Source organism: Teleopsis dalmanni, chromosome 1, assembly GCF_002237135.1.
Source record: "Teleopsis dalmanni isolate 2A chromosome 1, ASM223713v2, whole genome shotgun sequence".
Classification (NCBI taxonomy): Eukaryota; Metazoa; Arthropoda; class Insecta; order Diptera; family Diopsidae; genus Teleopsis; species Teleopsis dalmanni.
Window position 1 is genome coordinate 17,583,180 of NC_051846.1, and position 64,233 is coordinate 17,647,412.

The window sequence follows — 64,233 nt, forward strand, 5'->3', positions numbered from 1 at the left end:
AATCAAACAATTTATATTTATTAAGTACTTTTCATTTTTTATATTAATCACAATATAAAAACACATCCACACAAGAAGGTGCACTTCATCTCATATTTTCATGTTAGACTAAAACGTGTTCCAAAAAGAGGGTTGCTAACATGAACTTTATTTTTCTTATGAATATTACTACAATATTATATTAGACTGTACATAAAAATTAGACATATATTTATTATATTTAAATGTTAATAGATGTTTTCCTAATGATTATGTATATTACTTTGAAATTTATACCTGTTTCTAATATTGATATTCATTTTGTAACTACTACTAATTTATATTTACACTCTTCCACACTGTTTGAAACCATAACGCATGATGATAAAATTTTCGCTGCACGGTGAAAAAGGAATTGCGATAAATATATTTTATTTCAAAATTTTGTTGTATTAAATGTTTTTATGGAAGAAAATACTTTATATTCTAGTTTGTATATAAAACCAAAACATTTTATATTAGTTTGGTAATTCGGTTTAACACTTTTCTCATGAAGCAGAGTGAATGAATATTGCAAAAAGAATTGTTAAGAATTAAAACAAAAAAGTGATAGAAACAAATAAATGTGCGTCGCAAGCAAAATTTTTATATGTTTACTAAAAGATTGTGTTATAATAAAATAATATTACACAATACGAAATAAGGACTCTGCCCATGTATGACGAAGTTAAGACACTGAAAGCCGGATTTCAATTAAATCTTCATCTTTACTCGTAACATATTTACTTTTCTGCAAAATAATATTTGCGTCGATTAATAGTTTTTTGTTTTACCAAAACTTCAAAATTGCGCCACATAATCTGAAATTAACTACCTCCATGCCCGTCTCTGCGATCCTTGAACCGTATTATAATGATGTTAACGCAGCGTTACGTGAATCTTTTAGCAGAAGTTATGTCGCTTTAAATGATTCAAAACCTGGAAGTTCTTCATTAAAAACGAAAAACTCTAAAAGTGCTGATAATATACATAGTAAGTTAATATCATCAACAAAGCGTATACTTATCTCATCATTAGAATACGAAGAAATAAAAAACTATAGTGAAAACATATTGGATCCATTGAAAAATAAATATGCAGTTTTAAATCAAATGGTCGAAAGCTTTAATATGGATAATGGAAGTGTTTCTCCTACCCCACGTATTAAAAATGGTCTTAACGGAGGGGCCACCGGTGAGTTCAAAACAGGATTTTTTTCAATATATGTTTATAACTGTGTGCATGATTATTATATTGGCATGCTTTCGTACAAAAAAAGAGTTGCCATGTTTAAAAAATATATTTAAAAACGTGTTGGTTATGTGGGTAAATGAAGAAGGGAACTCTGTAAAATTAATAATTCTTAGCAAATGATTATTTTTTTTGCTCTTATATATTATTATGCTTCAATTTCAAACAAAACGACTCATTTATGGTTTAATTATTTATGTTATGTTATGAAAAAAACCAAATACAAAATATAATACATTTAAGTACACAACTGAAGCACATGTTTGTCAATATTGTGTATATGTGTATTTTTTTCGCTTTTATATCTTTAAATATTTAATAGCAACATTCTCAGAGAAAATATCTTATTAGCTTTTTATATAAATTTTCTTATCACACGTTAAGAAGATGAACATTTAATATTAAATTTTTTTTTTTTCCCAAATCTATTTATTGATAAAGAAAAATATTTCCTAATTTATGATTAATATACAATAAAATTAACAAATTACTTGTGTAAAACGACGTATATAGTGATAAAAGTTATGACAAATCCGTCATGAAGAATTCTACATATCATTATTTCAGCATTTGGCTAACTTATAAATTTTTTCTTATCTCTCTGTACATTTTTGTTAAGGTTTTATTAAAAGAAATTTGTTCTTCAATTTTTACTTTTAAAACTTTAGACTCAAAAAAGTTTCAGCACATTCCTTCAAATAATGATGGAAATGTTAATGGAAGCAATTCCCATATTCATAAATATAATTGCAATGTATTTGAGCTGCCTAAACCCAAGAGAGTACTTTTTCAACGTGACGATGTAAGAGTTGGATGGAAAAACGGAACGCATAGATGGCAAATTGGAGTCGGTATGTTAAATGTTGGTAACACATGCTATCTTAATTCTACGCTGCAGGCGCTTTTTCATTTGCCTTCGATGGCGAATTGGCTGTTATCCGATACGGAGCACCAGGAGGAATGCGACGCCGCTGATATGAATTGCATAATATGTGCAATGGCAAAAACTCTACAAGAATCACAAACTCATCAATCAGCCATTCGCCCATATCGGGTTTATTCAAAACTTAAGCTAATATGCAAACATTTAGTAATGGGTCGACAGGAAGATGCCCATGAATTTATGCGCTACCTCGTTGAAGCAATGGAAAAATCTTACTTGTCGCGCTTTCGGAATCATAAAGAATTAGATCAATATAGCAAAGAAACAACGCCTTTAAATCAAATCTTAGGTGGCTATTTGAAAACTGCTGTACGGTGTCTGGCCTGTGGACATGTGTCGGTAACATTTCAACACTTTCAAGATTTGCTGTTAGACATTCGCAAAGCTGATACCATCGAAGAAGCCTTAGAAGGATACTTTTCACGTGAACGACTAGAAGACATGGGCTACAAATGCGAATCCTGTAAAAAAAAGGTACAAAACTTAATACTTATATATATTTTAATGAATTTAAATAAAAAACATTAATTTTCTATTTTTTGATTTTTTTCAAAGGTATCTGCAACTAAACAGTTTTCATTAGAGCGCGCACCAATAGCGCTATGTGTACAATTAAAACGTTTCTCAATGCTGGGAACAAAAATACATAAACAAATAACTCTTAAGCCCAAACTTGATTTATCGAAATTTGTATCTCGTAAAACGACTGGTGAACAACTCACTTACAAACTGGTGTCAATGGTTACACATTTAGGAGCTTCACAGCACGGAGGTCATTATACCGCGATAGGACTTACTGAATCAGGAGTCTACTATAATTATGACGACAGTTTTGTGCGACCAATAAATGTACAATCTGTGTGTAATACAAACGCCTATATTATACTTTATGAATTGGACAGTATAACTCCCCGACAAGTAACTAGTACTCAAATTAGTAACGGAGATATAAAAGAAAACCTTAAAAAAACGAATGGTTACATATCGAATAACGCCCATCGCATTATTGGTCCTCAATTGCCAGGCTTAGGATATAATAATTGTTCGAATAATGCAAGTATCAATAAAACACCGGAGAACTGTTATTCATATACTAATGGTGGAACAAAACTTGGTATAAATAGACAAAATGGAATTCAAATTAATAATAACAGTAAGGTACTGATTCATTTCAAAAATAACTACGCGGCGACAAAAACTAGTACGTCTTCCCCATCAACAACTTTTGTAACGTCCACAACAGAAAATAGTAACTGTGATGGTAGTGTTGCTAATACACAAGTGCAAAATGGTTTTCATACAGGATCTTGGAAGTTTCAAGAATCTTTATGTGCCAAAGCAACATTATCTAATACATCAGGTAAAGGAGAAGCTTCAAAATTTTCAAATAGTCATGAAAGTTCCTCTTCATTTTCTTCAGATAACGAAAATGAAGTCAGTTCATCTTCTCATATGGTAAATAAAGCGTTAAGCTCAAAATCTTCACTGCCAAGTATGCCGAAACTTTCAGATAGTGGCATATCTGAAACAAACTCACAATCTATTGGGAATGTAAAGAAAAATGCAACCGCCATAACAATACCAAAAAATTTACATAAAAGTCTTGTTCCCTATGAATCTGAGTCTGATGATGAACAGGTATCTGAAATAACTCATCTCAATAAATCTGTAAACAGTGAACTTGGTGCTATAAAACGTTGTTCATCATCATCGCTTTCAATAAATGACCATCATGAAAATAATTATAAAGATTTTAAAATTTTAACAGAATGTAAAACAAAAAAATCTGTGTCATCATTAGGAAATGGCATAACACCTAACTTAATTAATACAAATAATTGTAGTAATTCACAATCCAAAAGTAAAACTGCTAATGATGCAATCGAAGAAATTTTTAAAAATAATCATAATAATCCAATTCAAAATAATACTTTACCAACTTCCATAAAGAGAATGAAGCAACAAGCCATTGTAACCTCAACAACACATACAGTTGATTCAGATAAGGAACATGAAATATTTAAAGAATATCCTCGATCGCCATTAAAAAGGTCTCAGTCTACACCACCGTCACCGCCAGTAATCAAAACCAAAACAGGATTTTGGCAAGTTACTTCATTAAATTCAACCACTGCCTCAACAAACCTTGTTGAACAAAAAGTTACTAAAAATCCGAAAAATCCATTCGCAGTAAAAATTAATCAACCAACACAAACAAAAAAACAGAAAATGTCAACAGATAAATCTTTAAAGCGTTCAAATTTGACTAACAACGGGTACACAGCTGATACAGGTGATAATTCCTCAATTAGTGAGCTACTTTCGCAATCGCATCGCGGTTATGGTGCGCCCGTGCTAACATGGAGTGGAGAAAAAGCATTAATCGAAAAAGAGGTAAGATAAAATTTCCGTAATTAAAAGTAAATATTATAATTAGTAATATATTATATGTATTTATGCTCAAAGGTCAACCATGAGCTTCGTGACCAACGGCAAAGAGATTGGAATGAAGATGAAGACAATGATATGGATCGTGGTCGTCAGAAAAAGATAAAATCTAAAAAAACAGTTAATGGCAATTGTAAAACGGATGGATATAATCCTTTTCAGGAACATGAAAACCATCGTCGATGGAAGTCACATACACACCGCTTTCATCGCGGCCATTTTCGTCGGCAATTTCAACGTAATAAATATAAGTTCCCAAAATTCAATGATAAAACACAACGTGCGCATCAACGCAACAATAATGTTATTCACAACAGACGGAGCTCTTAACAGTTCGATGGATAGAATATTTCTTTTTATGCCACAACTCAATTATAATAATTCGACCTAAATGAAGCCTGTTCTTATACATATATTAATTTGAATAGAAGAAAAACACTATATAAAAATTGCATAAAAAAGTTAAATTCTTGTTATTTTGTATGAAATATGGCAGTGTTGTATGTTCAATTATGTGAGTGTATTTTATAAGTTAAGGAGAATTAATATATAATTAGAATTAAGTTATTTTTATTAATTATTTATTCATGAAGAATTATTTTATCTGCGTAACTGCTGTATTTAAACATTTCTATAATGCAACGCATTAGTTGATATAAAGAATATATATAAATACGTTTATATATACATATATGACAACTTATTTTGAAGACTTGACCTAATTATTCTATTCAGATATTGAAAAAAAATGTTATTTTTAATTTGAAATTACGTATCAGATGAAATATATAAATTATTAATTATCTAGGCTTTAAGATTGTACATAGAAAATAAAACGATTTTATTTCCGATGGAAATTAAATTATTTAATAATATTCGGTAAAATTGAAATTCTAAAATTCTGAAACCCATATTGCTAAATATATTTATATTAAACACTATTCTCCAAAAAACTTATTTTGAAAAAGCACTTTAATCTTTTTATACATTAAAAGGAAGAGCCTCGAATTATGATTCAGCTTTGTTTAATTCTTACCGCAATTGAAGCCTTTTTTAAAACGGCATATGTAATCGAAATACGAGAATGCATGACGCGATGGTAACTTCTATTGAATTAATTTATTTATAAAGACCAATATGGTTAAAAGCGACTATTTCCGGTGCCAGCCGTATTCTTAACAAAGTAAAAACCGGAGATTATGTTAATTTGAAATTTGTTACTTTTTTAACATATAAAAACTGAAATCGGAATATAATATCAACTCAACTATTTAAATATATTTATTAGATTTGTAAATAAAATTTAATGATCAATTTTTCTTTTCACTGTCAACAAAAATTTGGTTAAGCAACAAAATTATGCATTAATGGAATTCTATATGACAAATATAATTGTATTTAATATAATATTAAATTAGCATTTAAAATATTACACCCCATTAATTTAATTTTTCGCAAACTATTTATTTTCTTTCAAATTCATGTTTTAAAGAACAGTTTGTATTGTTTTGTATGACAAAGTAGTTTTAAGTAATGTAAAGCAAAATATTAAATTCTTTTACCAATAATGAAAGCAATAATGAAGATATAACTAATTCTTAGGCATGTATAAATTATATTAACAAAATTGTACATATATCAAATTAAAAGAAGGATTATTGAAGACAAGCATTACTAAAACTATGATTAATATTAATTCAGCTAAAAATTTTTTTTTTGAATTCGATACATGCTTCAATTTTTGGTTCAATTTGTTCGGACAATACACTACATTCAAAATAAATTGTGTCTAATTAAATGCAAGTGTACATATTTTAAAAAAAATATTTAATGGTTTTTCATTCGAGGGATACTGGGTTTATATCAACTATTTTTTAACCTTTTATTTCTAATCATTTTTTAGATTCATCATTCTGTTGTGAAAGCGAAATGATAAAGGAATATATTAAAACCAAATTTTTAAAAACATTATTCTTAAAAATAAAAATTTATTTTTAACTTTAATATATTTTTATAGTGTTAATTACAGATTTGCATTTTTTATTACCGCGACACCATTATAAAAATTGACAAAAGTAGTATGTATTGAAATGATTTCTTATAAATCTAAGAAATTAATAATATAACTTAATACAATGCAATAATTGTTTGGATTAATTATTTCGCGGGTTTATGTTATTTCTTATTTTTCATTTCGTGCTCTGCTTTTGCGATCCTTTTTGGTGATTAAACGACCTTTTCGATAACGATTCTGCTCAAACTTTTTGGTTTTTTGTAAGTGCTTGGGTAAACTTTTTATTGTATTAATTTTATTTCGTTTAACCTTTTTTTGGTTTGCTTTTTTATCAAAATTTTCCTTACGTTTAAAAGCTTTGCTTTTATGTAGTTTCTTAAGGGTTTTGTTTTTTATTAAACGATCCAAATCTTTTTTTGATTTAAAACTATCGAAATTTACTTTTTCAGTTTTATGTGATTTTCCATTTTCCTTGTTATTTTGTTCAGAATTTTTTGTAGATTTACAATTCAATTCCATACCGGGGATGCAATTAATATCATTATCAATATTACAATCAACTTCACTATCTGTGGATTCGTTTACTTCCGTATTCTCGTTAAAAGTGTTTGACCCTATGAAATTATTTTGATTGGCTAAGTCATTAGTTGACAACTCTACTATTTTAACACTGGCATCCTCATAATCGGATTCATATACTTTGTCCTCTTCTGTAAGCTCACGCAGTGGTTCAAAACTTTTTTTTAAGTGTTTAACGCCATCCTTTACCTCTTGCCGGATTCTTCTGCGTTCTTCCTTGAGGTGTTGCATCAACTGATCTTTAGCCTTTTTTCGGCGTTCATTTTTACGTTTTTGAAATCCAGTAAGGAATTCTCTACAAAAAAAAAAAACAAACTATTTAAGACATATGTATCTATATTTTCATAACAGATACAACCTTCTTTTTTTAGGATCGAAAACTATTTCTTTTTTCGCACTTGACTTCTTATTGTTTGGCATTTTACGAACTTTAATAGACTTGACAGATTCACGTGTTGATGTATTTTGATATTACCACCTTTTTGAAGTATTTTTCAAACTAATCGCATTTTTCTTATACTATGTTTACACTCACAATTTTCAAACTTTATTTACGCATTTTTGTATACATTTTGTATGAAAAACAATGATTGTAATAATAATAAGCACATACTAATTACGATATTGTAAACGCACTGTTCCAATCATTTTATAAATAAGAAGCAATACACATCATAAATTAATTGAGAGCTCTACGTACAATCTGTAAAAAAAAATATTGTGAGTATTCATATGTGATCGGGTACTCAATAAAATTTTATGTTTATTTCTTTTTGTAAAAATACAACGGAACCGAGCTGACCTAGCGTCAAGTCTTGTTTAATAAAGTACAAGCGAAATTTCCTTGCTCTTCTTTGTTGCGTTTGATTAATTGTGCCACCATGATGCTTCACAACTACTGAAAACAAAATAAATATACAAATAAATTAATTTATATATTAAAAACAATCACATATATAAAACATAAAATAAACTCATTCAATGCAGAAAAAGAAAATTAAAATTTGATACTTGTAATATAAATACGATTGATGTGCATAACCATATAATTACAATTTGTTTTTCTGCCATTCATTGAAACCACTCCTTTATGTTTAGTCAAAAATCTTTCATGCATGCGAACAATTCCTACAATCATCTGATTATACCACCAGTTTCTGACGTATGCAGTAATTTCGCGCCAACGCTCTTAAGATTTTATTATTTACATTTGCGAATGTTTTGTTTTAAGTGCCTTAAAAGTTAAATTATAACAAAAGAAATGGATCAAGTTGAAGAGGAAAAGCAGGACTTATCTAATGAAGACTTGCTTGGTGCGCAAAGTTTACTTTTATCAGATTCAGAAGACGACAAAAGCGAGGAACTGGCGGAAGACAAAAATAATGTAAAAAATGTCCATCACTTTGCTGAAACTGATGAACAGAGAATTCAGAACAGCCCACAAAATATAGAATTGCGAGAAAGTGAGGATACAATGACATTGGATGAAATTAGTAAACCAAAAGTGAAAAGTAGAATATTAACTTTAATCGATTCCGATTCAGAAGCTAGTAATGATAGTACTCAATGTGATCAAATTTTAGACACATTAAATCAATCACATTCTGATTCTCCGAATGATACACGCTTAACTGATAAAAATGAAAATAATAATATTAATGTCGACAATCATGAAACAGAAAAAAATAAAAAAATGAGAGTGAGTGTAGAACCTTTTTGTTAATATTTTGAAATCGGTTTAAAATTTTTTTTATAGATTTCTGCCAAAGCAGCATTGGATGAAATAAAAGCTATACAGAGTGAACAACAACGTTTGCATCGAGAAGCGCATATAAGGTGGGAAAAAAGTAAAATAAATTACAATAAACAACAATAATAAAATATTTTTCAAAAGTATTCCTTATCATAAACCAAAAAAACATACGCTGGATGAATTTTTAAAGAGACGCAGCAATTCAAACACTTCCCAACAGGTTGTAAATTCTGTTAAGTTATTCAAAAATTTAAAAATGCCACCTGAAGAGCTTAGAGACTATGCGTAAGTTTTAATTAAAATACATAAAATTTAAATACATGTGCATAAACATATTTCACGTATTTATAATAGTATATTAATGGAGGAGCGCGCTAAAGAAGCAAGTACATTTTTTAAGTCTGAATCAGATTGTGAAGAAGAAAAATACGATATAAAATCACCCGAAAAGTGTTGTGAATTATCTGTTGAAGAAGCTGAGAAAAATTTTAAATCAGATGATCCAACAATAAATAAAAGTGAACAAACGATAGACACGTTTCACACAGTTTGTTTTAACAAGGATACAAATTCGATAGTCAATACATCAGAAACATTAACAGATATTGCTTTGACAGTGAAGCCAAGAATCACCGAAGTAATTGAATTGCCTAGAATTGATTTGCAAGATGTTAATATATTAAAATCATCAGATACAACTAAGAAGTGTTCAAGATCACTTAATGGTATCAAACGTTTAATATTGGAAAATAAAATTACCGAGAGTCCTACTTTAAAGGGAGATTCAAGTATGTTAATTGACTTTGATACTGGGACCACATATACCAAAAGACCAACAAAAGCTGACCATTTACTACAAAAACTGCTTCTTACAAATAAATCATGCATTAAGAAATCAACTGGACAACCAAAGTAAGAAATTTCAATGTTATGATATTACTTAATTTTTAATATACTATACTTCTGTTCACTATTTATACTCATCATGGTGATAATCGCCTAGTAAATCAGTTAAACAATAATGTGACAAATGCAAAATTTAGCAATAAATTACGTTTTAAATTTGTTAGAACTATCGTGCCCACAATTCAAAACTATGATGTTTATAGTATCGTATCAAAAACACTTCACTTGATAAAATCTAGTAACTTTCTAAAGAATAATTAGTGTATCTTTTGTACAAAAACGGTGATATTAGTTTTTAGAAAAATTATGATGAATAATAATATTATAATTTTTATTAGCTTAGTATACTTAGTATATTGTTTTGATAATAATATTTAAATGATGTAGAATTAGTTTTAATGTAATTCCTTTGCCATAAATTTCAATGTTGTCCGCTACTTATAATATATTAACTTTACTCAATTTTAGCTAGCACTTTCTTGTTTCAAAAAGCTTAAACCTGTTAATTACTTTGATATTTTTTTATCCAGTTTGCCCAATTCTTGAGTATTCCCTGGTGAGATAAAATAGAAATTATTCAATCTATATGCTTTGTGCAATTTTTTCTCGAAAAGTCGTCCATATACGACTATAAAGTTTTTATTATTTGTTTCTTACTTTTCAATTAAAGGAGGGCGCAACTGTAAGCGCAGCTATAAAGTCAGTTAAGACTAATCAATAACTTGACATCGTAATTACTGAACATCATAAAGTAATGTCGTTAGATCCCTAATAATTTTAAAATATTATTGAAACCATAAGTTAAAATATATAGTAAACTCGTAAAGTAATCCATGACAGAATTTGGGTTGTTACGAATGAGTCATCTTTCATCGTACCGGAATTTAATTAAATACGGAGCATTAAAAGTGAAAAAGAAGTAATTTGGCCGCGATATGCCTTTGTGTGTCAAAAATGGTTAAACAAAACTCAACCGAATACCTTCTTGTATTATATATAGGTTTTTTAAGTAACTTTTCTAATAATAATTAATATTAGCTTAAATTATACTTTTTAATTGAAGGACGACAAGCGAATTAACAAAAAAAAATTACTTACAGGTTTACTTTTTTATTTTATTTTATGTAAATAATTCAAGACAGGTCAATTAAACATAATTAATTTTTCTGTGCTCTAATTTATTTTGTTTAGTATATCATTAAACGAAAATGAAACGGAATGCACTAAAGCAAACATTAAGACTCAAGATGATTTCGTATCAAATAAGGAACAAAAACCTGGGGCTGCACTATTTAAACTTAAAGAGAATTTAAAAAATGTGATTAAGAAAAAACGTTTGGAAGACATCAAAAAGAAACATGAAAATGAACAAAAAGAATTAAGTAATCATAATGATGTTGAAGATAACTTCGAGGAAACCAGAGGTAAAAATTGCGAAGCAGATTTTGATGATGAAGAAACTTCCCTTTTAATTGAAAATGATGATGATGAAAATTTTACAAAAGCCTGCGATTATAATGTGGATGAAAACAAAGATGAAAAATGCGAATCAGATTTTGATGATGAAGAAACTTCTATTGCAATTGATAATGATGATGAGGAAAATATTATAAGCAACTATGATTATGATGCGGATGATGACATAGATAATGATGAAGATGAAAATAATGATGAAAATGAAGATAGTGATGAATATGAAGATGAGGATGAAAATGAGAATGAAAGTAAAGATGAACAGGAAACAATACAATTTAACGAAAGTAAAAATTCTAACCCTATAAAGCTTACTCGAATTATTCAAAAATTTGAAGATGACTCTGAAGATGAAATCAACATTTACAACAATCCAGATGCGATATCATCTAAAACCATGGCAAAATTGTTGAATGATGATAATAATACTCACATTAACGCAGATGAGGAAATTGATGAATTAATCGGATTGTGTTCAGGGCAATTTGGTGTAACTCAAACTTCAAATCAAGCTTTGATTTCACAGGATCCTGATACTCAAAATAATCATAAAAATGAAGAAGCCGAAGATTTTCTACATCTGAATTCCAGTGCATCTGATGTGGAAAAACAAATAATAATTCAAAATTTGAATGAAACTAAAATTAAAACATCAGTAGAGAAAGACTGCAAACCACAAACACTTCATGTGCCTTCTGATGAAGAAAATGTAATAATATTATCAGAAAAGAAAAAAAATGTAAGAAAACTTTCTAAGAGTCTTAAGAAAAGAGAGATGAAATTAGGATTTTCTGACGAAGAGGATTCTGATGTTGAAGTAGATGAAGATCAAGTCGAAAATGAAGCGTATCCTGACACATTTATAGACTACGATTCTGAAGAAAATGAAATAGTAGTAGAGATGTCAAAAGATCAACGCTTGAAACAAACAGAAAAGTTTTTTGAAAACGAAGCGGAACTTTCGGAGTCAGATTGGGGAAGTGCAGATGAGGATGAAACAAATATGAATAAATATGACATTGAACTTGGTGATGAAGATGATTTTGATGGTGAAAAGCTTCAGACTGAATTGGGTCAGATACATGCGTAAGTACAAATTTTGTATATATTGCATAGAAAAAAATTTATTTTTAATTTATTTTTCATTTTAATTTAGTCGTAAGATGCTTGATGATGACATTAAAGAGGTTCGCAAAATACAAGATATGCTGTTTGAGGATGAAGAAGATAGCGGAGTTGGGCGGCAGCGCCAATTTCGTTGGAAAAATGCTGAACGTGGCTTCGGTTTAGAAGATGCAAATCAGAATCAAACGTCAGCTGATAGAAATATAAGTGACGATGATGAAAACGACGAGCATGCGTGGCGAAAAATTCGATTTGAAAGAGAACAAGTTTTAAAGCAACATGGTATTAATGAGGTTAGTATTCATATAATATATATAAAACAATATTAAGTATATATCAATTTAAGGAATCATCCACGACACAATTTTTAAACTGTTCACTTACTAATATTACAAAATCAAACGAAAATCAACCTTTAAGTACTACAAAAAAAATTAATATAATTAAAATTAAAAACGAGACTTTACCTAAAATGATCAAAGATGAGACTCATTTTTTGATACCCAAAGTCACTAAAACACACAATAAACCGTCCAGAGGTTCATTCTTAATACGAGATGATGAAACCTTAAATAAGATTATAAAAGGCACAAAAAGTCGTAATGATGTTGAGGGAGGCGGGTCTGTTTCAATAACCACTGTAAAGCCTAAAAATTTTGTTTTTGCCACACTGACAGAAGAGGAGCATGAGGTAAATATAATATAAACAAACATCATCGAAAATAACCGATTATTTCTTTATTTTAAGAATTTGAAGCGAAAAGCTAATGATTTATTAAACAATAGCAATGAAAATGGTATTAACTTTATGAAAAGACCACATAAAAAACCACGGAGAGAAAAATGTTTTATCGATCAACTACTACAGTAAATATGTACATAATAAATTTTAATCGATTTTAATAGAATTAAATAATTACTTTAAAAACGAAATTTGCTTTTAATTGTAAATAACTTATTAATGTGAAAATGTACCTGAAAATTTATGTACTCTGGAAACATTGTATAAATATTTGAATGAACAATAATCAAAATATGTGGCAACATTTGGTTTTTAAAAATGGCAGCATATCAATTTATTTACGCCGGCTCCCTTCGTAACATTAATTTTTATATCAAAAAAAGTAGTTCTTGTTTGGAGTTAAGTAATTTTAGATAATCAACGCGATTGTTAGTAGATAGTGCTCTGCAGGTTAAAGTGCTCTTATCACAACTATTTGAAAGGAATACAATATATAGAAGTATAATTAAAAATTACAAAAACATCTAAATATTACAATTATTTTCTGAAATCGATAACAAAACATGACAGTCCAATCTAAACTAAGCCATGTTTTTAGTTATGAGTCTTGGATCCATGCAGTATCTGGTGCTGCAGTAAGTTCCAAAGTCCATTTCATTAAAATTAAAATAGTAAATTTTATTTTTGCAGGGAGGATGTATAGCAATGTCTACGTTTTATCCACTAGACACCGTACGATCACGACTACAACGTAAGAAATATCAAATAACAAATTAAAGTGCAAAGTTCATAATCATAAATATATTTTGCTTTCAGTTGAAGACCCTGAAAAAAATGGTGAAGCGCGTAGTACTGTTAAAGTTCTTAAAGAAATAATACTTAATGAAGGAGTGCGATCTTTATATAGGGGATTGGCACCCGTTCTACAAAGTTTATGTATATCAAACTTTGTGTATTTTTACACATTTCATTGCCTGAAGGCAATTGCTGTAGAATCCAATAGTAAATCTAAGCAAAGTGCACTTCTAGATCTTTTACTTGGGTCTGTAGCAGGAATAATTAATGTTCTTACAACAACCCCTTTTTGGGTAGTGAATACGAGATTACGTATGCGTGATATTGCGGGAACATCAAGCGAAGTTAATAAGTTTTATACAAGTCTTTTTAGTGGATTACAATACATTGCTAGAACCGAAGGAGTACGTGGATTATGGTCCGGTACAGTCCCATCACTTATACTTGTATCAAATCCCGCACTTCAATTTATGATGTATGAAATGCTTAAACGTAATGTGGTTTCTTTCACGGGAAACGAAATTTCTAGTTTTGGTTATTTTATTATTGGTGCATTAGCAAAAGCATTTGCAACAGTTTTAACTTATCCTCTTCAATTAGTACAAACTAAGCAACGACATCGCACAAGCAAATCCAGCGAAGATAAATTATCTGCTAAAGCCAAAGACATAGGCATGATAGAAATGATGATAAGCATATTAAAATTCCAAGGTTTTAAGGGACTCTTTAGAGGCCTTGAAGCAAAAATATTACAAACAGTTCTTACAGCTGCATTGATGTTTACTGCTTATGAAAAAATTGCCATGCTAGTCGGAACGTTACTAAAAAGAACCCCAAATACTGTTAACTGAAACTTACGTGAAGTTTTAGAGATAAATAAACCAAATTTCTTTTGATAGGCTCTATTTACTAGTTAGGATTAGTGATTTTCTGTGTTTTGTGATTAAGATTTAAGTAAAGTATTATGTATTAATCGTTCCAGTTGGTTATTGAGTTCTTTTTCTTGAATTAAACATTTAAATTATATTTTTTTATTTCATATTTATTTAGTACATTTCGCTATTTGTAAAAAATAAAAGTTTTTTTAAGAAAATATTCTTTTGAATTTATTTTTATTTAACACCTACATCATTTATGTAAAAACGTATAATATTGTCAAACAGTTGAAACGGATTCATTTGTACTTTCTTTAATGTTATTGGAGTCAATGGAGGTATGCTCTTCAGAATTTACATTTTCAGATAATTTGGTTAACTCAATTAAATTATACTTCCTGAGCTTGTAATAATTTTCGATAACTGAAAGACAGCAAAGACCTTTAATGATTTCGACAATAACAGTTTTTAAGGCGAACTTCAGGTCGACTTGGTTTTTAGCGTTTTTAGATTGAATTAATACTGCCAGCTCCCTTATAGTCTCGTCCCGATCAATAGAATTATTAAATCGTCGATTGAAACTTATGGCAAATGTACAGCTTTCTTTCAAAAAATACTTATCAAATAACTTGCCGGCGGCGCTTAAAATATCTTTCAAGTTTGCACGGCATACGATTTCAATTGGAACGAGACGTTGTAAAAAACGGCACTTTTGAGCTCCTTTTTCTTTTAAATCCATAGCAATATGGGCACCCAATTCTATCGGATTTGCGACTGTTGTACGTATAAATATGCAATTCGAAGCACCTGTATCAACTGCTTGAAATCGACATCTTTTTTGTTGTTGGTCCTTATCTTTTGTAACGGATATTTCTTTCTGTAGGCAATCTGCAATATCATCTCCAATTTTTTCGCTTTGTTCATCCTCATTCAATTTTACACCATCTTCAGTACCATATAATTCGTCTGCATAATGATTTAGAATATTATAACACTCTCTAATACACTCCTTTGTTTTAAAATTGCAGGTGGCTAAAAAGCCACGTGAACCTATCTCCAAGCAGTATTTCTTCTTCTGGTTTTTAAAATAATGCTTAAAGTTATTTGATGATACTTTAAGTTTTTTATTTGATGGCTCGTCACCCATAATATAAACTTTATTGTAAAAAATTGAGTTTGGAATACAACTAATGTCACTTTGGCAACCATAGAATAAATTATTGCAACAGAGATTACACTGTTTTCTTAAAGAAAATACATTTTTTCTGTGATTTTACCAACTTTTAATTTTAAAGGAAACAAATCTATTATTAAATACTGTTTATTATGTTCATGTAATTATTTATACATATTATAAACAACGTCTTTTATTAAAGTGCTATAATAAAGCATATAATACTTTTTTTAATATATCATTGTTTTACAGTTTGCATCATATTGCCTAGAAATATAATTACATATTTCTGTCATATGGTTTTCTTATGTGTTTTGTTTAAATCGGTCTTCGTTTTTTCTGTTATAAACTATGATAAGTTTAAAGCTAAAAGTTGAACGTACTTTAACGTTACGCAATAATAGCTAGCACTAAAATCCCTAACATTTATTACGTTAACATTTTCACATTTTAAGTATTTATTACATTTATATATGTGTAACAATTACAATCAAAAGAAATATTACAATTATTCTTTTTATACATACTATGGTCCTGTGCGAGTTAGGCTAAGTTGCGTTCTAAATGAGGGAAATTCTAAGTTGTGCCGATAATGTAGTGATGTGTCGGTACGTGTTGATAAATGGCTAAATGTGTGCAGTGCAAAAAATCCCAAAAAAATTCCCATTTGGTTTAGCATCAACTGAGCCTAACTCTCACACGTCCTATTTGATACAGGACAATGAAACCTGTAATTCTAAATTTTAGAACAAATTATTTGCTTTTAATTATTTTCTTTTGTGTTCTTTTGACATGAATGCTCCAATAGAACAACTTCTGGTTGCTTATTAATAACTTGGCATCACTGCCAAAATCAATAAACATAAGACAAGTAAAAAAATTTTAAACAAATTTGCAGTTGATAAATATGTGTAAATGCAAAATACCTGCAGATAATTTTATAAAAAAAGTTTTTTTATGAAAAAATATGTAAAATGAATGACACAAATAAGTTAAGGTGAGTATTTTATATTGCATTTGAATTTATATAACATTACACATTTTTTTAAGCTCTATTCATGATAACAGAGAAAATCCATGATAGTGAAATAGGGACGATACAAATAGAGTGCCACATTGACTAAATACTTGATATTATTGATAGCTCCAGCTCTTCAGAAGTCAATACGAGACCGTCAATAAATTCGTTCGTATAATTTTCAAATTTCTGATATTTCAAGTTATGCTAAAGGAGCAGTATTTAACACTATTTTATTTTTCTTGCAATTGTCTTAAAAGTTTTTGTTTTTATTATAACGACTGTATATTATATTGATTCATGCATTTCATTGTTTAATGTACGTAATGCAGAAATTATGAATTCCTTAATAAATAGTTAATGAAAGACTTCTTCACAATTACTAACCTGTTTTCACAAATATTATTAAAAAATTACTTTTTTAAAGTATTTAAATTACCTCAACACCAGCAACAATTATGAATAATAAACAAAATGCACTGTCATGTGATTGGGATTTTCTATTTTCTTTCAAAAATCATCCACAATAGATCAATTTTAAGATTTGGTACCATTGTGGTGCGAGTGGCTTATTCGTTAAATACTTTCAGAAAAGTGGGCTTATTTTTACGAATGTTATTTTTGCTTTACGTGTTAATTTTCAAGCGACACGTGTCTTATGTAGCATTCATGTCAAGGTGCTTTTGACAGCTTTTAAGGGTGCTAAAAAACAACAAGTTGTCGCTTAAAGTTGCTAATTTGTAATACTACTTTTTCTATCTGAGCAGAAAACGTAAAAAAAAACAATTTTTAGTTTTACACTTAAAAGTAATGTACAATTTATTATTTTGTCTTTATTTTTCTAATTGATCAATATTTTTTAATTTATTAATTTATTTTTCATTGTTCATTGCCTTGTATTTAGGCGTACACGTTGCATATTTTCTTTTGCTATCATTTGTACGATTCAATGAATGTAAATATTATATTAGGCTGATTTTTAAGTCAGAGATACTGTGTAAATACCTTAAAAATATGCAGCTATATGTTTAAGTCAGAATCTGGATAAGCCTGTTGATTTTACCCATAGTTTTTCAATAGTTATTCAAATTAAAATATAAAATTTGTACGCAATATTTTGATCACGGCGGTGAAATCAAAATTTGCTATAGGAAATCATTTATCAATTATTTTTTGACATTGGAACTATAAATTAACATGCAACCCTTAAGTTGAAAAAATATGGCTGTAGCCGCCTGGATGCGGATGCAAAAGATAGATGCAGATGTTAAGATAAATAAAATTTATTACTGGCAATGCTTTATATTTTTCTTCAAACTTTATCAATGGCGAACACTCTCTCATTTCGTTAGATGTCGCAAGGGTAGGTGGTCACAATCGCTAACACATTTGACGTCGTTGCTGTAATCTAAAATTGATGCCGGATTTAATATCCGAAATCATCGCTTAATATATTAATTTAAAAACGGAATAGTCTTTAAAAGGTAAAATATAGATCTTTTTAATTTGTGAATATAGGTATATTATTTACAAAAATCTGCACGGTGTATCTCCAGAGTTGTAGGAATATATACACTTTGGTCGTCTGTATTGCGTGCTAGAGTATTTTCTGTACAATAGCATCGTTAGGTAACACGATTTCTATTACTGTTGCCATGGAATTCCGTACAGTACAACTATAATTAATTTTATATCAGTTTTAGAATCTTAAATAAAAACTTTGGTTTTAGATATGAAACGGTAATTAGGATGTATTTGTACAACTTAACTCTTCAGAAAGCCACCGGCATTACAAGTGCCGTCCACGGCAACTTCTCTGGTGGCAAACAGCAAGAAGTTCTTATATCACGTGGAAAATCATTAGAGTTGGTGCGACCGGATCCTAATACAGGGAAAGTTCATACAATTTTATCTACTGAAATATTCGGATGCATTCGCGCTCTTATGGCTTTCCGTTTAACTGGTGGTACAAAAGGTAAGTTCTTCTGACAAATGTATAATTAATAAATTTTGCACTAAAAACTTTTGAGGTTATCTGTTAAGAAAGAAATCTTGATGAATAATAATTGGTGCTAAATAAAACTTTCTTAACGTCGCATTTGGTGTAATTATCATATTATATCGAACTGAAACTTTGGGAAACATTTTTAATTTTTTAGCATCACATCGTATATATTTTTTACTGACAAACATTTCTTATTATTTTAGATTATATAGTTGTCGGTTCTGATTCCGGTCGAATAGTAATATTAGAGTATAACCCAACCAAAAATGCTTTTGAAAATATCCAAAAAGAAACTTTTGGCAAGTCGGGATGCCGTCGAATCGTCCCCGGTCAATACTTTGCAATAGACCCAAAAGGACGTGCTGTTATGTTAGGTGCTATTGAAAAGCAGAAGTTGGTTTACCTTTTGAATAGAGATCCTCAAGCCCGACTAACAATCTCATCACCGTTAGAGGCTCATAAATCAAATACACTAACATATCATATGGTTGGGGTTGATGTTGGATTCGATAATCCTCTATTCGCTTGCTTAGAAATTGATTACGAGGAAGCTGATAATGATCCCACAGGTGTGTATAATTGTTATTTAGCTATAAGCATTTTAACTTGCTTGCACAAAAGCAATCTGAAGCAAAACGATTTGACTCATTTGCTTAGATCATAAATTGTGCTAAATTAAAATATACTTAACTTCTGAACCATTGGTATTTGATTAAAAAAGTTGCAAGTACTTCACTGATATGTAGTTAACAACTAAATAAAGTGCTTCTAACAATGTACTTTGTAAATAATTACATCATTTCGTTAATAGGCGAAGCTACACAGCGCACACAGCAGACATTAACATTTTACGAATTGGACTTGGGTCTAAATCACGTGGTGCGAAAATATTCTGAACCGTTGGAAGAACATGCAAATTTTTTAATTTCTGTTCCTGGTGGCAATGACGGTCCATCGGGAGTATTAATTTGCTCTGAAAACTATTTAACATATAAAAACCTTGGTGATCAGCACGATATCCGTTGTCCCATACCTCGACGCAGAAACGATTTAGATGATCCAGAACGGGGCATGATTTTTATTTGTTCTGCAACTCATCGCACAAAAAGTATGTATTTCTTTTTAGTGCAAACAGAACAAGGAGATATATTTAAAGTAACTTTGGAAACTGACGATGACGTTGTTTCTGAAATCAAATTGAAGTACTTCGATACTGTTCCACCAGCAATATCTATGTGTGTTTTAAAAACTGGTTTTCTGTTTGTTGCAGCCGAATTTGGCAATCAGTATGTTATTTTTATCTTATATTTTTAGGAGCTTTTTATAGAACAATGAAATTATTTTACAGTTACTTATATCAGATTGCGCATCTAGGTGATGACGATGAAGAACCAGAATTCAGTTCTGCAATGCCATTGGAGGAAGGTGAAACATTTTTTTTCGCACCTCGCCAACTAAAAAATTTAGTAATGGTTGATGAATTGCCATCGTTCGCACCAATTATTGCTTCACAAGTTGCTGATTTGGCCAATGAAGATACACCACAATTATACTTACTTTGCGGACGTGGCTCCCGATCTAGTATGAGAGTTTTACGGCATGGATTAGAAGTATCTGAAATGGCAGTTTCTGAATTACCTGGCAATCCTAATGCCGTATGGACAGTTAAGAAACGAGTAGACGGTTAGTAAATTTTAAATACATAATATTAAAATATTTTAGAGCGTAAACAAATTCATTTGTTGAAAATCAAATGAACATGTTTAGGCTATGCCTATATTTGTAAAATTTGTTCAAATATCAACTGGTGATGTTGATGCATTTTTGTGTAATTAAATTCAAGAAGAAAAGTTGAAATTACGAAATCAAACACCAGTTCTTTTTAATTTCAGGAGGTTAAACTCTTGTGCTGTAGTGCCGTCCAATTGACAGTTTGAAAAAAAAAATGAATGAAATAATTTTATTTGATCATATATGCTCATGAAGAGTATGCAGGGTCAATAATAGTGTTTCAACACAACACAAATTATTTCAAGAAACAGTTTTAAATAATTATTTTACTTCAAATTCCTTCAAATATGGGTAAGGCAACAATTTAATCAAAAAATAATCAGGTTAAGCTGAAAAGATACATTGATATACATAAATTTAAGCATATCTTACCTACTTTTAATGTGGGCACATCAAGATATGCTGCAACTTAAACTACTGTTCTTTATTAATTTAGAGTATTAACACTGATATAAGTAACACTTATTAACTATTAATATTGGCAATTAACTGCAGTGATGATTTTATTCAACCGTGTTTCAGCTGAACTTATATGATTAAGATTTGTTGACTGAATTGTTTATTGCCACTATTAATCCAATATAATTACTTCTTATGATTTGTTATTATCGTCTAAAAAATAATCTATTGGTTTACGTTTGTTATGCATTGCAGATGAATATGATGCGTACATCATTGTTTCATTTGTGAATGCAACATTGGTGTTAAGCATCGGAGAAACTGTGGAAGAAGTAACAGACAGTGGCTTTCTAGGAACAACTCCAACTCTTAGTTGTTCGTCCTTAGGCGATGATGCCTTGGTCCAAGTATATCCAGATGGTATTCGGCATATCAGATCAGATAAACGTGTAAATGAATGGAAAGCACCAGGAAAGAAATCTATTACTAAATGTGCAGTAAACCAACGCCAAGTAGTTATCACTTTATCGGGAAGGGAACTAGTGTGCTTTGAAATGGACGCAGTAAGTATAAATTTAAAATGTATAAGTAAACTACATAATGATGATAAAAACACAAAGTTGAAAAATCGTGTTGATGGCACATAGTGTCCTGCAGTACTGATTTAATTTGAAAAAAATTTATAGTTGTTAAAATTTGCTCTCCTTTAATGCGCAAATTTTTCTTTTAGACTGGAGAACTGAATGAATACACTGAAAGATCAGAAATGCCATCTGAAATTATGTGCATGGCATTAGGAACAGTTCCGGAAGGTGAACAGCGTTCATGGTTCCTTGCTGTTGGTCTTGCTGATAATACTGTACGAATTATATCACTTGATCCTAACGACTGTCTTTCACCTTGCTCTATGCAAGCTTTGCCATCCCCGGCTGAATCACTTTGTTTGGTTGAAATGGGACATACTGAAAGTACAGCAAATACTGTGAACGAAGAAAATGTGGAACGAGCTAGCGCTCCTACAAAAGCCACGATTTATTTAAATATTGGACTTAGCAATGGTGTATTGTTGCGAACTGTATTAGATCCAGTATCCGGAGATTTATCGGACACACGCACTAGATATTTGGGTTCACGTCCAGTTAAACTTTTCCGTATAAGAATGCAAGGTTCTGAAGCAGTGTTGGCAATGTCAAGTCGAACATGGCTTTCTTATTATCATCAAAGTAGATTTCACTTAACTCCATTATCCTATGAAACTCTCGAATTCGCTTCGGGATTTTCAAGTGAACAATGTAATGAAGGTATCGTTGCGATATCGACAAATACCCTACGAATTCTGGCACTAGAAAAGTTAGGAGCAGTATTTAATCAGATGGCATATCCTCTCGAATATACACCACGTACATTTGTTATACATCCAGATACTGGACGCATAATAATTGCAGAAACAGATCATAATGCCTACACTGAAGAAACAAAAACAGCAAGGAAACAGCAAATGGCTGAAGAAATGAGAAATGCAGCCGGAGATGAGGAAAGAGAACTAGCTAACGAAATGGCAAATGCTTTTATAAATGAAGTTCTACCAGAAGAGGTGTTTTCAGCTCCAAAAGCAGGTGTTGGTTTATGGGCTTCTCAGATTCGAGGATTAGAGCCCATTCAGGGTCAAACTCTGTTTAAAATACCTATAATTCAGAATGAAGCCATTGTATCTATGACCATTCTTAAATTTAGTATAGCTGCCGATGGTCGATATTATTTGGCTGTTGGAATTGCTAAAGAACTACAATTGAATCCACGAATTTCTAATGGTGGTTTCATTGATATCTATAAAATTGACCCTACATGCTCTGCCCTGGAATTTTTACATCGTACTGAAGTTGAAGAAATACCAGGAGCATTATGTGGATTTCAAGGTCGTCTATTAGCCGGTTGCGGACGCATATTGCGTATATATGATTTGGGAAAGAAAAAACTTTTGAGAAAATGTGAAAATAAACATATTCCTTATCAAATAGTTAATATTCAATCAATGGGACATCGCATATATGTATCTGATGTGCAAGAATCTGTTTTTTTTATTCGTTATCGTAGAGCAGAGAATCAACTGATTATTTTTGCCGATGACACCCATCCACGTTGGGTTACTGCAACAACTCTACTTGATTATGATACTATTGCAATTGCTGATAAATTTGGCAATATGAGTATTCAACGTTTACCGCATTCTGTAACAGACGATGTAGACGAAGACCCAACTGGAACAAAATCGCTTTGGGATCGAGGTTTACTATCCGGAGCTTCTCAAAAGTCTGAAAATATTTGCTCCTTTCACGTTGGTGAGATTATCATGTCTCTGCAGAAAGCAACTCTTATTCCTGGGGGATCTGAGGCACTTATTTATGCTACACTGAGTGGAACAGTGGGAGCATTTGTACCTTTTACAAGTCGTGAAGATTATGACTTTTTCCAACACTTGGAAATGCATATGCGAAATGAGAATCCACCAATATGTGGTCGCGATCATTTGAGTTATCGTAGTGCATACTATACAGTAAAAAATGTTTTGGATGGAGATTTATGTGAACAGTATTTATCAATCGATCCTGCTAAGCAAAAAAGTATTGCTGCGGATATGTTTAGGACACCAAATCAGATTTGCAAAAAACTGGAAGATATACGAACACGTTACGCCTTCTAAGGTTAGTATTTTCAACACGTTTTTTGTAATAAACTTAAATCTACAAATGATGATAAATTTTCGAATGTCACATATGTTAGAATATGAATAAAATGATTTGACTAATTCCAAAATCTCTGATATAACATCTAATTTACTGCAATCGTAATATATACATAAAATTAATTTTTTGCTTACAAGACAATATCTCGTAGCTAATTTTTTTAATTGAAAAACTTAGCGATATCAATTACTGCCATTCTCTTTAAATTATTCAATATATCTTTAAAAATTTGGGTTGTAGTAAATAAGTTAAAGTTATTAATTAATTAATATAACTTTATATTATTCAATAAATAATTTTTTTTATGTTTTGTTTATTTTTAGGTGAAACACACATGGATACATTACAAGACAGAGGTAAGAAAGTTTAATTTTATTTGAAAAATAAATAATGTAATATATGTACGTGATGATTATTAATTTACCTTGGGACACCTATGAAAATAATTGATTAGTGTAAATCTACAAACTGATTAAATTATTAACTATTATTTTTGCTTTCTATAGTTTTACAAATACTAACAATAATGTTTTAATTTCAGTGATCACTTCGATATATGTCCAATTCGATATACGAAACATTTACTTATTTTAATTGTAGAACACATCTTTATTACTCTACATCCATTGAAATAATAGATGTAAGCTGAATATAAGGTAAATACATTTCTCATAATAAATCATAATAAAAATAACTGCATTTTTTTTTATTGACTATATAATATACATTAATGATGATATTTTTAAATATGTTAGACTTATGAATATATTTTGATATAATTTTACTTTACTGATCTTAATGTTTTTCATAGTAATATGTTACAGCTATTTTACCCTTATGAAGATTAATTTTTTATTTTTTATATTTTCAGATTTTATGAAAAATTTAATTTATCCTTAGGTTAAAAAAAATACAACCACTCACGACTGACTGCCCATTATTTTAAGTTAAACAAATAAAATTGTATATTTAAACAAAATAATCTGTATTTATCGCTTTCTTAATCGTTTAAACAAAAAATATAACATGCGAGTATTAGTTCTAACAAAAATTGGTTTTATTTGTATATCATATTTACTTTAAATTATATCATGAAGTTATGGGGCAGCGGGGCTGTAGTATATGTAGATTACTTATATAAGTGAGCAACTCTTAATAATATTACGTCTTCAAGAGCAACCAGTTTTAGTTACAAAATCGTTATTTTTCTTAGATAACCAAATGCTACTTGCTTCGACAACACTAGCGCAACAACGTACACTGCCAAGCAAAGGCTCAGTTAGTCGGTGGGTATCGTAAGAACTTAAGTCAAAGCGAAATTCACAACCAACCAATCCTGTGTATTTGATACGACTGAAATAAATAAAACCGGCGAACTTTAAAACAAAGTGGAAAAAAAAATCAAATTCAATTAGGTTTTCAACTTAAGCGAATTTAAAAATTGTACTCAATTGCTCACAAAACCTTGTTGAGGAGGATAGGTGCGTTGCAATAAAAAATATGAATATAAATAATGGGCGTATATTCAAGGTCTATAATAATTGACTGTTTTCAAATGTTTTTAACATTTAAGTGTTTTTAAAGTATTGGTTAAGATAAAAATAAATTTTTTCATGTTCCTCAATATACTTTTACTGCAGTGATTTCATAAACTATATACATTTCTGATCGACTTGATAAAACGAAGTAGGTCCAGCTTTCTTCGCCTGTGTGGATGTTAAAAGGCGAACTGAGTTTGAGATAATCGAATAAAGTTTTACATGGTTATATATTGTAAATTAAGGCAGATAGCGAGGTTTCCGAACTGAAAAATTTTTTGGCTATATAATTTACTTTTGGCTAAAGGCCAAAAAAAATTTTCTATATAAAGTTGAAATTTGCTATATTCGTTTAAGCAGCACAATGTAGCGACATCACTAATATCTAAATATTTACTCTAGTACTCATTTCCTCAAAAAAGTATTACGATAGGTCATGAGATTGAAACCATTAGTATTAGTAGGTGCATCATACTATCGAAATTTTCGCAAATTAAGAATATATTTAATCAATTGAAGCACAAATCACATGTCGCAAAATCTTAAGTTATATGGTCATATGTTGCAATGTGACAAAACCTGTTAAATGATACAACTCATAAGGACACTCGCTTCATTCGCACGCTGTAAACTGCAAGCTGACAGTTTTGATGGGAATACTTTGCCAAATAATGAAATTATTATCACTATTGTTTTGTTAACTGTTATTATTGTATTTAAGGTTTTTTTAAAATAATAGACTATTTTGACGGCAAGCTCAAACAAATCACGGGGTATCACTTAGCTATAATTGCATTGCCCTATAAATAAAGTCGTTACAAATTTCTCTTCTAGACATTGTTTGGCGAAAACGCATTCCAGGTTTTTTCTATGGAGTATAATTTATAAAATTGTACTCCAAATAATTATAATTTTAAAGTTACAATTGCAATTAGATACAATATATAATTTACAATAATTTTTTTTTAACAAAATCGTCTCATTGGCTCTTCACTACTTTCTCGTAGTATATTTTTTAAATTTTAGCACTCGCATGTGTTACATCTAGTTCGTTAACAGTACTTTTTTGAAATTATATTCTAAATACCAAAGAATATCTTCTTTGATAAATACTTTTTTATAAAGTACCATATCTTACGAGGTTTTAGTTACACACAACACTTTTTTATGCTAGTAAAACACTAAACATAATAATTAGTGGTCATAAAATGGATTGTACTCCACTTAATTTGGTAAATTTGTTTGTTATGTTTGTATTGTCATTTAATTCTATTTTAAAATTGTTTCAGGCCCATTTTCACGAAAGACGAGCTAACAAGTTTCTGAAATTTCATAGATATAATGAAGCTTATAAAGCAATTGAAACATCCCTTCTTTATTTACATGATGCTTACAAAAATGTCATATATCCTAAATCTATAGAGGTTTTAGATACACAAAAATGGGAATATGAGCGGAAATTAAAACAAATACAAATGAGGAAACAACAACATGACCGACTTAAGCTTAAGGAAATTGTGCCGCCTGTTTCTGAAGGACTGGGTGTATTACGACCAGAACCTATTCAAACCGCGCAGTCTGTGGCTAAGTCAATAGATAAGACTGTTCAAGACTTTGATGCAAAGTTTAACAATGAAGTTATAAAAAAACAATGGAAAGAGAATCAACATTACAAAATGTGCATGGAGGATAAAACTAAAAACAATGTTAATACATCAAATTCGAAAGGTCAATCCAACCAAACAACTTGCTTTGAGGATGAAACTGATATACCATCATTAGCGCCATTAGAGCTACCTATTTTTGATACAGTTGATTTTAATTTATTTACAAGTTCGAACACCTCACTATCAAACATAATGAATTTAGTTGAGAGTTTTCAAAAATAAAAAATTTTATTTAGATTTCATTAAATTATACTAGCAAAAGATGTTGAACTTAATTTTACTAGGTTAATAATTCTTGTAGTAAGTCGGAAACATCACCTTCCGTCTCTACATTTTTCAATAGCATTAGCACTTGAGCATCCATTTCCATCACCAAATCTGGCTTTTTATATGTTATAATTAAAGTATTATATTGATGATGCCATTCTAAATTTTCTTGTTTGGGTTGTAATCCACAACGATCCAACTCAAGCATAGGAATTACTTTATAGTATTTTTTATTTGTTGTGCTGACAACGATTGTTCGTTTTTCCGCATTAACTTTTACAACATAAACAGAAGCAGGATAAGGCAGGCAACGTATACGCCACTCAATACATTTCTTGGTAACGCGTTTAGATAATTCAGGTTGGGAGTCAGATTCCCTCAATATAAAATCGGAAACGGTTGTTGAGTTTTTGTTGATTTGACCAATTTGTCGCGGTATTTCACCAATTTCCATTTCCCATTCTGGTTCACCCGTAAGTTGTTTACATTTTTTCCAGGAGCGACGCTGAACAATCCCTGTATCTAAACTATACTCTTCTGCCATTGTTTTTCCATCCGGAAATTCATATAAGATCTTTCTGCATTTTCCACTAATGAATGATGTCTTTTTTGCAGCATTTAAATAATCAATCCAAAACTGGTAAGACATTTTGCCGGATGGTTAAACCACAGTTTTTTAAAACATTAAAAAATTGAACGAAAAGTTTTAAATGTAGCTTTGCCAATAATATACTCAGCTGTCAAGTGGAAGGGTTACTATGGTAAGGAAAAAATTGTTGAAAAATTTATAGATTCTTAGAATTCAATCTATAATTATAATCTTTTGATTTAATCAATAATAATTATATATTAGTTTTAAGGATTTTGCTACATATTTTAAGCATTTTTGATGAGACAAACATTTATATATTATATATGCACGACCGTATTTATCGCCTTTTTATAATTTACCCGATAAGTGGGTTGCAACTAATACCGTTTTCCTTACAAAAGTAAAATTGCAGTATAATAAATAAATACTGTTAAAAATGTTCGTTTATTTATAATTTTTATTTTTAACACATCAAAAATTACAAGTGTTTTATATTTCTATATATTTTTAAAGAAACAACTTAAGTGAAATAGCGAAATGCGTTGATAATTTTTTAAATTAATTTCTTAAATTAAATATGCTTTAAATAAAATGTAAAATTAATAAACTTGTAGTACTAAAAATAATAAAAATTATTCATTTCGTTCATGAAATTGCGATATGAAGTGAAATGCCTTCATTTACAACATTAAAAACCCGCAAGTATACATCTTTGAAATTCATATGAGTACTAAATAGGGTAATTATCATAGTTGTGAAAATAATTCAATATGATTTAATATAAGTAATACGTTTACGCGAACAAAAGTTGTATTACGGCTTACGAAATCAATATCACGCTCGCAAAAACATTCTTAAACAAGTTTTATGCAAAAGCACTTTTAACTTATTAAAAGCAATTTAATTTTAATATGTAAAATCTGACAGATGAAATTACGTTTGAATTTTAATACACACATCCAAAATTAAGTTAAAATTAAATTCATAATTCGCAATAGCAAATTGTATAACGATATTGCCAATAATTTTTATAAACTAATGCTAATATTGCTACAACGTTTGGCAACTCTACTCACGAACGTAACTAGAAAAACAAAAATCAAAATCAAAATGAAGATTTTCCGTGTGAACAAGTTTTAAGATTAAGATAATTATGGTAATATTTAAGTTTACACTTTACACTTTTAAAGCAGTTTTAAGATAATGTGCGTAAAATTGGTTTTAAACTAGCATTGCAGGGTCGAGTAAACACAACATTAGGTATATTAAAAATTATATGTGAATTAATTTACATAGAATATTTATCATATCAATATGGCAGCACTGAACTTATATGTCATAGTGAGCAAAGAAGGTCACGTCATCCAATGAGTGTATAGCTTTTTGTGGAAGATCTATAAAAGTAGGCTGCAATAAAGTTTAAGCAAAATTCATTACTAAAAATAGAACAGAATTGAAGTCCATAATTTTGTTGGACATATTAAGCAAGTAAAATAAAGGTGTTACTGGAACATTATTAAAAAAATAAACTAATAAAATGAGTCTTGTATGGACTTTGATCGCTACATTTCTGTATGCAGAAATAGTTGTCGTTTTGCTGTTAGTTTTGCCAATTGCAAGTCCATACAAATGGAACCGTTTCTTCAAATCTAAGTTTTTAGCTATGTTAGCTCAACAAGCGCATATCTACTTCTTTTTGATAATGGGTATTCTGGTTCTATTCTTATTGGAAGCAATACGAGAAATGCGTAAATACTCTACACATGACGGCGGATCAGAAGTACATCTGAATGTCGAAATGCAGCATAGCATGCGTCTATTTAGAGCTCAAAGAAACTTTTACATATCTGGATTTTCAATTTTCCTTGTGCTTGTAATCCGTCGTTTGGTGACTTTAATTTCCACACAAGCAAACTTACTAGCACAAAGCGAAGCTTCTATCAAGCAGGCCCAAAGTGCATCTGCCGCCGCTCGTACTCTAATGGAAAAAAAGAAAACTGAAAAAGCCGACGAAGCTGTTGAAGACAGCACTCTTAAAGAGGTAAGAAAATTGCTTATACAATTGCACAAATTTTTTAAAACTAAACTAATTATAATTTGCAATTTTGTAATTGTTTTCAACAGTTTCTGAACTCGCATTTAAAATAAATCGCAATTTAATTTCTTACTAATATATTGCTAAATTTAAATAGTTGAAACTTGTTCGATACAGGTCATGGCTTTAATTAATTTTTATTGTTTAATTATATTTAAAAATAGCTGGAAAAAAAATTTTTTTTTAAATCAAAATTGTTTCTATTAAAAATGTTCAATAAAGAGTACAAATATTCTAACAGCTTATGAAATTGCGGAAACGTGTACGTGGGCTATCAGCTAGTGTAACTTTCAGTTAAAACTTTGCGAAGGGATCTTTTTGTTCGAAACTGTTACTACAATATCATCCTTATCATATGCTTCAAAAATAAATAAACAAATTCATACTAATTTTAGCTTAATGAATTACGTCAACGTGTGCAAGAACTTAGCTCAGCCTTAAATAGTGAGAAGAAAGACAAGGAAGCTTTAAAATCGCAAGCTGAGAGTTTGAATAAGGAATACGACCGAATGTCGGAGGAATTCAGTAAATTGCAGAAGAGAATAACGATTTCAGATTCCACAGTTGGCAAAGGTGGCGTTAAAGATGATTAATATGCTGCATTCGAAAGTTTCAAAAACTTCTAATTATTTTTATACATCATTATTATCATATTTAGTTCACATATGTAAGACTTGTGATTGATTTTCAATCAATCAATATATTTAATTAAAGAAAAACACATTGTACATTACTTAATATTAAAAAATTTTCTACGTGGTATAATTTTGGAGTGTTCTACATTAACGTATACTTATTTGCATATATTAAAGAATTTAAATGATTATTTAATAAACATGTTTAAAGTTTCGTCATATTTTTGCTTATTTTATGATGAGGTGATAAATGAAATACACATACATACATTTTTGTTTCTTTTTATAATCAGTGATTCATTTAAATTATGACTTTATGTAAGCAATGATAAATGATAGTTATGAAATAGTTAAATGAAATGAAAGTTAGCTTATATGGATATTAATTTATAAACACATTTTTATTGTAAACAAGAAATGTCAATATACAAAAGGGGTCGGGGTGAGAGAGGATCGTTCATATTATCATCCTATTTATTGTCATATACCTTTAACATTTAATGTTGCGATGATGTTGCAAATCGCTTAATAGGACTTAAGATAGATACTTCTAATATTTTTTTTGTGGGTTATTAGGTCAATTTTACTTTGATTTGATTTGACTTTTATACTTTGAAACAAAACACGTTTGTTTTATTTAAACATAAATTTAAACCAAATTGAAAGGGTTTGTGGGCAGGAACAGGAAGACGAGGGCTGTCTTAACATCTGTACTATGAAAATGTATGTCGCATGTGATTTAAGTAATATTTATTGATTTTCAATACCAAAAACTAACAGATTGCAGATGAGGAAAATATTATATCAGAAATCACCGTCTATTAGAAATGAAAATAAAAATGGGCAATAAAATGAAAAAATAATAAGAAACTTTAATAAAATTATCTAATCATTTATACACATTTGGAGTGAAAAGGATATATTCAATTTTTCAAAACTCAATTTTGTAACGCAGTGAACAAAAAATAAATTTAGCGATGAATGTTTGTTATTTGTTAATACACAAACTAGTCTCCCAGTTTTTGAATTTATGGAAGGATTATCGATTTGTCTTACGGGTCTGGGTCCTGGAAAATCATATATATATTGGAGACTACAAATAATCCTAAGTACCTTAAAACTTGTGGCCTGCCCAACTTGTGGAATATTATCTCCTACGATAGAATTTATCGAGCAGAAAGAAAAGGAAGTGACCGTAGGCAGGGCACATCTTTCAAAGAGGAGATGATAAGCTTAAAATAGCTTTATAATGAAATCCACAAGATATCTGTAGACTTGATCGACCTAAGCAAACAACGAAAAAAGAAAACATGGACTGAAATAAAACCTTTCAAAGAGGAGATGATGAGCTTAAAATAGCTTTTTAATGAAATCCACAAGATATCTGTAGACTTGATCGACCTAAGCAAACAACGAAAAAAGAAAACATGGACTAAAATAAACCAGAGTAAGGATCATTTCAAATATTTTGTTTGTTTTCTAAGGTACGACGAGAAGCGCCAATGTGAAATAAATAAATAATCCTTGTACACACAAGGATTATTTAATTAATCTACACTATTGAAACTATAGGGAATTATTTAGTGAAGCATATTTGTATTTTAAATGATTAAGATTAACAAATTCAGATAATTATAAAATACTTAAGGTAGTTCTCAATTTGTACGAACTACCTTAGTTTTTATGATGTTTTACGATAGTTTGCTGGATAACTCTGGGGTATTGTTCAATGTGCATTTTAGCTGTTGACAAGTCATTATAGTGTTATCAATTTATGCTTCTTCTAGCACTTATCATCGTATCTACACAACCCAGTATTTTGATTAAAGAATCTTAAGTTAAGGTTTTTTCACTGTGTGGTAAATAAAATCAATGACCAAGTAGTGGAAGATATGAAAATTTGGCTTCTGCTTTTTGAGATACACATTACATTGAGATAACTGAGGATAAAAACCCGCATTTGCAAAAGGAAAAAAATTTTGTCTTTTGTTATGACAGTACACCAGCTCGCTCGTCGGCAATTGTATCAGCTAAATTGGTTGAATTTCATTGCATGGTGCTACCGCATCCACCAGATTCATATTCATCAGATTGGATAAGTAAATAAAGTTAAAAAAAAAATTTTTTTAAGTGAGCAAACATTAATTATTTTCATTTAATATCAAAAGCTCTCGTAAAATAATATATGTATAGATACATATATATGTAATATTAATAATGAAGGTACTAATCTACAAAGAAAAGTTAGTTGTCTTCATAGTTTTTCAGTATTTTCCATATTCAAGTACTTAATTGTGAGATAATATTAAATTCATTGTCTTTCAGTTTATTCGCAGTCATTAGTCAAAAATTTTTGAAACGATTTGACTTAAAAGTGTTAAAATACAGCGTTTTTGGAGAGGTCTGTAGTGAGAACAAAAGAAGAATATGAATATATTTGAATGTAACAATATATAATAATGAAAAGCTGGATTGCATGTATGAGAATTGCCCATTAAGTAATTCATACAAGTTACATTAATTTCATGCAGCTGAGAAGGATGAACTGTAATTTATGTAAATATGTACATGTACAGATCTCGTTGGTTCACTGATTTCAGTCAAATTGCTATTGCGGCAACGGAATTGTTTTTGTTGTTGTTATTTAATTGAGCTTTAACTCTGAAGCATAACCGGACGCACGTGTTCATTTTCATTTGGCGCAAACTGCAAAATAAAACCATAAAGAGCAACAGCACAGCAGCAACAACAGCAATAGCAATTACAACTATAACGCTGCAGTAGAAGTGCATGCATGGGCGTAGCTATGGGGTCAAAGGGGTAAATACGCGTTTTGAACGTGTGACGACGATATTATTTTATTGTTAAAACTGAACCCATGGGATTATGGCCTCTACGATCTTTTTTTTATAACGAAACAATATCTTGGTTTTATATATAAAACACGTCTTTGCCTTATTGGTCCCCTCTGGCTACTTCTATGAGTGCATGTGTTAGTACGTTTGTATATAATACACATACGTCAATATATATTAAACTTCAGAAAAAATGCACAAACGTGCTTAAGTTTGGTCATGGTACAAACATATAAACATTAATGTAATAATAATAAATTGTATGTATGTATATAAAAATAGTTTAAATGTTGCATGTGTGTGTATGCAGTCTGTCAGCACTTGCCGCGTAAAAAGTGATGAGTCAAATTTAAAAAATTATCATCCAATTTTTCTTAAATATAATAAAAAATACATAAATAGCTGGATTTAACTTTGACCTTAAGAATGGCAAGTTACCCAACTATTTGTAAAAGTATTGCTTTAATGTAATTTTTTTTAAATTATAGATGTAGTAATAACCAATGATTCCTGATTATATATATATGTATGTATATATATGTATATTTAGAATATAGATCGTTTTATTATTAAAAATCTTAACATATTATTTTTCAGTTTTATATTACTAAATTTAACTTCACAAAAGAGCGTTATCACATATCATATTTAAAAACTATAAACATTATTTTTTAAATAGTTTTTAATATTAAAACTATGATATTTAGAGATTATCTGGATTAATATATTAATTATATCCAAAAAATAAAATAATAGCTAATGCAAAAGTTAGAACATGAGCATTTTGATTAATTACTATAAAAAAATCTGTTAAAAATGCTTCTTCAAATGTTTCGTTTCCGGATGAATTTTAAATGTACCATAAATTAAAATAAGTCAGAGAAATTGGTTTTACTTTTTCTTTTTAAACTTCAAATACCAGTTTTTTTACATACCAGCATTTTTACACTTAGCGATTAGTTCCTAGTACAGTTGATTGATGTCGATTTTAGCCAATATATCATCGTACTTGTAGACCTAATTAAGTAAAGACATTGGGTGCTAAGTCGAAAATATCTAATACATTTCATGCTGTTTTATATAGCGAATACATGTTTTAATAAAATGTTCATTGTATAATTTTAATCCAGTATTCTTATGGTAAACCAAAAATTGTACTATATAAAAAAGAACTAAAAAGATATCATTGTCTAAGACTTAAATCTTATTTCTCATCCTATATTGTCATTTAAACTAGCATTTGTAACATTATCATCCTCACTTCATCCTTAGGAACGTGATTATTAATCAAAAACCATATCTCAGTTACGATGGAAAAATGTCATTATTATTATAAGTCATTATTACAATCTCTGTGCTAAAATTAGCGCATGAAACCTCTATTATATCCAGCTATTAATCAAGGAACTCGAACGCTTCCTTTTCATTATATTACATTACATTAATGTTAATGTTATGTAAGATTTGGTGGTTTAACCATTTTTTTGTGAGTAGCTATATTCCAACGCTTGTTCTATGCAGGTATACCCGCTGAATTTTCTTTGATTGCAATTGAGGTGTCTGAAAAGTTGGCAAATGACATTTAAGCGGTCTGAAATTTAATTTCGAATCATGTTTTAGTTATGACAATACAGTTTTTTCATTATATAGGGAATAGAAATATTGTAAATGGTTAGAAAAAAAATTCTTCAATTCTGGAATTATAATAAATTATACTTACTATATCAATCTCTTACTAACCACCCAGGATAGCCGTAATAGTGTGCAAACCAGATTGATTTTGAGATTAGTCTTAACATAGTTTATTAGAATCAAATCACTGATGGCGTAATTTTATTAATTACACTTCACTCACTACAATACCTCTTCTGGATCTGATTTTTAATACGATTATCCGAATATTGTTCAGTTTGCATCCCGCACAAATTTTCAATCATGCATACCAGAAACTAAGTTCATTAATTAATGTAATGTATGTTAAATTGTTTTCCATAAAACAAACTTGCCACCATCTAAAATTTTTCTAAATGAAAAATAGGGCTTTAATTACTTGATTCCTTATATATTTTTTAGTCTGTATATAAAACACTTTTGTGAAAAATTATATATGTCTTCAATTATAAAATACATATAATATACTATACATAGTATATGTACAGGATCACTATTTTAAATGAAAGAAACGACTTCAATTATGTTGATTATTAAAATATTTTTTTAGTCTTCTTGTTGCTTGCTGAATCAAATACTTTAGTTAGTGTCTAAAACACTTTCGCTCAATAGAGTACGTGACCACATGGATAATCCTCTGTAACAAGAGATTTATTGAATTAAAATAATAAGTAATTCGGATGAATTTATAGAAGTATGCATATATTGCATTTGATTTAAGATAGTACAATTCTGAAAGGTGTGGGCATCCACAGAATCAAACAATTTCAGCGTTCTGCATTTGCTATACTTTTGCAGAGTCCCGACTATCAAGTTTTTGTATATATCTTCTCTTCTGATATTCGTATACTATAACGCTTTAAGCATACATATTTAACATAATACAATATTTTGATAATTCTTTTTGGAGAGATATCTATTTCTATTTAGGATTTCTATGTGTATACATATATAAGAGATTTAAAATTATTAAAAACTACATATTCTTTTTAAATAGCTTACAAATTAATTAACTAAAATATCGGTTGGCTATTATATAATTAACTTAAAAATTATATTAAGACAAGCCCTTCATTTTTAAGTACAAAGATTTCGTAGACGTCAGTTTGAGTGTCGATGTTAGAAATTTCAAAAAATGGCGTCTTGTTTCGTTTAAATCGCAAGTCATTAACACAAAACTTGTCTGAATTTCAGATCTTTTGTTATTTAGTATGAATAAAAAGCCACGAACGGGAAGAAACAAAATGCAAAAATTTCGTAAAACTTAAACCACACCAACTTTTTAAGCAACGCAATGGAAGGCCAGAATAAAATAAAACAACAAAGCAAGAAGAAGTAATGGCTAAAGACGAATTATTCAAGACGAATAAACTTTGTACTACGTAGGAAATGAATCTTTTTAACCTCACAGGTGTGCACAATCAATCAGCGTGATCGCATAAAAAAATAACAACAACAAACGGCTATGTGAAAGTGTGCTAGTGTATACAGTATAATGTATGTATGTATGCATATAGTGCTTATGGTATATATATATGTATATTTAATTTAAACTCTAAACAAAGGTTTCTGAACCAACTTTAGCTTTGACTTTAAATAACGAAACCAAAACGAAGCTCAAATAAAGAAATATTCCCACAACAGTATTCAACAGAGCGTTCATGTCGTGTCGGCTTTATTCATTTTCATGGTTTTGTTTCAAATGGAAGCTCAAAAACAGAAAACAACAAGAATAAAAACAACAACAATAACAACAACAAAAACAATAAAGAGGAGAAAACAATGGACGTTAGCTTACCATGTACTCCAATAACCTGTTGATCTGAAGTGGCACATATAATGTAAGTATCAAAAATATTCGGAAAGGTACATATTTCTACGTTTGCGAGGTATGTGCTCGTTACCTTTAATATTGTATTTTTGTATTTGAAGATTTTTATTTGATTTTTTCCCTTACCATATTTTTAGATACCGCATTTTTTTCTGTATTGATTTTTCTAATGTCATGAATACTGTACATCTCATTCTCGAAGGCAAAATAAAAATTTTCTTTAAATGGTTTCAATTTTACTTATTTATTTTTTTATTTTAATTTTATATGTATTATTTTTTCTTTTGTTTTGGAACAAGTTCGGACATTGACCATGTTAGGCAATCGGACTTTGCGTACAATTCTTACAAACATGACATGGTTAATTCGGCTCAAGTGCGGCTCCATATTTACTTTCAAGCCACAGATTGAGTGTTGACTGTTGAGTGTGCATGCATCATACTGCTAAGAGGCATGTAAAAAGAAATGTAATTTTACATACTCGCATACTCACATACTCGTACGTCGCACAAGACTCCTCTGATATCCGCATGAGTACGTTCGTTCATGCATACGCATTCTTTTATTAATTAGTTTGTTGTGATGTGACAGTCGAACACCTGCAAATGCTTGGCAATGTTATTGAATAATGGCGGCGGGTTGGGCACTAAGCTGCCAAGCTGCCGAGCTACGAGCTACGAGCTGCGAGCTGCGAGCTGTTAAGTTGTCTATCCATGCTATTAAAAATGTACAGAAAAGATTTTTTTATTTTATAGTGCATACATGTTGGCGTTTAGAATAAATACTTAGTAACACAATAACAAAATAAACTTTTTACACTCGTAGATGCTTTTACTTATGTTTTCTCAATTTTATAAATTCTAGTCTATACGGGTGGTAATTAGTTTCATACGTATTTTTGGATGCTCTAATAACAAGTGTTAGCTAATAAGAAATACTAAATATAATTGAGAAGAAATAAAAATAATTATACTTAATAAAATAAACTCAAAATATTGCAAAATAGAATTCCTTTTAAAAAATAATGTAATTGGATAAATGTTCACTTTTCTAGATTTCAATAAAATCAAATTTTATCTACTGGCGCTTGTAATGCGTTAGCACCTTCTAATTACTTCATAGAGAAGACATGGTCTTTCTTCAACTGCCGCTTCAAACACCTTCTTGACTTCGCCATCCAACGTCATCCATTCTCACAATAAGTCGAAGTTGTGAAGCCTATGGATGCTAATTCAATTAATCCTTATAAACTCGTAGAGGACCAAAGCTCCTACAAAAAACTTTTCTTTCGAATATTCTCACTGCTGACTCATCCGTTCGACGATGTACATTTCTGTTAGTAACCCTCATATTCTTCGGTTTATTCTTACTCATCGCCAAGCCCATTTTTTCAGATTCTTTTTAGTTAGCAGCAATAATATCACGTTTGTTAAGCCCAATGACGTCGAAGTAGTTGGCGTCAGCATGGAGCTGTACGCATATGTATAATATTGTTTCATTACGATGAACGTCTGCCCTACGCATAAGATACGACTCCAGGACAAAATTGAAGAGATCACATAATAGGTGATCATCTTGCCTGAAGACTCGCACGAAAATAAAAGGTTTGAAGGGAGTCGATCCTACATTGATGGGGCTACAGCTACTTTCAACGTTATTCTGTAGAGTTCTATTAACTTCATAGGTAGGATTATGTACGTGATGCCTTATGAGTCTATAGAATGAGTCTATGTGAATATCCGGTCAATAGTGTGGTGACAAGGTCAAAAGCCGGTGAGGGTCGAATCAATGTTATTAATGCCAAGTAACAGTTTAAAGAAATGTTCCTTCCATAATTTTTATACAGTCTGCTTTCTTTGTAGCATTATGACACTACACGTCATACCATTGGTTTTGTTGAGGTTTCACAAATTTAGTTATGGTTATATGAATACCAAAGAGCGTCGCAAACAAGGTAACAAGTCGGAATATGGTGGAAAACACCTAAGACATAGTTTTAAAAGATTATCAAATAGAAGTGAGCGAGACTACCGACGTAAATAAAATCTCACCTAAAGTAAAGAGAAAACCATGAACTCGTTAATAATATGAACATTTGATTATAAAAAAGTTGGCCGTAAGATGAAAGTAATGTTTACGCATAGTGAATTAAAAACGTATCTATATAATCACTTTCAATAAATTGCATCGCTTTATATTGTAGAATTGTAGATGGTTTCATATCTGGAGTCCAGTGGTGTAACCATGAACATCGGATATGAGGCAACAGTTGAATCAGTAGACTTCTGTAATTTAGCATGCTACAAAAAGACAGTTCAATTAGCAAAAAAGTTAATGGCTCATTATGGTTCATTAGCAATTACAACAGATTTGAGATTTGAGATTTACAACAGATCCATCGTGTTCACTATATTGACTCCATCTTATTAAATTTACATATGTATTAAAAATGGATTGCTGGGGAAATACGTTGCAAACAACGTATTCAAAAGTAGTCTCTGCAACTAATATAATATAAGTACACGATAAGTACTTCAAGAAACTGAGTTTGAATACCATTGCAGTAAGTGTATAAATCTTAAAAAGAACTATGTCAAAAACAAATTTAAGAGTAAGCAAATATTACTTTAATCACTAATTTATTCAAATATCTCGTAAATGTAGAACAAATTAGGTTAATTTGGCTAGCTGTAAACCATGCATAGATCTGTTGGTCACTAGCGATAACAGATAGAGCTGAATCTTCATGTAGAATTTGTAATATTTATTTTTGCCTGTCTATGGTGTGCGCTATACCAAACATTTACAAAAGTTTTTTTTAAGTGTGTTATAAGATCCGACCTTACAAGGACTTAAGACCCAAACCCTGTATGTCGAATCTCAGGCACATTCGCACTGTCCTATCTCACAGTCTAAATGCACATTAAAAAAATAACAATTTTTTAATCTGTCTTAAAGTAGTAAAAAAGCATAGAAACACCAGTAGTGATATATAAAATAAATAAATGATATAAATTATTATCTATCTTACGGAACTTAGTAAATTTTCAATAACAAATCACAGTAATAAATATTGTTACTCATTAATACACTTGTACTATTAACCTATTATATGCAATGGTTCACTAAATATTTATATGTAAGTAGTTATTGTTAACAAAACAGCATTATATTTCTATGCAAATTATGTCCAAAACTTAAACAAATAATTTTGTAGGGTGTAATTACTTAAAAAAATTTTCACAAATCAAATTTGATTTGAATATTTCTAACACGATTTCATTTCATTTTCAGATAATAGGCACTGGTGAGGGGTGCAGTTTTAGTGTTACGAGTACGCTGATAAACATATATACATATAATTATTAAGCTTGATAGGACGGTCCCGCCAACATTTAAGCTGTGACAAACAATCTAGTAAAATGTGACAGAAATGTAAAATAAAATGAAATAAAATAAAAGTATCTAAGAATAATCCATCAACACCGATATTAGATTATTGCAGCTGTTAAAGTTGCTAGCTGCTTGTGAAACGAAAACTAACACCAAGTCTTTGCCGACTTGACCCCAACTCCAAACAAGTTTTAAAGTGCATGGAGTTCAAGCGCTGTACACAGAGGGTAGGCCCACCGTTGTGTGGTTGATCATAATGACGCCACGAAAATTGTTATTGTCGTCTGAGTGATATTTTCTTCCGACACGTGGCCGCTGATCACGACATGTTCACCAAACGAAGTCAATGAAAAACTATAAAACTAAAAAACTAAAAAACTAAAAAAACAGAATGCAAATTGTAACTTTGTTAAGAAATTTAATTCGCCCCGAATTATGATAGGCTTTATGTACATTTGAGATTTAAGTTATACTCGTAACAATACTTAAGCTTTATGTCGGAAACAAAACACTGATACGAGTATTTATCTGGGTAGCGTGTTTAAAACAGTATCAAACCACGTGTTGTTTCTAAGAATGCTATACTGGTTCACATATAACTACTATTATTTTATATTAATATATTATTTGTTGAATTACGATTTAATAAGTAAGCATTCTTTACTGTATATAACATGTATATTGTTAGTTTATTCTTATGTTTAATCGACTTTAATTGCAATAAATCATAATAAGAAATGAAAAAAAAAGAATATTAATCTATATCACAAATAAAAACAATTTTATTCTTCAGTATAGGCTCCCTTTTCGCACAAAGGTAAGTCTAGTTTGAGTTTCCTGGCATTCTAATATAGCAAGAAATGAGCGAGCAGACAAGTTTGCTAGACTGGATGCCCCTATTTCAACCCCTGCCTCTGCTAGCTACATTCGGAGGTTGATGTATGACAATTTTTTGTGACAGGCAAATAGTGAGTGGACTCTAAAACCCTTAGCAGTCAGATGAAGAGCTACATGGCCAATCTATTCTAAATGTAGAACTTCTGACTTGATGCACAGAAGCAAATCGGAGGTATCTATGTTAATAGATAGCAGCCGTATGTACCGGGTGTCGAAGAAAGGATACCACAACACCTGTTGTGTCTATGTCCAGGCTTGTCTAGAACTAGGTTTAAGTTTTTGGGGCCCCCCTTCTTTAGCACACTCATCGATATCTCCAGCGTTACTTTCGTCTTTATAAATATTTTTCACTGGTTCTAGCTTGGCCATTTTTCTATTCATCATTACGTGGATTTGAGGATTCAAGATGGCATCCTAATTAATGAGGATGCGTTTCTCCCTCCACTTCTACTAACTAACTAACTATAGCCTTCCATGCTACATCTTTGTAAAATAACCACTTTACGAGCATTCAAAACTACATGGATTGTTCTCATGTTTTTGTTTTAGCAATAACCGATTTAGCTATCCAAAGCATTAAGAGCTAAGTGTTTTATGTGTCATGTTTAAATTCAACAAACCACTGAAGAATACTTGGTTTCGACAAAACATATAGTTGTATACCTTCGGTGCTTTGGAAATGGAGCTGTAGCGGGAACTTAGGTATCGTATGATATCTAAGCCTGTATGCAAGGAGGTTAAGGAAATGAAATGTTTGAAATTCCGGGTACTTTTTGGACACAGCGCTCATATATACACATATATATATATATATATATACATATAAATTCCAATAACCTTAAAAGTCGTAATATAATTACTAAGTTCAACCATACAAGTCAATACAAAGCTTTACGGCATGTGCTCTATATAGAGGCGCATGGCTTAGAAATTCATGTCAGGTTTACGTGTGTGTGGCCACTGGCCACTTGGCCAGCAATTAAAGTTACAGAAGTTAACGAATGTTAACGGATGGTAGCATTGCATACACATCAAGTCTTTACCGACATGTAAGGGAATCATGCAATGTAATTGTTTAAGGCATTTCTAACCACAGCTATTTTATTTTTTATGGACATCATACTTACAATTGAATTATACAAACATTTGTTTTCTCTATATTTGATGAATCGATAATGATGTTTCTAATTAGCATGCGTTTGTTGACACCGGATACAAATCGGTAAATCACAATAAAGTCGAGAGGTGAATAAAAAATTGTCATATAATTTAAATTTAATTTTAATTGCTTACAAAATAGTTTATACGAGCTCATATATATTTGTGTAATTTAAAAAAATATGTCAAATAAATAATTTTGACTTTTATAATTTTTTTTTCAAATCAGTCTTCATAAGAATCCATTAAGAACGTTTATAAATAGTTTGTACTTATAACTTATACTTTTGTAAATATATACATACATATTTATTGTAAATATGGTCTGTCATAAAGATTCCTCAATTTCAAACGGTCTAAAAAACAGAAAGCAAACAGAAAGTCTACACCTTTAGCTAGGTGCAAATGATTCCGTTTCATTTGAGATGAAAGATGAAGAAAGTAATATCTAGAAACACTATTTTATTTTGCAAAATTTATATTATTAATGGTATCAGAATACTGAAGTATCTGAAGTATAGGTATATTTATACTTTATTTATTATACTTAACAAAAGTACTTATTTAAGCTGAATATAAATATACTATATTAATGTTGTATTGTTTTTGTTCAGAAACTTGGCTATAGTTGCCATATAGAGTGGTCAAATAAGATTTCCTAAGTATTCGAGTTTTGTAACTATCAATGAATTCACGTCAAAATTTGCTTTAACATATTTTGTAATAATACTACATTTTATTGCTTAAGATTTGGAGATTTTGAGATTCGCCATCAATCTTTTGGTTTAAAATTGTATTCGTGTAAGTAAAACTTATATTATTTAACTAAATTTGAAGGTTGAACATCCTTAATGAGATTCTGTAACAGAAATTTATATATATCGTGACCAATACCAACTTTTGTTTTCTTAAAATTTTTTATATTACTTAAGCGTGAGAATTTTAGGCACATTTTTTATAAGCTATGCTGGGAATTTATGTCCTCGATTGATATTAAAAACTTTTAAACGGAAAACAGTTTGGACTTCAATCGAAAAGCCAGTTATTTGAAAGGTTTTGTTTTTAGCACAAGAGACTAACTATAGAAGAGGTGCCCTGTAACAGTGAAGATCCAGAAATCTGACATATCTTACCCAAATGTGATAAATTATAAAAGTAAAGCTTACAATATAAGTTCATGTTTTATTGTTTAGGAATATATTGAGTTTAGGAACATATTGAAATATCCTACATTATGGGTAATATAGCGGCTAAATCTATTAGCAAGAACATGTTTTAATATATATTTAAAATAAATATATCTTTAATACACATCAAAGAAATAAAAATTTATACTCACTATATGATAATTTTTAAATTGTGTATGTGGTAGACACAGTGGTAGACATATTTTTTGTACTTTGATATACTTTTTATTCAGCTATTTTTCTATGCGGGAACGGAAGCGGAAGTGTGCTTAAATATTATTTTATAGCTTATCTTATGCTTTAATCTAATATATATTCGTTTGATTTTATAAAATATCTCTTATATTTGTTTGAACTATTTTGAGATTTCGAGATGTGAAATTCATTAAATTCTAATGCACTTCATTCTTTAATGTTTTAAAAAATATTTAAAATGGCTGACGATTTTATCTCAGCTGCAGTTACTCTTCCGGGAGTAATTTCTCAAAATTGCGCACTATCCAAAAGTAAGCAGTTTGGTGTGGCAACCAATCAACAGACCTTGAGAGTAGATTTGTGGAGATTTTTCAGCATTGCGCAGTCAACACTTGCAGTTAAGAGTAATTGTGGTGTATGCAGGGTACTTCAAGGTTGTGTGATGGACAGAATTGTGGGAAATATTCCCAATATAAATTATGGGCACCAGGTGCAAGGAACGTAGTTGGCTGTCTAAGATATTCTTATTGGATTGGTTAAAGCTGCTATAAGATGAATGTGAATCAATGAAATAGCGGAATTATTAGTTATATACTTCTATATACTTCACATCTGAATACTGTCATTCTAAGGTTTCACTCGTAAATATTAATTAATATATGAAACTATGATTAAAAATCATCATTCACACAATGAAGTATTTCCAGCTAAAATGTTAGTCCCAATACGAATCAATTTATATCATAAATTATTAATTTCTGATCGTGCAGTTAGAAATCAGATACAAGACACGAAAGAGATACTCACTCCTTTGTGTATTAATACATTTTTTTTGATTTTGTGTTGGAGATCAAAAGGTTTAAAAGTAAATCATGGTGAAATAATAATTTTTATTTGAATTCCATCAAGAGAAAATATTTATTATTAATATTATTATGAAAAAATATGTACAGTTTTTGAATTATCTTATTATTTTTACTTCAAAAAAAAGACGCTAGAAATAAAGTAGTTTGAAGTTGTAAATAAACATATAACAAATTCGATGAAAAAATGAATGAAATTATTGTATAACTTCAACTCCACAAAAAAAAGTATTTATCTTACAAAGCAGCAAAATAACAATAGTAAAACATTTTATATATTTATGGAATAACTAAAAATGGAAGAACGTCTTTGACATTACCACGAAATGAACAGAATGAACCCCACGACTTTACTCATTTCTGTATGCAAGTATCTCAACTTACTCTTGCAGTTCGCGCTGTACCACTGTCCCTTCCATAATAATAATCTCAGCTTTAGGCTACCTCTTACAGAAGAAGCAAAACTGCATTTGTTCGGTACTTGCGCACTTGGTAACTTGCTTATACACTACTTCCCTCACGTTTCCTCACCTCATACCTTTTCATAAGGCTGGCAACCGCCAAGTAACTATCTTTCGCTGTAGACAAAACTAGGAGTTAAGTATTTAAGCAAGAATGGGCAACTAAAAAATACCAGCGGGAGTCCTTTTGCAAAAATATTATCATTTAAACGATACGTGAAAGTTGCTACAGTTTGTTCCATAATGTTGACATTTGGTTTCTACACTCTGTGAGTAACTCGTTTACCAATACTAACTTATACTTAATAAAAAAAAGATGTTATTGTGAGTTAGTTGTCTTAACTGATTAAATCTGAATGGTTCATCAAATTTAGTTCTGCGAAATAGTTGACTTTAAGATAAGTTAATATCCTAAGCATAGTTCCTCTATTTACAACAGTTATATGTACATATGTATTGGACGGAATGAAAACACTGATTGCTTGACATCATAACTATACAACGGCTATACATATCGTTGATTACTTCATTGCAAGCCACTTCCAGTTATAACTTAAAAATTGGATTTGAAAGTTTTTCTTCTCTCTGAGCGAATATATTCAAGAAATTTCGGATAAGGTTTAAGACCAACATGTGAGCAATTATTAACGACATCGCTAAGGCACTGAAAATTATAAAATTTAACTTTTTTAAAAAGAAATTCGAATGAAAAAGAATTCAATGAACTAATCTAATCTATCTGCAAACTAATGTCTATTCTGACCGAAATCGATGCTATTTTGAAGCATATGGTGAAAAGTGGATCACATACGATAATATTGAGCGTAAATGGTTGAAACATATGAACGTTCATAATTGATAGTAAAAAAGAAATTGATGACTAGAGAGATGTTGCAATGTCTTTGGTTGAATAGGAAGCTTTCATATGCCTACCCAAACAATTGATTAGAAACTCTGTTGTTACTAAATTTGGCTTTTAGCAATAAAAATTAAGTAAAGTTTTCTACAATGACTAAATAATTGCGTCAATATTTTTTATTAAATTTTTTACTTTAATCCTTCTTTCACTGTAAGTATGTACATACATCTTTAACTCTGCTGTTGGAAGATGCTTTTCCTATCGCTTTTATTACTGTAATGCTAATGTGATAGTTGCACTCGCAGGTATGAATGTCAGTAAATACCAAGTTCGCTCAAAAGTGAATTTATTATTTCTAATTTAATTTTTTCTCTTTAGAATTTTATAAAATCAGTAACCAAAATAGAAGGGTCCTAAATTTTACTCCTGATTTAATATATACTCTTTTCTTTTAATTTCGTTTAACTATCAACATATTTAATTTATTTCCAAATTCTGATTTAATAACTTTAGTATGTTAAATGGTGTTGAGGATTTTAAACTAGATACACACATACATATGAATGTTTATTAAATCTAAGACTACGTCCCCAACAATCGATACAACAATGATTTTTTTCGATATAACAGCGATTTTCTGACCAGTATTTTCCGTATGTGATATGTAATGTAATATTACAGCTAAAATTAAGATGAATAGAGGAAGTAAAATCTATATAAATGGCAACTATATATGGTATGTATATGGTGTATGCAGTCTGTACGTAATTATTGTTAAGTTGTGTTTTAATGAACACGTGCATGGTTTAAAAGCGGCAACGAGAAGGGCAAAGGATATCCTATGCCAACACGTGGCCGAAATGAAACAAATGAATCAACTAAGTAAATTTATTGAAAATGCACGTTGTAAAGGCGGAAATGTTTTTATCGAAATAGTAATAAAAGAATGCGTAGCCATTGTCGATGAGGATTGTGCATAACGCCAACAAAAAGAACAATCACTGTTGTGACATTTATTAGATACGACCCCGTACCCCACGCGCGTGCAAATGATTTTATGGGAAAGGCGAAACTTTTCCATAAAATCGTTCTTTTCTGTTCATGCAAAATGTATGGATTACGCTGCATATTCATAGTATCCATGTTTTTAGCTTCCAGTAAGCACAATCGAAAAGATAAAAATAAAAAATCTGTGCTTCTTTTGCCTTTAAAGAGCTGATCAAAATATATTTGAACTAAGCAGAAACGAGAATGAAGCGTCACGGCGGTACGGCGTCACGGCGTCGTTATCATTAGCATTTTACTGGCTTCTTGAACACGTGCATAAGGACATTTATTAGATTTCAATGCATGTGGGAATCGTTCCAATTAAACGCCAACAAATTTATTTACATTAGTGGTTGTGTAAGTTTGTGTTTAGTATGAGCGAATACAGGGTGTGTGCAATATAATTTATGAATTAAGTCTTCATTTTTGCTATATTAATTTGCCTGCAATTAAATATATTTTTGCGGTAGTCTTAATTTTTATTGCGGTTAGTTAGAATTTTAAGTCTATCTTAAGTTTGCTATGACAGAGATACTCTGTCATAGCAAACCATTCACATTATTTGCGAACTGACAAAATTAGTAGAAGTTTTTGACGGTCACTGGCTACTTATATTAGTAAGAATATTTCATGTGATCATTTTTGTCCAGAATAAAAGATTTAATATTCCGTTCTACTGGGATAAATCCATTTGGTGCACACTTTATTTACTTAATACACTTCATCCACTTTCTCTTGACTTCTATGGCTTGACATCTTTTGTAATATTACTTTCGGCCGAAAGCATATGCTACAACAAAGGGCAAATATTTTAAATTAAATAAAAGTGGCTCTAAAATGATGCCCGAACCTAGCCGTCAAAAACCATTTGCAATGAAAAAGATATTAAGAAACTCAAAAATTTTTTGAAGTAATGTCTGTGTATTTATGAGACTAATCGAAAAGGAAATTTGGATATGGAAAAACACAGCCCATCAAATATTATTTAAAGATTTAGGTAAATGGAAATTTTGTGCGCGTTTTTGCCACAAAGTTGAATAGGCTATCTAAAAGATGAAAAGTAAAAGAATGCGACACGAAAATCATCAAAAGAGAAATTAAGTTTTAGAGAAAAATATATTTAAAAATGTTTGACTGTTTTCTTCTCAAGGTGCATCCACACCAAAACGAACGCAGGTAATGGTACCTGCAAAAGTTCGTTCGTTCGCAAGCGTTCGCTATGGTGTGGATGTACCTTTAAAAGATCAGATGGTGAACACGTGAGAATTATATTCGAGGAGTTCAACTGGAATCACCAGAACTACGTTTTTGGAAAAAACTGTCATGGTACAATCATCCATACAGTTTTCCAAACTAAAATTGAGGATGAAGAGAAATCATTTCAATATCATTCTGTCCTTCAAAAATGCATTGATCGATATACAAAAGGCAATTTTGTTCAGTGGATATAAAAAATAATCGACAAATTTGTGCAATAATTCATTATTTTGTTGACTCCTTGATTCGTTTTGTTCAAGAATAAAAATCCATACAATTATACGTCTCAAATTTTTTGAAATCTTATAATTACCAACCTGAATTCACTCTCTCGTACAAAAGTTTTAATCTTCTAATTCTATCTAAAATTTTAGTAACGACTTTGCAAATTGATTTTTAGGGTCTTTCAGTCCGAGGTATCTATTTTCCCTTCACATATATGATATATCGGTGGAATATTATGCTTGTTTAGATGTTTGTACCGTTTTGAAGAAGACATTGGCTAGTCATATACTCGTAACAAGTGAAGTCGATTTTACCATTGTTAATTTCTCTATCGACTTCAAACTGCCATGTCTAAATATTTTTCATGGCGGTTTAGTTTTGCTTCAGTTACTTTATTGGGAGATGAATGAAACTATGAGCATAGAAAACACTACAATAGACCGATAATCTAAAGCTAGTTCACATAATAAGGTGTCCAACAATCTATCGCCGCCATATTTAGTTGAAAATTTTGAGCCATCTGTATTACTATTTTCAAAATTCATACAATTTAAATTCTTATTTAAATGAAATATATATTTTATCTTAAAAATTTGGTGAAATACTATTTGGAAATACTATTCCAATAACAGAACCATTTATTATAATTATTTTGATAAGGTAATATGTCATATGTACATGCATATAAAAATATTTCTTCTATAAATAAATATATGTATAGATTTCTATATCAAATATATGTTTAAGTTTGAATTTATTTTTTATACCCTGTATTTCGAAGTTTTTTATGAGAAACCCTTCTGGGCGTTGCATACATACATAAGCATGTTTCGGTTTTATCCTGACTCTGTAGAACGCGAAAAATTTTTCCAATCACAATACCACAAACATTTCTGAATGCAAGTACAAATTTTAGCCAAGTTAAAGTTTATATAGTCAACTCAAACTATGTATGCATGTATGAAATCAGAGTCGCACATAAACAAGTCTGCTGAGTACAAATCTGCTGGTTGTTTGTTAAAAAGAAGCAAAGGTAAAATAATCATGCTTAAAACTTATTTTTATTTTATATGTTTGAAATAACAAAGCACCGAAGTAAGGAGAGGCGTTTAATGGACGCATGTCCTTACAACACGACTTGGGTTGTCATGCATAGTCGCCGCTCCGTTTTGAACACGTGCAAGCCTACGGGGTATGATATCATCAACGAAGCATTTACACATTGAAGGCGTTGAGGAACGAAGGCAATGAAACTCAACTCTAAATTAAATTCAAACTTAAATTGGATATGGATGAAATGAAAAAATTCCTTAACGACGCAATATCTTTCCATGTCGTTTCGATCGCTTTTTCGAGCGAGAACATGTTTCAAACTTTAACTGAAAACATAAAACTGACGATGCTCATTACTCCTATCTCCATTTTTCTTTTTGCTTCCGAAGAGATCGAATTAAATAGCAAGCAACATAATAATAAAAAGTTTGGTCTAAACTTTCTACGGTTTCGATTTTATTAATTTTTGGTTTTTGTATGTGCATGGATACAAGCACATATGTATGTATATACATATCTTACTAGGAACACTACATAATTATTTAATAAGGTTACGTATTCGTCGACACTAACTTATGATTCGCCAGTTCAATATTTTTACTCTTACATTTCGTAAAGTTATACTATTCCGAATACTTACGTTTTCTTTTAAGACTTTAGACTACATTTTGTTATATTATTCTTAAAATATACTTGAGAACACTTGGTATTCTGATTTAGATATAACAGGTACTCGCCGTTTTCGGTACATTTTTGAAAATAAAGTTTATATATTGAAAATTAATTTTAATAAAATATGCATTAGCCATAATTATTTACGATCGCTTGCTATTTTACAGGTAGCTTCATAGTCCCATTGGTATAGAATTGATGTTGCTTATCAATGAAAACCTTGACCAACTGATTTTTAGCAGCCTTTCGTTCCCTTGTTTTTCACCTATAAAATAGTTTTGCAGAGACCGAAATAAATGGTAGTGAGAAAACGGAAGGTCTGAACTGGATGGTAGATATACCAAAGCTTCCCAATCAAGTTTCGTACATTTGTACCGAGTCTTCAAAGTTACGTGTAGCCTGTCATTGTCGTGATGGAACACAACTCCTTTTTTGTTGACAAATTTTGGTTGGTTTCTCTTGATTGTTTCGTTCAAGAGCTCGACTTAAAAGTAGCAGAGAATCGAATTAACTGTTGCACATGGAGTACCGCATAATAGACAGTTCCTTTCTAATCCCATCAAGCACTCGACATAACCTTGTTTGCTGTCAATTCAGGCTTTAAAGTTATTTCGGCATTTGGTTCCATATTTTCGTTTGAATCTGTTTTTCATGGCCCGTAGTAGTTTTCTTCAAAAATTGTTTTATTTTATTGCGTTCCAGCAGCGTAAATCAGTAATCATATTTCTTTGCGTTAATTTATGTGGTACCTAAAAATTGAGCATCTTTGTGTAGACTGTTCCAATTAATTTCAATATTTCATGCGGTTAATGTTTAATGCTTCTATTTACTCCTGACAACTTGCATATTGGTCTTGTTCCACTAGTTACAAAATCGCATTAGCGTTTTTAGTGACTGGTCAACCACTCTTGCATCCAGCGTCCACTCACAGGATTCTCACCGCAAATTTTTTTTGCAGCAATGTCACCTTTTTTTATAATAATAAAGTACAATATCGTGCACCTCTTCAAATATTTCATTATTTTAATAATAATATAAACTTGTTTTCTAATAACTTTTTCAAATGTAATTTTACTATATTCTTCTTTACCTTAGTTGAAAGAAGCCTAGTTGTCACCAAAAAGAATGATATCAGGATAAAAGAATATAACGAGCACAGACAAAGGCCTCATATAATTTTTATGAGATATAATGAGTTCTTATACAACGTCTCCCAAAAGACCTAAAAATACTATCTGCAAACAGGTGCTATTTTGAACTGCAATATTACTTCAAGAGCAAAGTCTATTAGGTTTTAAAAGTTTTATAAAAAAACTCTCCGTATTCTACGTTGCAGAATACCGTCTGGCTTACATATGCTAAGCATGTATGCTCATTAGAAATTAAATTGTTAAAATTAATCGGAAAAATATTTGGTCTACATATGTAAATATAAGAGCCTGGAATATAGCAGTGTCAATGTATCCAAGATATAAAAGGACTGGACAATCGTTGGATATGTTCACTTTTGGCTTCCATCCTAAATGAATAATGCTAAGGTAGTAAACAGTAAATCGAAAGTATTGGTTTTATTGGGATTGGAATAGATTAGATATTGATTTGAATAGCGGCGCAATCTGCAGCAGATAATCTTGTGAACTGGATTGATTTCTTTTCGATGATGGTGATTTTGATCATATCTCTCAATTTGGAACTATGATAATTGAATCTCATCAGTGTTAAAGCTTGTTTATACATTTGTATTAAAGATTTACTCAAACTACTGTTACTACTACATCAGTTATTGGTTTATTTTAAATATTTTGGTTCTTCGCAATAAAAAGTACTGATTCATGTAGAACATGCACTCCGTATAATTAAACAACATTAAAAAATAACTTTTGTTCCACTTCATGTGTAAGCAAATCGAGTTACCATATACATATAACATAAATACGACTCAAGATTACAATATATGTATGTGTATATATATAAACTGAAATTGAATAAAACCAAAAAATAAAATTTGAATGGAACTACAAACCAATATCAAATAAGTCACTTATTCATTACTCCAGACTAACTTTAACATGTTTTCCCCGCACATAAAATATATTTTCTTATCCCTCAACATCTTCAACTGGTTTCAACGAAACTCATGAATACATTTGAACTCGTTAACTTTGACACACCCCAACATTTGTGGGGTTGTTCACAACAGTGGCGTTATATATTTCGGTGCTTACAAGAAGTACTATCGAGAAATGTGCAAAACGCCACTGCTTTAACTTTGCACGTGCACATTTTAAATATTATTCAAATAGAGTTCGGTCTATGTGGGTTTGGTTGGTGGGGGGACTCTTACATACATTTGTATTTATATTTAAAAAGTATTTGGGGTTGCTTTTACCATATTAATTTGGATTCCTTTACCTTTTTCCCTAAGGTCAATGATAAGTTTCCTTAAAGATTTGAGTAAATTACAAAGAGTGCAAATCCTGCATATTGTAATTAATACGCTCCATAACTAAATACTAGTATATTCAGATACTATTAAATATTATTATATAGCAGACATTGGACTTATATCCAATGTATAAGAACAAATTCTTTCCTTCGCGATATACATATGTACGGAACAGGTGAATTGAATCGATACCAGGACTTCGAACCGAAAATTGTTTTGGTTTAGTTGAAATATTTATCGGTTCGATTGTTATTTACGCTCCTACAGAAATATTGTTTTTTTCGGTTTTGGATTCAATTCCAAATAAGTTTCTTTTTATTAATTTAATTTAATAATCTTTTTGTCATGGTTAAAATCATGTCTTTTATTATTTTAATCAAACCTCATTAACCAACTTATTTATTATAAAATAAACTACTTTTAAGTTTTAACTGTCATTCTCTACATTTTTAACAACAGAAAAGGAAAGCGCATATACTATGTAGACAGGTACCGTACTGCCTGTGGTGCTAAATATAAACTACATGTGTGTTATTCGCTTCGGTTTTGGTTTTCACTTCGGCAAAAATATTTATTCCGATTTGAAATCCTCGTTGATACTTTGTATTAGAATAAGTAAATCTGGCTGGCCATAAGCCATACATAGACTTAGTGATCCCTACCGATACCAAAAAAGTTAAGCCTTTACGTAGTCTGCTTAAAGCTGATGTCGATAATCAGAGGCTCCTTAACAAAAGTTACAATAGCTATAATACAATAGCAGAAAGAAGAGTAATAGTTTTTTCAATGATCACTTCCAGTCCTTCCCTAAATGATATAATAGATACAATTGCTAATGGCTATTTTAAAACATCGGCTCTATGAATAATGGAATAAATTAGGTTGAATAGCACCGAACTCTGGATACTTAATAGTACCAGATATGTAATTATAAAAACTACTCTCTTGCTTACTATACCTGTTAACTTTATTGCAAATCCATCGCAAGAAAAGGTTCGACTTCGAGTTTAAGAGTTTTTTTGCAATTATATGTAATCTTTAATAATAATGTTATTTATTCTCTCAACCTTGTTGCACTCTATTTTGTTCGAGTTATAAAAAATTCCAATTATAGAAAATTCGAGTTATGGCCTCTATGGTCTCAAAACGCGTTCCTCGCAATGGCAATTTGAGTCGGGGGAAGACGAAAAAGTCACACGGGGTCATATCTGGATAGAACGGTGCTTGGTTCATGATATTGGTGGAATTTTTGGCCCAAAAATGCGGCTTTTTTTAATGAAATTCAGCTTTTTAGAAACCAGCCGAGAAGCGACGCGTTTCAAACCTAAAACATCAGTTAAAATGTGTTCGGCCGATCCATATGAAATACCCAACAACACTGCAATCTCTCTAATCGGTTTTTTCAACACGATCTACTTCGCCAATTCAATGTTTTCTTCAGTAACAGAAATTGTTTGGCGGCTAGGGATCTCATCATGGTCCAAGCTTGTACGACCGTTTTTGAACCTTTTAAACAATTCGTATACTCGTGGTTGCGACACACACAAATCACCAAAGGTCTTTTTTAACATTTTTTAACAGTTTCGGCACACTTGAATCCATTTGCAACACAAAATTTGATCCACGCACGTTGTTCTAATTTTTGATCCATTATAAATATCACCAAATAGACACCAAACAAAAACTAATCGTATGATATGCGTTAAATTTTGACAGAATGTGTATAATAGTGTTGCCAGCGTGAAAATAAAAAAATTAACGATTGGATAAGCGCGGGAATTCAAAAACAGGCCTGCCGTTTTTTTTTGATCAGAAGGTATATTGTTGTATCCACTTGTTTACTTATTTTCACACTTCTTAATATAAATATAACATCAGTTACGAGATGATAAATTACTAAGACAACCACTGTTTTAGTCATTGCTTACCATTATTGCTGAAATATTAATTCTAACAAAATTAGTTAGAAGTTATTAATAATATTTATATTTGAACTTTTCTTACACATAGATAAGGGATTCATTAGTAAATTAGAAATCAATGGAATTAGAGAGCATAGTGAGGATGCTTTCGACTGCTTAGAAAGTTGATTTTAAAAACAATATCTGAGTTACCACCTATTAATTGGTAAGAGACCACAATAGCATCAGATCTGCGTTATCTGGGTGCCAAGGTATATTATATACAATGAATGAATACTGTTAAACTACTAGCGAAACTCGGCTGGATCGTAATCTCTCTTTAGAAAAAAAAGGTGCAGATATGTTTTCGAAATCTCTAAAGTAACTTAATAGTAAGAAAAAAATAGGCCGATCAACAAACCTAAGTTGGTTCACTTACTTAAAATAAAATATGTTTAAACTAATTATTCAAAAAAAGTAGAAGTTTTGTCTAAGAACGTCTAATAGGCTATATGTGACTACTCGAGAATTTTGTTTAAGCTACAATAACGATGAGAAACGGAAAGTGTAAACCGTTTATTATGATAGTGTAAGCTATAAGGGTATATATTCTAGAAATACTATTGGCAGATGGAATAAAGCAAAATAATAGCAATATTATATAGTAAATATATAGAATATTAGTAACGAAGACGGTTTTTAAAATAGGAAAGCTAGAGTTAGGACCTATTGTAAACGGTATTAAATGCGCTAATGTGTGGTTGATAGTTGATAGCCATGATACTCATAAACCATATTTCGTAAAATAGTAGTATAAACAGTCTTGTTTTCGATTTAAAAAAATTATTCGTAGTTTGTAGTGAATTGATCCGCACATATAATCTATACGTATATTGTGTATGCGTTTTTAAATAATTTCAATAAGCACATATATTTTATTAAAATGGTTTTTAGTATTCAGATCTCTCCCATACTACAATATTATTCACTCCCATTAGGTAAATCAATTTCAAAGGCAAACAAAAACAGTTGTTCCGTATTCGATTTAAAATTCTGTTCAAATATTTCGCACAAATGTATATTCCGTTTGATTATTATGTAGCGGCTGTTGCGATTTTTATTTGTTCTACGGTTCTGAAAAGGGCGTGGTGTGGTATGTACGATACTTACACTCTTGAACATATTGGTGAACATGTAAGAAACATTTTTCATGAAGTCCGAATTCCCTTCAAGTAGTAATAATTGCTTTTTCAATGGTTGGTTGTGATGACAGTTGTATAATTGCAACACTAATGAACTGTTCTTAAGCACAATATTTTTTGTAAAGAAATTCACTTTTTTCTAAATTTGTGCTAATTGAGCAAATATGAATAATACTTTTATTAAGAGAATAACTGAATATTGTATTACAGCGACAACAGCGAAATTTATAAAATAATAATCTACTTACATTACCAGCTTTTGCCTGTGGAAATAACAAAGATTAAACATTTTCAGAATTATAGACAGGTATTTTAGATTATATATATGTTTTGTTTATTAAGCTTTCCCAGTGAAGAAAAAAAAACCTGGCACTTGAAATTTTCCGAAATCATCCCTAAAAAATGCAAAGTACAAAAGAATGAAATCAATGGTTTCACCCTTGGGAAAGTTGTTATTATAACTTAAGGAACAACTGTTCCATTAATGTTTTTTATGATTCTCAGCTCAGTGTTTCTAAAGTTTTTCAGTAGTATTTCAGTTATTGTCTTTAAATATTAACTAGGATTAATGGTACTTATAATTGTGTAAAAATTGTAATATGAACTCAAATATCTAAAAGTTATTTTAAACTTATTAACACAGAAATAGAAAAGTAAATGTTTGCTTTCTTAGATCTCTAATACCATTTATACAGCATTATTAAAATTTTACTATTACAATTTTCTCCACCTAGAAGAATTAGTTTAAGGTATATGTATTATCGGGATTAAATCTGGAACGCCTTAATTTGAGAGATTTTAATGAAATCAACTATTTATCAGCCATCCATCGCGTCTAGATGTTGTAAATCGTCGTTTGTGTAGATATTGCCAAAAATTGCATGTATTAGTTATCGCTAGATGGCGTAAATCAAATAAAATATTTATGTAAATCACAAAAATTTATGTTAATTTTTTTCTGTGCAAGGGTTTAGAATGTATCGTACATAATCTCTTCTCATTTCGTGAACTGTTCCTATTAATGGAGAGTTTAATAATTGCGTTCCTGGCGCCATAATTGTAACAACATCTTATTGAGGCAGAAAATAGTCTTAATAAAATAAAAATTGTGGAAATTTTGGGACATAATACCAACAACATAACATATAAGATAGCAGCTCTAAAATCGAACAAGGAATCAAAGATCGGTAAGGGCAAGTAATTGTTCAAAATTCACTGTGTAATGGCGACTTATGAAATCAAAAAATATAACAGCAGAATAGGACAATAAAACAACAGGAAAAACAATTAAAAAAACTTTGTAAAAGGTCCAAAACCTTGATGGCTAATTTACCAAAAAACAATAATAATATTATTTAAAGTTATTAATATTCTGAGAATCTGTCAAAACTTTACTGCAGTGTAAAGAAGTAATAGATAGTTCGGCCCATAGTTATTAACTGAGTGTATATTGAATTTCTGGCCATGAGGGTATAGAGGAAATAAAATAGTTGAAAATATATCTAACAATGGCGCATATATATTTATATACGTATATGTATATATAGGTATATAGACAGGTGACGTAACTCAAGTACCTGCAAAGTAGTCAGGTTCACATATACAAAAAAAAACACATATTCGATAGAAAATATATCAAATCTGTGATATTGTTGGATTAAAGGAACTGGAATATGCTAATTGGTATTTAAAATAATCGCGCTCTGATTGGAAATTATGCATATAACCTGATGTTACCAACATTTAGAAAACGGATGTAAGAAATCGGAAATTTAAAACATGTATATAGTATATTTTTGAAGTATTCGATGTGAGCTTTAATGAATTTGACTCTGTATAAATTTGGCAATGAAAGATGTGATGTAAAAAATAATATATATTTGTACCTATATTATTCTTTATTTAAAGTCATATAAAACAGCACCATTGATTTTTATTATGATGTATTTTATAAGATTTCCAAGAACAATAAAACAAGTAATAAATAACAAGTTTCTTCTGTGAAAACCTCAATCTTAACCATTATATTGTATATAGTATATAGTTGCTAAAAACAATTCAAAACTCCAGAACAATATTCTAATATGCATAGTATATAGAGATACAAAACATCCAATACTTCTAATTCATGTTTTTACTATATATATCTATAACCAAATATAGTAATAATACATAATATAATTATTAATACAAGCAAATTCAATTAAAAACAAATTTTATCAATTTACAGACCTTTGGGATTATCATCAAATTACTACATTTTATACTCTTAGTGAAATAGATTTAAAACAAAAAAAGTACATAATAATTCATTCAATTTTTTGCATGAATTATTTAATACTCTGAAAAGACAAAGTCATAACAATAAAACAATGGATATGGTATATGGAATAGGTTTTAAATTCATTCCTCCCTTAAAATCCCATTTCATAAATAAACGTTTAGCAAAACGGTCCTTATTTTTTAGCGCAGCTGCTTATTATTTATATAAAGGAGTCTACGTGCGAACATGCGGTTGCTGCCAATAGAATTTTTCAAGTAATACTATCAGCTCAACAGAGTTAATTATTATTTAATTATATATATTATCATAGTAATTGTTCTATGTTATTCTTAAATAAATTACTGAAATAAATAACAAGGTACTTAATAATTTTTCAATTTATTTATATTTTAGTGAACTAATTCAATTATATATTTAAAATTTTTTAAACGTCTCTAACTTTTCTAATGCAATCGATTGTCATTTCAACTTTTATAACTTTGAGCAGGAGTGGATAAGAATTTCCATTATAATCTGCCTTTAAGTGATATTGTGAATGATCTAAAATCAACATGAGTTCTAATCTATTTCGAAATGACATTATAATAACAATAGTTTCAGAAGAAATCAAAAAATGCGTTACATTTCATAATATTCTAAGACTCGGACAAAATCAATGTCTTCAGCGAGGTCTTTGCAAAACACCATCGTCTCACACATGACTTCCGTGATCAACACTCTACATCAACCATTAACACCGAATTCCATACGCTTTTCACTACCTTCAATGAAAGTCTTGTCCCCTTCTCTCCCCAAGTACCAGGCGACTGCCTTAATATTGACGACACCCAAAGGTTTCTTACATACTCTAAGCCTTCGACTTAAAATGCCCAAAAAATCTGCAATGCTAGAGAGATCACACCCAAGTATCTCATAGTTGATTTTGCCATACATAACACTCGGTTCCAGTATATCTAACTAAAAAATTCCCTTCAAAGGTACAACCAGCTAATTGATTGTTAACTGCAAAGTTAAGCTGCTCTGCTATAAATAGCTCTTTCGTCCCCTACTCTCGTACACCTTCCCAATTTGATCTGCAATTATCACTACTCAGATGGATAGAGTCCGTCTCTTCGAGCGCAAGCTCCTACGTGGCTGGTTTTAGGAGGTTTAAGAGACACTCTGTAGCTCTCTTGATGCAATTCATCAACTGCAAAAAAAACCTACATAAAAAAGTTATGTTGAAAGTATTTATTGTTTTTAATCAATAGACATTGTAAAATAATAATAATATGAAAAAAGTAAAACATTCAAGTATTGTTGCAACAAATGGTCATTTCGTCGAAATTTTGTACAAATTCCTTTTGATTATAATTCATTATAATTAATTTCTGTGTACTTATACGAATAATATATGTATGTATATGCTTCAGCATATTATGTTATTGAGGCTAAATACCTTAAAAGTAACCATTTCTTTCATCTGCTATAAGTATAAGTTAATTAAGTAGTTAGTTCGAGTAGTTATCAGAGGTATGGTATATCTCCATATCGTTTTTAAGATAGAACAAGTATTTCCAATTTACATAAAAATAGAAATTAAAAAATTGGCTTACTGTCAAGTTGATTGTACCCATAATTGAAGAAGCATTACCAGGAAAAAAAGTGAATCAATGTGAACAACAAAATAAAGGATAATAAAGAATTAAACAAACAAAACATAACATTTGTCATCACATAAGGCAACAAAGTGTTAGATACTAAAGCTAATGCATTACGTCAGAGCAGAAGAACATTTGTTCGGCATCTGTTAAAAGTACGTATATATGCATCGTTTGTGCAAGGACTCTTGACTTTGCTCACACATAACACCCTAAATTAACTCATAAGGCTTATAGTTTGCCGTGTAAGTTAAATGTACGATATTCCGTTGAGGGAAAAACTGTTAATAACGTGATTTGCTTGGTAGAGCATCCCCTTGTATTATTTATAATGATACGGAATGAGGTCGGTGCAAATTGTTTGTGTAAATGTTTTTTAAAACATTTGTTGTGATTTTTGCACTTATCTATCAGCTTTCATAAAATAAAATTAATTTTGTATGAATATACGACATTTTGTGTACAATATTTTATTTTATGAAAGATACATGTGTGAGTTTCTTTTGGTTTTGGTACAACTCAATTATTTACTATCTACTTTCTAAGCCGTAGCAGACAGCTCCTTATATTAGATTATCTATTAGTGATTATATACTCACTTTTTAGTTAGTCATTACGGTTAGATGTCATTCATGATCGCTTCCAGTAAAGTCTTTCTACCAGCCCAATCAGTGGACTTGCTGTCCACAGTTGGTAGTGCTAATTGTATACATAACAGTGGTCACTTGGACTTTCCACCGAAGATACGAATACCGAATCATGCTCCTAACTAGCTAAAGCATTTTTAATAATTCGTACGACATGATCAATCCAGTGAAACGCTGTATTTGTGTACGCTTACTATGTTAATGCCGCGATATAGTTTATACCGTTTATTGTTCCATTTAAATCAATAGTGATTACTAACGCTTACGGGAGCATAGATCTTCCGAAGAATTATTTTCTCGGACGCTCCTAATGCCTTCTTATAACTTATACGGAGTCTGAGGTTTTTTCAGCGTATGACGTACGAATATTGATAAACCGTACTATACTCTATAAATACTACACCATACTATTTTCTATAGTATGATTATCATAATGTTTTTTGATTCAAGCTATTGATTATTATTTGTATGCTTATATGTAGCTTAAATATATTAAATTTTGATATGTCGTAGCATTTAGAATATTGTATTTTTTAATTTCTTTGGCTTAATAATGGATAAGAGTGTACAAAAAGGAATAGTAGTTTCAAGTAGTGTCAACATTTTTAATAATTAAAAATAATAATAACAATTTATTAGAGTTTGTATTTAACATATGCATATATATATAGTCTTATACAACAAATACATATCCCACTTCACAATAATTCGAATAATCTGAGAATAAGCCAGATTCTTGAAGGCTTAAAAATAATTCATACCGCGTGATAATTTACTGACCAAATATTGTTATTATTGGTTCTGTGATATGAACATGTTAAAAAATTGTGAATAAGATGAGAATACAAATCAAACGAATGAATTTCGAATAAGTAAATTCTTAAATCTATACGTGATTCCAACATCTACCTAGATGCAGAGTAGTATAATCATATAAAGAAGTATTTGTTTGCTTTATAAATAAGCTTATATACATTTGTATATAGCAAATGACATGTAAGTGAATGGTTTTCAAATAAGCAAATGCTTGCGCTTCAAAGCGAGTGCTACGAAAGCCTAAGAAATCTACATTGAATGAAATGTACACAAAGAAATAAACAATATATTAAGTGGATTTTAAATAGAAGATCTCTGATGAAGAGGTGTACCATCATCTTAGCATTTTACTAACAAGCAAATATAACTACGTAAGTTAATACATTGAAAAGTACTGTAATAAATAGATATTTGTTCACGAATGGTTAATTAATAAAAGTTTCCGAACTAAATTATTTCGTTAGCAGTTTTAAGCTAATTGATATCTGTAATTTTCAGAATTCTATTTTTGTCATGATTGCCTGAGTGTTGTCTAATGTGTTCATCGCTTCATGGATTGTACGTCAATGCATTGCTTAGAATATCTTGTAGTATGTAGTAATTATCACAATAAATAGTCATCGAATATTATAGGAACTATAACACGAATTATGGTTTAGGATTGTTTTAAATAAGCCACACTTCACTCTGGTGTTTTCGGCGATTTCGGTGTTTAAGCGCAATATCATAATTTCTAAAATTAATCCTCTGCTGAGCTTGGGTTTCTATTATTTCAATTTAGTGTGGCTCGTATTTCTAACAAAACACTGATTGTGAGAACAAATTTAAATAATAATACGCAGTTGTTTTTCTTTTGCATAATATGCATTACATATGATTGAGATAGGAGTCAGAGTGTATAAAATTCTCATGATTTATATATTGAAACATATAATTTCTTGATTTAAGAGTTACACGCAATTGAAATCTTCAAGATACATTCTGATAACCCTGTATAAGTGAGCTTAACAGCGTGGAACACCGGTTAGTGTAACTTGTAAATTGCTTTATGGCGGTGACAGTGACAATGCTAGTGTAGATGACGAGTTGGAGCACTCATAAGCACACCTGTTCGTTCTACGGCCTATTAGATTCAAGATAAGCGAGCCACTTTCTGATATTGCGTTTATTTTTATGGCGTTTACTAAATTAGAGCATTTCAGCGAGTACACATTCACTTAGAGCAACCAAAGCCAGCCGATACTTTAAGTTTGCACAGGTGTTCTGCACCTGATTTCAGCTTTGATATTCTCTTATCAATTCGAATGTTAATGTGTATTTTATGCCTGAGCTGTACAAACATTTTTCAACAAAGGTGCTCTAGCACTCAAAATAAAGCGTTTTGCGTGCATTTGTTCCGCAGCATATACAAAATAGTGATTTTAAGTGCAAATAAATAATTATTTTTATATAATTATTTAAAGCATTTTTTTTTACAATTCGTCAAATATTCAACTATACATTTTGCTGAAGAACAACAAAATAACAAAAGAAAAAATTAATACTACTGGGTGAGTAGTATTTATAATAAAAAAATGTTAAAACATTAGAAGAAATATATACATATATAATACAAAGGTATACATTTATGTACATATTTTAATAGCTAAAGACCTTAAAAATCAGTTATATTTCAGATAAGAGTTTAGTCTATAGAATACTATAGACCAAAGTTACTCAACCGCTAGTCTGCATATCACTACCCCTTCATCACCGGTTCGTAAAATTTAGTTTTTCTGTTTTAATCAGATTTTTAAGAATATATTATTTTATAAAATCTGTCCTTATAAAACACATTCAATATTTTTAGGTCCGTAAAACGTTTTGGATTGAGAAACCATTCAATAGATTATGCGTGAAACCACAAAATATCTTAGCGAGGTTGCGCGAACAATCAGTAAAATAAAAACTTTCTAATTCAATATTTTTAGGTCCGTAAAACGTTTTGGATTGAGAAACCATTCAATAGATTATGCGTGAAACCACAAAATATCTTAGCGAGGTTGCGCGAACAATCAGTAAAATAAAAACTTTCTAATCATATTACAAAAACCCATCTCGGTAGTTCACCTAGCCTCTGAATAAATTCTTATGGAGATCTCAGATAATCTGGAGATTATACAATATCTTTAAAAATATATAAGAATAATATAATCCCAAAACATTTCATATTTCATCTCCAAAACGATAGAAAAAATTACAATAAAAAAAAAGTTAATATTAGTATCATCTTCTTATAAAAGTCGTTCTTTAATAAAAGTTACTACATGTTACTAAATTCAACATAATTTCATTTAATGAGAGAAGAATGATATTCGTTGTTTATGTATTGTGATGATAAGTCATCATCGTTCCGATTAGATCAAGGAACAACAGTATAGTTGATATATATAAGTATGTAATATTCTTCTTCTTTAGCTTCAATAATGAATCCTAAATTTTTTACCCTATTTGATGTAGTAAATCTCTACTAATTTTTGAATGACTTGTATTTATCTGTTTGACATTAACAAATATCAATAATTTATTAGGTTCGTTAGGTTGTGATTTTCAGATAGATATAATTAAAATTAAAGCAAATACTGTTTTTATTGTGGTGATATATATTAAACAATATATTCATAAACATTATAATAAACAATTTTCAACTTTTCACAAAATATATTGATAACTAAGGGATTACTATTTCATCTCAGAAGGTATTATATGCAGAAGGATAGATATACAAAGTCAAACACTAACCACAATACTTTGTTCTGTCATGGAATCTTATCTGTACAATATACA

At 30.2% G+C, this 64,233-nt stretch overlaps 9 protein-coding genes and 1 long non-coding RNA gene across 12 annotated transcripts; 7 read left to right on the top strand and 3 right to left on the bottom strand.

Moving 5' to 3' along the window:
- The first annotated feature begins 457 nt into the window (after positions 1-457).
- LOC119671007 (ubiquitin carboxyl-terminal hydrolase 36) lies at positions 458-5,080 on the top strand. 2 transcript variants are annotated; one of them, XM_038081497.1, is made up of 5 exons: positions 458-1,212; positions 1,938-2,686; positions 2,768-3,572; positions 3,633-4,606; positions 4,679-5,080. In XM_038081497.1, the coding sequence occupies exons 1-5, from the start codon at positions 858-860 to the stop codon at positions 4,988-4,990; spliced, it is 3,195 nt and encodes a 1,064-aa protein (XP_037937425.1). In that variant the 5' UTR covers positions 458-857; the 3' UTR covers positions 4,991-5,080. The 2 variants fall into 2 exon arrangements, with proteins under 2 accessions (XP_037937425.1, XP_037937418.1); XM_038081490.1 differs by having other exon boundaries at positions 2,768-4,606.
- A 1,605-nt stretch (positions 5,081-6,685) lies between these two features.
- LOC119667059 (nucleolar protein 12) lies at positions 6,686-7,812 on the bottom strand. The gene is made up of 2 exons (XM_038076342.1): positions 7,612-7,812; positions 6,686-7,548 (listed from the first exon to the last, which is right to left on the bottom strand). The coding sequence occupies exons 1-2, from the start codon at positions 7,671-7,673 to the stop codon at positions 6,843-6,845; spliced, it is 768 nt and encodes a 255-aa protein (XP_037932270.1). The 5' UTR covers positions 7,674-7,812; the 3' UTR covers positions 6,686-6,842.
- Positions 7,813-8,378: 566 nt separating this feature from the next.
- LOC119667060 (claspin) lies at positions 8,379-13,408 on the top strand. Its single transcript, XM_038076343.1, has 8 exons — positions 8,379-8,952; positions 9,010-9,089; positions 9,148-9,291; positions 9,361-9,918; positions 11,104-12,471; positions 12,542-12,803; positions 12,857-13,201; positions 13,259-13,408. The coding sequence occupies exons 1-8, from the start codon at positions 8,515-8,517 to the stop codon at positions 13,379-13,381; spliced, it is 3,318 nt and encodes a 1,105-aa protein (XP_037932271.1). The 5' UTR covers positions 8,379-8,514; the 3' UTR covers positions 13,382-13,408.
- Positions 13,409-13,580: 172 nt separating this feature from the next.
- On the top strand, positions 13,581-15,053 carry LOC119672688 (peroxisomal membrane protein PMP34). The gene is made up of 3 exons (XM_038083806.1): positions 13,581-13,887; positions 13,943-14,003; positions 14,069-15,053. Exons 1-3 carry the CDS (start codon positions 13,816-13,818, stop codon positions 14,896-14,898), a joined length of 963 nt encoding a protein of 320 aa, XP_037939734.1. The 5' UTR covers positions 13,581-13,815; the 3' UTR covers positions 14,899-15,053.
- Positions 15,054-15,115: 62 nt separating this feature from the next.
- Positions 15,116-16,157, bottom strand: LOC119668264 (THUMP domain-containing protein 1 homolog). Its single transcript, XM_038077717.1, has one exon. The coding sequence runs from the start codon at positions 16,067-16,069 to the stop codon at positions 15,203-15,205; it is 867 nt and encodes a 288-aa protein (XP_037933645.1). The 5' UTR covers positions 16,070-16,157; the 3' UTR covers positions 15,116-15,202.
- A 2,288-nt stretch (positions 16,158-18,445) lies between these two features.
- Positions 18,446-24,610, top strand: LOC119669582 (splicing factor 3B subunit 3). Its single transcript, XM_038079574.1, has 9 exons — positions 18,446-18,598; positions 18,845-19,089; positions 19,323-19,688; positions 19,931-20,405; positions 20,468-20,802; positions 21,565-21,872; positions 22,040-24,011; positions 24,377-24,409; positions 24,595-24,610. The coding sequence occupies exons 2-7, from the start codon at positions 18,864-18,866 to the stop codon at positions 24,008-24,010; spliced, it is 3,681 nt and encodes a 1,226-aa protein (XP_037935502.1). The 5' UTR covers positions 18,446-18,598; positions 18,845-18,863; the 3' UTR covers position 24,011; positions 24,377-24,409; positions 24,595-24,610.
- A 2,140-nt stretch (positions 24,611-26,750) lies between these two features.
- On the top strand, positions 26,751-27,497 carry LOC119672006. Its single transcript, XM_038082950.1, has 2 exons — positions 26,751-26,823; positions 26,881-27,497. The coding sequence occupies exons 1-2, from the start codon at positions 26,800-26,802 to the stop codon at positions 27,478-27,480; spliced, it is 624 nt and encodes a 207-aa protein (XP_037938878.1). The 5' UTR covers positions 26,751-26,799; the 3' UTR covers positions 27,481-27,497.
- LOC119672005 (protein DPCD) lies at positions 27,468-28,302 on the bottom strand. Its single transcript, XM_038082949.1, has one exon. The coding sequence runs from the start codon at positions 28,172-28,174 to the stop codon at positions 27,539-27,541; it is 636 nt and encodes a 211-aa protein (XP_037938877.1). The 5' UTR covers positions 28,175-28,302; the 3' UTR covers positions 27,468-27,538.
- A 1,152-nt stretch (positions 28,303-29,454) lies between these two features.
- On the top strand, positions 29,455-31,011 carry LOC119671128 (B-cell receptor-associated protein 31). The gene is made up of 2 exons (XM_038081649.1): positions 29,455-30,158; positions 30,608-31,011. The coding sequence occupies exons 1-2, from the start codon at positions 29,655-29,657 to the stop codon at positions 30,803-30,805; spliced, it is 702 nt and encodes a 233-aa protein (XP_037937577.1). The 5' UTR covers positions 29,455-29,654; the 3' UTR covers positions 30,806-31,011.
- Positions 31,012-36,604: 5,593 nt separating this feature from the next.
- Positions 36,605-37,443, top strand: LOC119672099. Of its 2 annotated transcripts, none has more exons than XR_005251863.1 (3): positions 36,605-36,874; positions 36,939-37,214; positions 37,342-37,443. It is a non-coding gene; the product is annotated as an uncharacterized LOC119672099 (long non-coding RNA). The 2 variants fall into 2 exon arrangements; XR_005251864.1 differs by having other exon boundaries at positions 36,605-36,870.
- The last annotated feature ends 26,790 nt before the right edge of the window (positions 37,444-64,233 follow it).

Excerpts from the sequence above, each read along its gene's own strand:
- LOC119671128 (XM_038081649.1), top strand. The coding sequence starts at position 29,655 with ATGAGTCTTGTATGGACTTTGATCGCTACATTTCTGTATGCAGAAATA. Across the intron at positions 30,159-30,607 it reads AAGACAGCACTCTTAAAGAG|CTTAATGAATTACGTCAACG; the intron begins GTAAGAAAATTG and ends TACTAATTTTAG.
- LOC119672006 (XM_038082950.1), top strand. The coding sequence starts at position 26,800 with ATGGATTGTACTCCACTTAATTTG. Across the intron at positions 26,824-26,880 it reads ATTGTACTCCACTTAATTTG|GCCCATTTTCACGAAAGACG; the intron begins GTAAATTTGTTT and ends AAATTGTTTCAG.
- LOC119667060 (XM_038076343.1), top strand. The coding sequence starts at position 8,515 with ATGGATCAAGTTGAAGAGGAAAAGCAGGACTTATCTAATGAAGACTTG. Across the intron at positions 8,953-9,009 it reads AAAAAAATAAAAAAATGAGA|ATTTCTGCCAAAGCAGCATT; the intron begins GTGAGTGTAGAA and ends TTTTTTTTATAG. Across the intron at positions 9,090-9,147 it reads CATCGAGAAGCGCATATAAG|TATTCCTTATCATAAACCAA; the intron begins GTGGGAAAAAAG and ends ATTTTTCAAAAG.
- LOC119668264 (XM_038077717.1), bottom strand. The coding sequence starts at position 16,069 with ATGGGTGACGAGCCATCAAATAAAAAACTTAAAGTATCATCAAATAAC.
- LOC119667059 (XM_038076342.1), bottom strand. The coding sequence starts at position 7,673 with ATGCCAAACAATAAGAAGTCAAGTGCGAAAAAAGAAATAGTTTTCGAT. Across the intron at positions 7,549-7,611 it reads TTCGATCCTAAAAAAAGAAG|AGAATTCCTTACTGGATTTC; the intron begins GTTGTATCTGTT and ends TTTTTTTTGTAG.
- LOC119671007 (XM_038081490.1), top strand. The coding sequence starts at position 858 with ATGCCCGTCTCTGCGATCCTTGAACCGTATTATAATGATGTTAACGCA. Across the intron at positions 1,213-1,937 it reads TCTTAACGGAGGGGCCACCG|ACTCAAAAAAGTTTCAGCAC; the intron begins GTGAGTTCAAAA and ends TTAAAACTTTAG. Across the intron at positions 4,607-4,678 it reads AAGCATTAATCGAAAAAGAG|GTCAACCATGAGCTTCGTGA; the intron begins GTAAGATAAAAT and ends TTATGCTCAAAG.
- LOC119669582 (XM_038079574.1), top strand. The coding sequence starts at position 18,864 with ATGTATTTGTACAACTTAACTCTTCAGAAAGCCACCGGCATTACAAGT. Across the intron at positions 19,689-19,930 it reads AGCTGATAATGATCCCACAG|GCGAAGCTACACAGCGCACA; the intron begins GTGTGTATAATT and ends TTTCGTTAATAG. Across the intron at positions 21,873-22,039 it reads TGTGCTTTGAAATGGACGCA|ACTGGAGAACTGAATGAATA; the intron begins GTAAGTATAAAT and ends TTTTTCTTTTAG.
- LOC119672688 (XM_038083806.1), top strand. The coding sequence starts at position 13,816 with ATGACAGTCCAATCTAAACTAAGCCATGTTTTTAGTTATGAGTCTTGG. Across the intron at positions 13,888-13,942 it reads ATGCAGTATCTGGTGCTGCA|GGAGGATGTATAGCAATGTC; the intron begins GTAAGTTCCAAA and ends TTATTTTTGCAG. Across the intron at positions 14,004-14,068 it reads CGTACGATCACGACTACAAC|TTGAAGACCCTGAAAAAAAT; the intron begins GTAAGAAATATC and ends TTTTGCTTTCAG.
- LOC119672005 (XM_038082949.1), bottom strand. The coding sequence starts at position 28,174 with ATGTCTTACCAGTTTTGGATTGATTATTTAAATGCTGCAAAAAAGACA.